Here is a 71,481-nt window from a genome sequence, read left to right as displayed (position 1 = left end):
AACACTCCATTCACTTCACACAGTGAATTGAAGTGTTGGAACAGACTGCTTCTCTTTCAGAGAAACGCATGTGAGTTTCTTCCTAATGCTTGCAAGTAGCTTAAGGCACTTTCAAAGGAAAGTGATTTTCTCAGAAAGGACAGCATTTAGAAAGTGAAGCAACACTCCATTCACTTTGCACAGTGAATTGAAGTGTTGGAACAGACTGCTTCTCTTTCAGAGAAACGCATGTGAGTTTCTTCCTAATGCTTGCAAGTAGCTTAATGCACTTTCAAAGGAAAGTGATTTTCTCTGAAAGGACAGCATTTAGAAAGTGAAGCAACACTCCATTCACTTCGCACATTGAATTGAAGTGTTGGAACAGACTGCTTCTCTTTCAGAGAAACGCCTGTGAGTTTCTGTTGAATGCTTGTAAGTAGCTTAAGGCACTTTCAAAGGAAAGTGATTTTCTCTGAGAGGACAGCATTTAGAAAGTGAAGCAACACTCCATTCCCTTCGTGCAGTGAATTGAAGTGTTGGAACAGAGTGCTTCTCTTTCATAGAAACGCATTAGTGTTTCTTGTGAATGCTTGCAAGTTGCTTAAGGCACTTTCAAAGGAAAGTGATTTTCTCTGAAAGTACATAATTTAGAAAGTGAAGCAACACTCCCTTCACTTCGCACAGTGAATTGAAGTGTTGGAACAGACTGCTTCTCTTTCAGAGAAATGCATGTGAGTTTCTGTTGAATGCTTGTAAGTAGCTTAAGGCACTTTCAAAGGAAAGTGATTTTCTCTGAAAGGACAGCATTTAGAAAGTGAAGCAACACTCCATTCACTTCGCACAGTGAATTGAAGTGTTGGAACAGACTGCTTCACTTTCAGAGAAACACATGTGAGTTTCTGTTGAATGCTTGTAAGTAGCTTAAGGCACTTTCAAAGGAAAGTGATTTTCTCTGAGAGGACAGCATTTAGAAAGTGAGGCAACACTCCATTCACTTCACACAGTGAATTGAAGTGTTGGAACAGACTGCTTCTCTTTCAGAGAAACGCATGTGAGTTTCTTCCTAATGCTTGCAAGTAGCTTAAGGCACTTTCAAAGGAAAGTGATTTTCTCAGAAAGGACAGCATTTAGAAAGTGAAGCAACACTCCATTCACTTCGCACAGTGAATTGAAGTGTTGGAACAGACTGCTTCTCTTTCAGAGAAACGCATGTGAGTTTCTTCCTCATGCTTGCAAGTAGCTTAAAGCACTTTCAAAGGAAAGTGATTTTCTCTAAAAGGACAGCATTTACAAAGTGAAGCAACACTCCATTCACTTCGCACAGTGAATTGAAGTGTTGGAACACACTGCTTCTCTTTCAGAGAAACGCATGTGAGTTTCTGGTGAATGCTTGTAAGTAGCTTAAGGCACTTTCAAAGGAAAGTGATTTTCTCTGAAAGGACAGCATTTAGAAAGTGAAGCAACACTCCCTTCACTTCAAACAGTGAATTGAAGTGTTGGAACAGACTGCTTCTCTTTCAGAGAAATGCATGTGAGTTTCTGTTGAATGCTTGTAAGTAGCTTAAGGCACTTTCAACGGAAAGTGATTTTCTCTGAAAGGACAGCATTTAGAAAGTGAGGAAACACTCCATTCACTTCACACAGTGAACTGAAGTGTTGGAACAGACTGCTTCTCTTTCAGAGAAACACATGTGAGTTTCTTCCTAATGCTTGCAAGTAGCTTAAGGCACGTTCAAAGGAAAGTGATTTTCTCTGAAAGGACAGCATTTAGAAAGTGAAGCAACATTCCATTCACTTCGCACAGTGAATTGAAGTGTTGGAACAGACTGCTTCTCTTTCAGAGAAACGCATGTGAGTTTCTTCCTAATGCTTGCAAGTAGCTTAATGCACTTTCAAAGGAAAGTGATTTTCTCTGAAAGGACAGCATTTAGAAAGTGAAGCAACACTCCATTCACTTCGCACATTGAATTGAAGTGTTGGAACAGACTGCTTCTCTTTCAGAGAAACGCATGTGAGTTTCTGTTGAATGCTTGTAAGTATCTTAAGGCACTTTCAAAGGAAAGTGATTTTCTCTGAAAGGACAGCATTTTGAAAGTGAAGCAATACTCCATTCACTTCGCAGAGTGAATTGAAGCATTGGAACAGACTGCTTCTCTTTCAGAGAAACGCATGTGAGTTTCTGTTAAATGCTTGCAAGTAGCTTAAGGCACTTTCAAAGGAAAGTGATTTTTTCTGAGAGCACAGCATTTAGAAAGTGAGGCAACACTCTATTCACTTCACACAGTGAATTGAAGTGTTGGAACAGACTGCTTCTCTTTCAGAGAAATGCATGTGAGTTTCTTCCTAATGCTTGCAAGTAGCTTAAGGCACTTTCAAAGGAAAGTGATTTTCTCTGAAAAGACAGCATTTAGAAAATGAAGCAACACTCCGTTCACTTCGCACAGTGAATTGAAGTGTTGGAACCGACTGCTTCTCTTTCAGAGAAACGCATGTGAGTTTCTGGTGAATGCTTGTAAGAAGCTCAAGGCACTTTCAAAGGAAAGTGATTTTCTCTGAAAGGACAGCATTTAGAAAGTGAAGCAACACTCCATTCACTTCGTGCAGTGAATTGAAGTGTTGGAATAGAGTGCTTCTGTTTCATAGAAACGCATTAGTGTTTCTTGTGAATGCTTGCAAGTTGCTTAAGGCACTTTCAAAGGATAGTGATTTTCTCTGAAAGGACATAATTTAGAAAGTGAAGCAACACTCCATTCACTTCGCACATGAATTGAAGTGTTGGAACAGACTGCTTCTCTTTCAGAGAAATGCATGTGAGTTTCTGTTGAATGATTGTAAGTAGCTTAAGGCACTTTCAATGGAAAGTGATTTTCTCTGAAAGGACAGCATTTAGAAAGTGAAGCAACACTCCATTCACTTCGCACAGTGAATTGAAGTTTTGGAACAGACTGCTTCACTTTCAGAGAAACGCATGTGAGTTTCTGTTGAATGCTTGTAAGTAGCTTAAGGCACTTTCAAAGGAAAGTGATTTTCTCTAAGATGACAGCATTTAGAAAGTGAGGCAACACTCCATTCACTTCACACAGTGAATTGAAGTGTTGGAACAGACTGCTTCTCTTTCAGAGAAACGCATGTGAGTTTCTTCCTAATGCTTGCAAGTAGCTTAAGGCACTTTCAAAGGAAAGTGATTTTCTCAGAAAGGACAGCATTTAGAAAGTGAAGCAACACTCCATTCACTTCGCACATTGAATTGAAGTGTTGGAACAGACTGCTTCTCTTTCAGAGAAACGCATGTGAGTTTCTGTTGAATGCTTGTAAGTATCTTAAGGCACTTTCAAAGGAAAGTGATTTTCTCTGAAAGGACAGCATTTCGAAAGTGAAGCAATACTCCATTCACTTCGCAGAGTGAATTGAAGTATTGGAACAGACTGCTTCTCTTTCAGAGAAACGCATGTGAGTTTCTGTTAAATGCTTGTAAGTAGCTTAAGGCACTTTCAAAGGAAAGTGATTTTCTCTGAGAGCACAGCATTTAGAAAGTGAGGCAACACTCCATTCACTTCGTGCAGTGAATTGAAGTGTTGGAATAGAGTGCTTCTCTTTCATAGAAACGCATTAGTGTTTCTTGTGAATGCTTGCAAGTTGCATAAGGCACTTTCAAAGGATAGTGATTTTCTCTGAAAGGACATAATTTAGAAAGTGAAGCAACACTCCATTCACTTCGCACAGTGAATTGAAGTGTTGGAACAGACTGCTTCTCTTTCAGAGAAATGCATGTGAGTTTCTGTTGAATGCTTGTAAGTAGCTTAAGGCACTTTCAATGGAAAGTGATTTTCTCTGAAAGGACAGCATTTAGAAAGTGAAGCAACACTCCATTCACTTCGCACAGTGAATTGAAGTGTTGGAACAGACTGCTTCACTTTCAGAGAAACGCATGTGAGTTTCTGTTGAATGCTTGTAAGTAGCTTAAGGCACTTTCAAAGGAAAGTGATTTTCTCTAAGATGACAGCATTTAGAAAGTGAGGCAACACTCCATTCACTTCACACAGTGAATTGAAGTGTTGGAACAGACTGCTTCTCTTTCAGAGAAACGCATGTGAGTTTCTTCCTAATGCTTGCAATTAGCTTAAGGCACTTTCAAAGGAAAGTGATTTTCTCAGAAAGGACAGCATTTAGAAAGTGAAGCAACACTCCATTCACTTCGCACAGTGAATTGAAGTGTTGGAACAGACTGCTTCTCTTTCAGAGAAACGCATGTGAGTTTCTGGTGAATGCTTGTAAGTAGATTAAGGCACTTTCAAAGGAAAGTGATTTTCTCTGAAAGGACAGCATTTACAAAGTGAAGCAACACTCCATTCACTTCGCACAGTGAATTGAAGTGTTGGAACAGACTGCTTCTCTTTCAGAGAAACGCATGTGAGTTTCTGGTGAATGCTTGTAAGTAGCTTAAGGCACTTTCAAAGGAAAGTGATTTTCTCTGAAAGGACAGCATTTAGAAAGTGAAGCAACACTCCATTCACTTCGAACAGTGAATTGAAGTGTTGGAACAGACTGCTTCTCTTTAAGAGAAATGCATGTGAGTTTCTGGTGAATGCTTGTAAGTAGCTTAAGGCACTTTCAAAGGAAAGTGATTTTCTCTGAAAGGACAGCATTTAGAAAGTGAGGCAGCACTCCATTCACTTCACACAGTGAACTGAAGTGTTGGAACAGACTGCTTCTCTTTCAGAGAAACGCATGTGAGTTTCTTCCTAATGCTTGCAAGTAGCTTAAGGCACTATCAAAGGAAAGTGATTTTCTCTGAAAAGACAGCATTTAGAAAGTGAAGCAACACTCCATTCACTTCGCACAGTGAATTGAAGTGTTGGAACAGACTGCTTCTCTTTCAGAGAAGCGCATGTGAGTTTTTTGTGAATGCTTGAAAGTAGTTTAAGGCACTTTCAAAGGAAAGTGATTTTCTCTGAAAGGACAGCATTTAGAAAGTGAAGCAACACTCCATTCACTTCGCACATTGAATTGAAGTGTTGGAACAGACTGCTTCTCTTTCAGAGAAACGCATGTGAGTTTCTGTTGAAAGCTTGTAAGTAGCTTAAGGCACTTTCAAAGGAAAGTGATTTTCTCTGAAAGGACAGCATTTAGAAAGTGAAGCAACACTCCATTCACTTCCCAGAGTGAATTGAAGTATTGGAACAGACTGCTTCTCTTTCAGAGAAACGCATGTGAGTTTCTGTTAAATGCTTGTAAGTAGCTTAAGGCACTTTCAAAGGAAAGTGATTTTCTCTGAAAGCACAGCATTTAGAAAGTGAGGCAACACTCTATTCACTTCACACAGTGAATTGAAGTGTTGGAACAGACTGCTTCTCTTTCAGAGAAACGCATGTGAGTTTCTTCCTAATGCTTGCAAGGAGCTAAAGGCACTATCAAAGGAAAGTGATTTTCTCTGAAAGGGCAGCATTTAGAAAGTGAAGCAACACTCCATTCACTTCGCACAGTGAATTGAAGTGTTGGAACAGACTGCTTCTCTTTCAGAGAAGCGCATGTGAGTTTTTTGTGAATGCTTGAAAGTAGTTTAAGGCACTTTCAAAGGAAAGTGATTTTCTCTGAAAAGACAGCATTTAGAAAGTGAGGCAACACTCCATTCACTTCGCACAGTGAATTGAAGTGTTGGAACAGACTGCATCTCTTTCAGAGAAATGCATGTGAGTTTCTTCCTAATGCTTGCAAGTAGCTTAAGGCACTTTCAAAGGAAAGTGATTTTCTCTGAAAGGACAGCATTTAGAAAGTGAAGCAACACTCCATTCACTTCGTGCAGTGAATTGAAGTGTTGGAACAGAGTGCTTCTCTTTCATAGAAACGCATTAGTGTTTCTTGTGAATGCTTGAAAGTTGCTTAAGGCACTTTCAAAGGAAAGTGATTTTCTCTGAAAGGACATAATTTAGAAAGGGAAGCAACACTCCATTCACTTCGCACAGTGAATTGAAGTGTTGGAACAAACTGCTTCTCTTTCAGAGAAATGCATGTGAGTTTCTGTTGAATGCTTGTAGTAGCTTAAGGCACTTTCAAAGGAAAGTGATTTTCTCTGAAAGAACAGCATTTAGAAAGTGAAGCAACACTCCATTCACTTCGCAGAGTGAATTGAAGTGTTGGAACAGACTGCTTCACTTTCAGAGAAGCGCATGTGAGTTTCTGTTGAATGCTTGTAAGTAGCTTAAGGCACTTTCAAAGGAAAGTGATTTTCTCTGAGATGACAGCATTTAGAAAGTGAGGCAACACTCCATTCACTTCACACAGTGAATTGAAGTGTTGGAACAGAGTGCTTCTCTTTCAGAGAAACGCATGTGAGTTTCTTCCTAATGCTTGCAAGTAGCTTAAGGCACTTTCAAAGGAAAGTGATTTTCTCAGAAAGGACAGCATTTAGAAAGTGAAGCAACACTCCATTCACTTCGCACAGTGAATTGAAGTGTTGGAACAGACTGCTTCTCTTTCAGAGAAACGCATGTGAGTTTCTTCCTCATGCTTGCAAGTATCTTAAAGCACTTTCAAAGGAAAGTGATTTTCTCTGAAAGGACAGCATTTAGAAAGTGAAGCAACACTCCATTCACTTCGCACAGTGAATTGAAGTGTTGGAACACACTGCTTCTCTTTCAGAGAAACGCATGTGAGTTTCTGGTGAATGCTTGTAAGTAGCTTAAGGCACTTTCAAAGGAAAGTGATTTTCTCTGAAAGGACAGCATTTAGAAAGTGAAGCAACACTCCCTTCACTTCAAACAGTGAATTGAATTGTTGGAACAGACTGCTTCTCTTTCAGAGAAATGCATGTGAGTTTCTGTTGAATGCTTGTAAGTAGCTTAAGGCACTTTCAAAGGAAAGTGATTTTCTCTGAAAGGACAGCATTTAGAAAGTGAGGAAACATTCCATTCACTTCACACAGTGAACTGAAGTGTTGGAACAGACTGCTTCTCTTTCAGAGAAACACATGTGAGTTTCTTCCTAATGCTTGCAAGTAGCTTAAGGCACGTTCAAAGGAAAGTGATTTTCTCTGAAAGGACAGCATTTAGAAAGTGAAGCAACATTCCATTCACTTCGCACAGTGAATTGAAGTGTTGGAACAGACTGCTTCTCTTTCAGAGAAACGCATGTTAGTTTCTTCCTAATGCTTGCAAGTAGCTTAATGCACTTTCAAAGGAAAGTGATTTTCTCTGAAAGGACAGCATTTAGAAAGTGAAGCAACACTCCATTCACTTCGCACATTGAATTGAAGTGTTGGAACAGACTGCTTCTCTTTCAGAGAAACGCATGTGAGTTTCTGTTGAATGCTTGTAAGTATCTTAAGGCACTTTCAAAGGAAAGTGATTTTCTCTGAAAGGACAGCATTTTGAAAGTGAAGCAATACTCCATTCACTTCGCAGAGTGAATTGAAGCATTGGAACAGACTGCTTCTCTTTCAGAGAAACGCATGTGAGTTTCTGTTAAATGCTTGCAAGGAGCTTAAGGCACTTTCAAAGGAAAGTGATTTTTTCTGAGAGCACAGCATTTAGAAAGTGAGGCAACACTCTATTCACTTCACACAGTGAATTGAAGTGTTGGAACAGACTGCTTCTCTTTCAGAGAAATGCATGTGAGTTTCTTCCTAATGCTTGCAAGTAGCTTAAGGCACTTTCAAAGGAAAGTGATTTTCTCTGAAAAGACAGCATTTAGAAAATGAAGCAACACTCCGTTCACTTCGCACAGTGAATTGAAGTGTTGGAACCGACTCCTTCTCTTTCAGAGAAACGCATGTGAGTTTCTGGTGAATGCTTGTAAGAAGCTCAAGGCACTTTCAAAGGAAAGTGATTTTCTCTGAAAGGACAGCATTTAGAAAGTGAAGCAACACTCCATTCACTTCGTGCAGTGAATTGAAGTGTTGGAATAGAGTGCTTCTGTTTCATAGAAACGCATTAGTGTTTCTTGTGAATGCTTGCAAGTTGCTTAAGGCACTTTCAAAGGATAGTGATTTTCTCTGAAAGGACATAATTTAGAAAGTGAAGCAACACTCCATTCACTTCGCACAGTGAATTGAAGTGTTGGAACAGACTGCTTCTCTTTCAGAGAAATGCATGTGAGTTTCTGTTGAATGTTTGTAAGTAGCTTAAGGCACTTTCAATGGAAAGTGATTTTCTCTGAAAGGACAGCATTTAGAAAGTGAAGCAACACTCCATTCACTTCGCACAGTGAATTGAAGTTTTGTAACAGACTGCTTCACTTTCAGAGAAACGCATGTGAGTTTCTGTTGAATGCTTGTAAGTAGCTTAAGGCACTTTCAAAGGAAAGTGATTTTCTCTAAGATGACAGCATTTAGAAAGTGAGGCAACACTCCATTCACTTCACACAGTGAATTGAAGTGTTGGAACAGACTGCTTCTCTTTCAGAGAAACGCATGTGAGTTTATTCCTAATGCTTGCAAGTAGCTTAAGGCACTTTCAAAGGAAAGTGATTTTCTCAGAAAGGACAGCATTTAGAAAGTGAAGCAACACTCCATTCACTTCGCACATTGAATTGAAGTGTTGGAACAGACTGCTTCTCTTTCAGAGAAACGCATGTGAGTTTCTGTTGAATGCTTGTAAGTATCTTAAGGCACTTTCAAAGGAAAGTGATTTTCTCTGAAAGGACAGCATTTCGAAAGTGAAGCAATACTCCATTCACTTCGCAGAGTGAATTGAAGTATTGGAACAGACTGCTTCTCTTTCAGAGAAACGCATGTGAGTTTCTGTTAAATGCTTGTAAGTAGCTTAAGGCACTTTCAAAGGAAAGTGATTTTCTCTGAGAGCACAGCATTTAGAAAGTGAGGCAACACTCCATTCACTTCGTGCAGTGAATTGAAGTGTTGGAATAGAGTGCTTCTCTTTCATAGAAACGCATTAGTGTTTCTTGTGAATGCTTGCAAGTTGCATAAGGCACTTTCAAAGGATAGTGATTTTCTCTGAAAGGACATAATTTAGAAAGTGAAGCAACACTCCATTCACTTCGCACAGTGAATTGAAGTGTTGGAACAGACTGCTTCTCTTTCAGAGAAATGCATGTGAGTTTCTGTTGAATGCTTGTAAGTAGCTTAAGGCACTTTCAATGGAAAGTGATTTTCTCTGAAAGGACAGCATTTAGAAAGTGAAGCAACACTCCATTCACTTCGCACAGTGAATTGAAGTGTTGGAACAGACTGCTTCACTTTCAGAGAAACGCATGTGAGTTTCTGTTGAATGCTTGTAAGTAGCTTAAGGCACTTTCAAAGGAAAGTGATTTTCTCTAAGATGACAGCATTTAGAAAGTGAGGCAACACTCCATTCACTTCACACAGTGAATTGAAGTGTTGGAACAGACTGCTTCTCTTTCAGAGAAACGCATGTGAGTTTCTTCCTAATGCTTGCAAGTAGCTTAAGGCACTTTCAAAGGAAAGTGATTTTCTCAGAAAGGACAGCATTTAGAAAGTGAAGCAACACTCCATTCACTTCGCACAGTGAATTGAAGTGTTGGAACAGACTGCTTCTCTTTCAGAGAAACGCATGTGAGTTTCTGGTGAATGCTTGTAAGTAGATTAAGGCACTTTCAAAGGAAAGTGATTTTCTCTGAAAGGACAGCATTTACAAAGTGAAGCAACACTCCATTCACTTCGCACAGTGAATTGAAGTGTTGGAACAGACTGCTTCTCTTTCAGAGAAACGCATGTGAGTTTCTGGTGAATGCTTGTAAGTAGCTTAAGGCACTTTCAAAGGAAAGTGATTTTCTCTGAAAGGACAGCATTTAGAAAGTGAAGCAACACTCCATTCACTTCGAACAGTGAATTGAATTGTTGGAACAGACTGCTTCTCTTTAAGAGAAATGCATGTGAGTTTCTGGTGAATGCTTGTAAGTAGCTTAAGGCACTTTCAAAGGAAAGTGATTTTCTCTGAAAGGACAGCATTTAGAAAGTGAGGCAGCACTCCATTCACTTCACACAGTGAACTGAAGTGTTGGAACAGACTGCTTCTCTTTCAGAGAAACGCATGTGAGTTTCTTCCTAATGCTTGCAAGTAGCTTAAGGCACTATCAAAGGAAAGTGATTTTCTCTGAAAAGACAGCATTTAGAAAGTGAAGCAACACTCCATTCACTTCGCACAGTGAATTGAAGTGTTGGAACAGACTGCTTCTCTTTCAGAGAAGCGCATGTGAGTTTTTTGTGAATGCTTGAAAGTAGTTTAAGGCACTTTCAAAGGAAAGTGATTTTCTCTGAAAGGACAACATTTAGAAAGTGAAGCAACACTCCATTCACTTCGCACAGTGAATTGAAGTGTTGGAACAGACTGCTTCTCTTTCAGAGAAACGCATGTGAGTTTCTTCCTAATGTTTGCAAGTAGCTTAAGGCACTTTCAAAGGAAAGTGATTTTCTCTGAAAGGACAGCATTTAGAAAGTGAGGCAACACTCCATTCACTTCGCACAGTGAATTGAAGTGTTGGAACAGACTGCTTCTCTTTCAGAGAAACGCATGTGAGTTTCTTCCTAATGCTTGCAAGTAGCTTAAGGCACTTTCAAAGGAAAGTGATTTTCTCTGAAAGGACAGCATTTAGAAAGTGAAGCAACACACCATTCACTTGGCACAGTGAATTGAAGTGTTGGAACCGAGTGAATCTCTTTCAGTGAAACGCATGTGAGTTTCTGGTGAATGCTTGTAAGAAGCTTAAGGCACTTTCAAAGGAAAGTGATTTTCTCTGAAAGGACATAATTTAGAAAGTGAAGCAACACTCCATTCACTTCGTGCAGTGAATTGAAGTGTTGGAACAGAGTGCTTCTCTTTCATAGAAACGCATTAGTGTTTCTTGTGAATGCTTGCAAGTTGCTTAAGGCACTTTCAAAGGAAAGTGATTTTCTCTGAAAGGACATAATTTAGAAAGTGAAGCAACACTCCATTCACTTCGCACAGTGAATTGAAGTGTTGGAACAGACTGCTTCTCTTTCAGAGAAATGCATGTGAGTTTCTGTTGAATGCTTGTAAGTAGCTTAAGGCACTTTCAAAGGAAAGTGATTTTCTCTGAAAGGACAGCATTTAGAAAGTGAGGCAACACTCCATTCACTTCGCACAGTGAATTGAAGTGTTGGAACAGACTGCTTCTCTTTCAGAGAAACGCATGTGAGTTTCTTCCTAATGCTTGCAAGTAGCTTAAGGCACTTTCAAAGGAAAGTGATTTTCTCTGAAAGGACAGCATTTAGAAAGTGAAGCAACACTCCATTCACTTCGCACATTGAATTGAAGTGTTGGAACAGACTGCTTCTCTTTCAGAGAAACGCATGTGAGTTTCTGTTGAATGCTTGTAAATAGCTTAAGGCACTTTCAAAGGAAAGTGATTTTCTCTGAAAGGACAGCATTTAGAAAGTGAAGCAACACTCCATTCACTTCCCAGAGTGAATTGAAGTATTGGAACAGACTGCTTCTCTTTCAGAGAAACGCATGTGAGTTTCTGTTAAATGCTTGTAAGTAGCTTAAGGCACTTTCAAAGGAGAGTGATTTTCTCTGAAAGCACAGCATTTAGAAAGTGAGGCAACACTCTATTCACTTCACACAGTGAATTGAAGTGTTGGTACAGACTGCTTCTCTTTCAGAGAAACGCATGTGAGTTTCTTCCTAATGCTTGCAAGTAGCTTAAGGCACTATCAAAGGAAAGTGATTTTCTCTGAAAAGACAGCATTTAGAAAGTGAAGCAACACTCCATTCACTTCGCACAGTGAATTGAAGTGTTGGAACAGACTGCATCTCTTTCAGAGAAATGCATGTGAGTTTCTTCCTAATGCTTGCAAGTAGCTTAAGGCACTTTCAAAGGAAAGTGATTTTCTCTGAAAGGACAGCATTTAGAAAGTGAAGCAACACTCATTCACTTCGTGCAGTGAATTGAAGTGTTGGAACAGAGTGCTTCTCTTTCATAGAAACGCATTAGTGTTTCTTGTGAATGCTTGCAAGTTGCTTAAGGCACTTTCAAAGGAAAGTGATTTTCTCTGAAAGGACATAATTTAGAAAGGGAAGCAACACTCCATTCACTTCGCACAGTGAATTGAAGTGTTGGAACAGACTGCTTCTCTTTCAGGAAATGCATGTGAGTTTCTGTTGAATGTTTGTAGTAGCTTAAGGCACTTTCAAAGGAAAGAGATTTTCTCTGAAAGGACAGCATTTAGAAAGTGAAGCAACACTCCATTCACTTCGCAGAGTGAATTGAAGTGTTGGAACAGACTGCTTCACTTTCAGAGAAACGCATGTGAGTTTCTGTTGAATGCTTGTAAGTAGCTTAAGGCACTTTCAAAGGAAAGTGATTTTCTCTGAGATGACAGCATTTAGAAAGTGAGGCAACACTCCATTCACTTCACACAGTGAATTGAAGTGTTGGAACAGACTGCTTCTCTTTCAGAGAAACGCATGTGTGTTTCTTCCTAATGCTTGCAAGTAGCTTAAGGCACTTTCAAAGGAAAGTGATTTTCTCAGAAAGGACAGCATTTTGAAAGTGAAGCAACACTCCATTCACTTCGCACAGTGAATTGAAGTGTTGGAACGGACTTCTTCTCTTTCAGAGAAACGCATGTGAGTTTCTTCCTAATGCTTGCAAGTAGCTTAAGGCACTTTTAAAGGAAAGTGATTTTCTCTGAAAGGACATAATTTAGAAAGTGAAGCAACACTCCATTCACTTCGCACAGTGAATTGAAGTGTTGGAACAGACTGCTTCTCTTTCAGAGAAACGCATGTGAGTTTCTGTTGAATGCTTGTAAGTAGCTTAAGGCACTTTCAATGGAAAGTGATTTTCTCTGAAAGGACAGCATTTAGAAAGTGAAGCAACACTCCATTCACTTCGCACAGTGAATTGAAGTGTTGGAACAGACTGCTTCACTTTCAGAGAAACGCATGTGAGTTTCTGTTGAATGCTTGTAAGTAGCTTAAGGCACTTTCAAAGGAAAGTGATTTTCTCTAAGATGACAGCATTTAGAAAGTGAGGCAACACTCCATTCACTTCACACAGTGAATTGAAGTGTTGGAACAGACTGCTTCTCTTTCAGAGAAACGCATGTGAGTTTCTTCCTAATGCGTGCTAGTAGCTTAAGGCACTTTCAAAGGAAAGTGATTTTCTCAGAAAGGACAGCATTTAGAAAGTGAAGCAACACTCCATTCACTTCGCACAGTGAATTGAAGTGTTGGAACAGACTGCTTCTCTTTCAGAGAAACGCATGTGAGTTTCTGGTGAATGCTTGTAAGTAGATTAAGGCACTTTCAAAGGAAAGTGATTTTCTCTGAAAGGACAGCATTTACAAAGTGAAGCAACACTCCATTCACTTCGCACAGTGAATTGAAGTGTTGGAACAGACTGCTTCTCTTTCAGAGAAACGCATGTGAGTTTCTGGTGAATGCGTGTAAGTAGCTTAAGGCACTTTCAAAGGAAAGTGATTTTCTCTGAAAGGACAGCATTTAGAAAGTGAAGCAACACTCCATTCACTTCGAACAGTGAATTGAAGTGTTGGAACAGACTGCTTCTCTTTCAGAGAAATGCATGTGAGTTTCTGGTGAATGCTTGTAAGTAGCTTAAGGCACTTTCAAAGGAAAGTGATTTTCTCTGAAAGGACAGCATTTAGAAAGTGAGGCAGCACTCCATTCACTTCACACAGTGAACTGAAATGTTGGAACACACTGCTTCTCTTTCAGAGAAACGCATGTGAGTTTCTTCCTAATGTTTGCAAGTAGCTTAAGGCACATTCAAAGGAAAGTGATTTTCTCTGAAAGGACAGCATTTAGAAAGTGAAGCAACACTCCATTCACTTCGTGCAGTGAATTGAAGTGTTGGAACAGAGTGCTTCTCTTTCATAGAAACGCATTAGTGTTTCTTGTGAATGCTTGCAAGTTGCTTAAGGCACTTTCAAAGGAAAGTGATTTTCTCTGAAAGGACATAATTTAGAAAGGGAAGCAACACTCCATTCACTTCGCACAGTGAATTGAAGTGTTGGAACAGACTGCTTCTCTTTCAGAGATATGCATGTGAGTTTCTGTTGAATGTTTGTAGTAGCTTAAGGCACTTTCAAAGGAAAGAGATTTTCTCTGAAAGGACAGCATTTAGAAAGTGAAGCAACACTCCATTCACTTCGCAGAGTGAATTGAAGTGTTGGAACAGACTGCTTCACTTTCAGAGAAACGCATGTGAGTTTCTGTTGAATGCTTGTAAGTAGCTTAAGGCACTTTCAAAGGAAAGTGATTTTCTCTGAGATGACAGCATTTAGAAAGTGAGGCAACACTCCATTCACTTCGCACAGTGAATTGAAGTGTTGGAACAGACTGCTTCTCTTTCAGAGAAACGCATGTGTGTTTCTTCCTAATGCTTGCAAGTAGCTTAAGGCACTTTCAAAGGAAAGTGATTTTCTCAGAAAGGACAGCATTTAGAAAGTGAAGCAACACTCCATTCACTTCGCACAGTGAATTGAAGTGTTGGAACAGACTGCTTCTCTTTCAGAGAAATGCATGTGAGTTTCTGGTGAATGCTTGTAAGTAGCTTAAGGCACTTTCAAAGGAAAGTGATTTTCTCTGAAAGGACAGCATTTAGAAAGTGAGGCAACACTCCATTCACTTCGCACAGTGAATTGAAGTGTTGGAACAGACTGCTTCTCTTTCAGAGAAACGCATGTGAGTTTCTTCCTAATGCTTGCAAGTAGCTTAAGGCACTTTCAAAGGAAAGTGACTTTCTCTGAAAGGACAGCATTTAGAAAGTGAAGCAACACTCCCTTCACTTCGAACAGTGAATTGAAGTGTTGGAACAGACTGCTTCTCTTTCAGAGTAATGTATGTGAGTTTCTGTTGAATGCTTGTAAGTAGCTTAAGGCACTTTCAAAGGAAAGTGATTTTCTCTGAAAGTACAGCATTTAGAAAGTGAGGCAACACTCCATTCACTTCACACAGTGAATTGAAGTGTTGGAACAGACTGCTTCTCTTTCAGAGAAACACATGTGAGTTTCTTCCTAATGCTTGCAAGTAGCTTTAGGCACTTTCAAAGGAAAGTGATTTCCTCTGAAAGGACAGCATTTAGAAAGTGAGGCAACACTCCATTCACTTCGCACAGTGAATTGAAGTGTTGGAACAGACTGCTTCTCTTTCAGAGAAACGCATGTGAGTTTCTTCCTAATGCTTGCAAGTAGCTTAAGGCACTTTCAAAGGAAAGTGATTTTCTCTGAAAGGACAGCATTTAGAAAGTGAAGCAACACTCCATTCACTTCGCACATTGAATTGAAGTGTTGGAACAGACTGCTTCTCTTTCAGAGAAACGCATGTGAGTTTCTGTTGAAAGCTTGTAAGTAGCTTAAGGCACTTTCAAAGGAAAGTGATTTTCTCTGAAAGGACAGCATTTAGAAAGTGAAGCAACACTCCATTCACTTCCCAGAGTGAATTGAAGTATTGGAACAGACTGCTTCTCTTTCAGAGAAACGCATGTGAGTTTCTGTTAAATGCTTGTAAGTAGCTTAAGGCACTTTCAAAGGAAAGTGATTTTCTCTGAAAGCACAGCATTTAGAAAGTGAGGCAACACTCTATTCACTTCACACAGTGAATTGAAGTGTTGGAACAGACTGCTTCTCTTTCAGAGAAACGCATGTGAGTTTCTTCCTAATGCTTGCAAGGAGCTAAAGGCACTATCAAAGGAAAGTGATTTTCTCTGAAAGGACAGCATTTAGAAAGTGAAGCAACACTCCATTCACTTCGCACAGTGAATTGAAGTGTTGGAACAGACTGCTTCTCTTTCAGAGAAGCGCATGTGAGTTTTTTGTGAATGCTTGAAAGTAGTTTAAGGCACTTTCAAAGGAAAGTGATTTTCTCTGAAAAGACAGCATTTAGAAAGTGAGGCAACACTCCATTCACTTCGCACAGTGAATTGAAGTGTTGGAACAGACTGCATCTCTTTCAGAGAAATGCATGTGAGTTTCTTCCTAATGCTTGCAAGTAGCTTAAGGCACTTTCAAAGGAAAGTGATTTTCTCTGAAAGGACAGCATTTAGAAAGTGAAGCAACACTCCATTCACTTCGTGCAGTGAATTGAAGTGTTGGAACAGAGTGCTTCTCTTTCATAGAAACGCATTAGTGTTTCTTTTGAATGCTTGCAAGTTGCTTAAGGCACTTTCAAAGGAAAGTGATTTTCTCTGAAAGGACATAATTTAGAAAGGGAAGCAACACTCCATTCACTTCGCACAGTGAATTGAAGTGTTGGAACAAACTGCTTCTCTTTCAGAGAAATGCATGTGAGTTTCTGTTGAATGCTTGTAGTAGCTTAAGGCACTTTCAAAGGAAAGTGATTTTCTCTGAAAGAACAGCATTTAGAAAGTGAAGCAACACTCCATTCACTTCGCAGAGTGAATTGAAGTGTTGGAACAGACTGCTTCACTTTCAGAGAAGCGCATGTGAGTTTCTGTTGAATGCTTGTAAGTAGCTTAAGGCACTTTCAAAGGAAAGTGATTTTCTCTGAGATGACAGCATTTAGAAAGTGAGGCAACACTCCATTCACTTCACACAGTGAATTGAAGTGTTGGAACAGACTGCTTCTCTTTCAGAGAAACGCATGTGTGTTTCTTCCTAATGCTTGCAAGTAGCTTAAGGCACTTTCAAAGGAAAGTGATTTTCTCAGAAAGGACAGCATTTTGAAAGTGAAGCAACACTCCATTCACTTCGCACAGTGAATTGAAGTGTTGGAACGGACTTCTTCTCTTTCAGAGAAACGCATGTGAGTTTCTTCCTAATGCTTGCAAGTAGCTTAAGGCACTTTCAAAGGAAAGTGATTTTCTCTGAAAGGACATAATTTAGAAAGTGAAGCAACACTCCATTCACTTCGCACAGTGAATTGAAGTGTTGGAACAGACTGCTTCTCTTTCAGAGAAACGCATGTGAGTTTCTGTTGAATGCTTGTAAGTAGCTTAAGGCACTTTCAATGGAAAGTGATTTTCTCTGAAAGGACAGCATTTAGAAAGTGAAGGAACACTCCATTCACTTCGCACAGTGAATTGAAGTGTTGGAACAGACTGCTTCACTTTCAGAGAAACGCATGTGAGTTTCTGTTGAATGCTTGTAAGTAGCTTAAGGCACTTTCAAAGGAAAGTGATTTTCTCTAAGATGACAGCATTTAGAAAGTGAGGCAACACTCCATTCACTTCACACAGTGAATTGAAGTGTTGGAACAGACTGCTTCTCTTTCAGAGAAACGCATGTGAGTTTCTTCCTAATGCGTGCTAGTAGCTTAAGGCACTTTCAAAGGAAAGTGATTTTCTCAGAAAGGACAGCATTTAGAAAGTGAAGCAACACTCCATTCACTTCGCACAGTGAATTGAAGTGTTGGAACAGACTGCTTCTCTTTCAGAGAAACGCATGTGAGTTTCTGGTGAATGCTTGTAAGTAGATTAAGGCACTTTCAAAGGAAAGTGATTTTCTCTGAAAGGACAGCATTTACAAAGTGAAGCAACACTCCATTCACTTCGCACAGTGAATTGAAGTGTTGGAACAGACTGCGTCTCTTTCAGAGAAACGCATGTGAGTTTCTGGTGAATGCGTGTAAGTAGCTTAAGGCACTTTCAAAGGAAAGTGATTTTCTCTGAAAGGACAGCATTTAGAAAGTGAAGCAACACTCCATTCACTTCGAACAGTGAATTGAAGTGTTGGAACAGACTGCTTCTCTTTCAGAGAAATGCATGTGAGTTTCTGGTGAATGCTTGTAAGTAGCTTAAGGCACTTTCAAAGGAAAGTGATTTTCTCTGAAAGGACAGCATTTAGAAAGTGAGGCAGCACTCCATTCACTTCACACAGTGAACTGAAGTGTTGGAACACACTGCTTCTCTTTCAGAGAAACGCATGTGAGTTTCTTCCTAATGTTTGCAAGTAGCTTAAGGCACATTCAAAGGAAAGTGATTTTCTCTGAAAGGACAGCATTTAGAAAGTGAGGCAACATTCCATTCACTTCGCACAGTGAATTGAAGTGTTGGAACAGACTGCTACTCTTTCAGAGAAACGCATGTGAGTTTCTGGTGAATGCTTGTAAGAAGCTTAAGGCACTTTCAAAGGAAAGTGATTTTCTCTGAAAGGACAGCATTTAGAAAGTGAAGCAACACTCCATTCACTTCGTGCAGTGAATTGAAGTGTTGGAACAGAGTGCTTCTCTTTCATAGAAACGCATTAGTGTTTCTTGTGAATGCTTGCAAGTTGCTTAAGGCACTTTCAAAGGAAAGTGATTTTCTCTGAAAGGACATAATTTAGAAAGTGAAGCAACACTCCATTCACTTCGCACAGTGAATTGAAGTGTTGGAACAGACTGCTTCTCTTTCAGAGAAATGCATGTGAGTTTCTGTTGAATGCTTGTAAGTAGCTTAAGGCACTTTCAAAGGAAAGTGATTTTCTCTGAAAGTACAGCATTTAGAAAGTGAGGCAACACTCCATTCACTTCACACAGTGAATTGAAGTGTTGGAACAGTCTGCTTCTCTTTCAGAGTAATGCATGTGAGTTTCTGTTGAATGCTTGTAAGTAGCTTAAGGCACTTTCAAAGGAAAGTGATTTTCTCTGAAAGTACAGCATTTAGAAAGTGAGGCAACACTCCATTCACTTCACACAGTGAATTGAAGTGTTGGAACAGACTGCTTTTCTTTCAGAGAAACGCATGTGAGTTTCTTCCTAATGCTTGCAAGTAGCTTAAGGCACTTTCAAAGGAAAGTGACTTTCTCTGAAAGGACAGCATTTAGAAAGTGAAGCAACACTCCCTTCACTTCGCACATTGAATTGAAGTGTTGGAACAGACTGCTTCTCTTTCAGAGTAATGCATGTGAGTTTCTGTTGAATGCTTGTAAGTAGCTTAAGGCACTTTCAAAGGAAAGTGATTTTCTCTGAAAGTACAGCATTTAGAAAGTGAGGCAACACTCCATTCACTTCACACAGTGAATTGAAATGTTGGAACAGACTGCTTCTCTTTCAGAGAAACGCATGTGAGTTTCTTCCTAATGCTTGCAAGTAGCTTAAGGCACTTTCAAAGGAAAGTGATTTTCTCTGAAAGGACAGCATTTAGAAAGTGAAACAACACTCCATTCACTTCGCACAGTGAATTGAAGTGTTGGAACAGACTGCTTCTCTTTCATAGAAACGCATTAGTGTTTCTTGTGAATGCTTGCAAGTTGCTTAAGGCACTTTCAAAGGAAAGTGATTTTCTCTGAAAGGACATAATTTAGAAAGGGAAGCAACACTCCATTCACTTCGCACAGTGAATTGAAGTGTTGGAACAGACTGCTTCTCTTTCAGAGAAATGCATGTGAGTTTCTGTTGAATGCTTGTAAGTAGCTTAAGGCACTTTCAAAGGAAAGTGATTTTCTCTGAAAGGACAGCATTTAGAAAGTGAAGCAACACTCCATTCACTTCGCAGAGTGAATTGAAGTGTTGGAACAGACTGCTTCACTTTCAGAGAAACGCATGTGAGTTTCTGTTGAATGCTTGTAAGTAGCTTAAGGCACTTTCAAAGGAAAGTGATTTTCTCTGAGATGACAGCATTTAGAAAGTGAGGCAACACTCCATTCACTTCACACAGTGAATTGAAGTGTTGGAACAGACTGCTTCTCTTTCAGAGAAACGCATGTGTGTTTCTTCCTAATGCTTGCAAGTAGCTTAAGGCACTTTCAAAGGAAAGTGATTTTCTCAGAAAGGACAGCATTTAGAAAGTGAAGCAACACTCCATTCACTTCGCACAGTGAATTGAAGTGTTGGAACAGACTGCTTCTCTTTCAGAGAAATGCATGTGAGTTTCTTCCTAATGCTTGCAAGTAGCTTAAGGCACTTTCAAAGGAAAGTGATTTTCTCTGAAAGGACAGCATTTACAAAGTGAAGCAACACTCCATTCACTTCGCACAGTGAATTGAAGTGTTGGAACAGACTGCTTCTCTTTCAGAGAAATGCATGTGAGTTTTTGGTGAATGCTTGTAAGTAGCTTAAGGCACTTTCAAAGGAAAGTGATTTTCTCTGAAAGGACAGCATTTAGAAAGTGAGGCAGCACTCCATTCACTTCACACAGTGAATTGAAGTGTTGGAACAGACTGCTTCTCTTTCATAGAAACGCATGTGAGTTTCTTCCTAATGCTTGCAAGTAGCTTAAGGCACTTTCAAGGGAAAGTGATTTTCTCTGAAAGGACAGCATTTAGAAAGTGAGGCAACACTCCATTCACTTCACACAGTGAATTGAAGTGTTGGAACCGACTGCTTCTATTTCAGAGAAACGCATGTGAGTTTCTGGTGAATGCTTGTAAGAAGCTTAAGGCACTTTCAAAGGAAAGTGATTTTCTCTGAAAGGACAGCATTTAGAAAGTGAAGCAACACTCCATTCACTTCGTGCAGTGAATTGAAGTGTTGGAACAGACTGCTTCTCTTTCAGAGAAACGCATGTGAGTTTCTTCCTAATGCTTGCAAGTAGCTTAAGGCACTTTCAAAGGAAAGTGATTTTCTCTGAAAGGACAGCATTTAGAAAGTGAAGCAACACTCCATTCACTTCGCACATTGAATTGAAGTGTTGGAACAGACTGCTTCTCTTTCAGAGAAACGCATGTGAGTTTCTGTTGAATGCTTGTAAGTAGCTTAAGGCACTTTCAAAGGAAAGTGATTTTCTCTGAAAGGACAGCATTTAGAAAGTGAGGCAGCACTCCATTCACTTCACACAGTGAATTGAAGTGTTGGAACAGACTGCTTCTCTTTCAGAGAAACGCATGTGAGTTTCTTCCTAATGCTTGCAAGTAGCTTAAGGCACTTTCAAAGGAAAGTGATTTTCTCTGAAAGGACAGCATTTAGAAAGTGAGGCAACACTCCATTCACTTCACACAGTGAATTGAAGTGTTGGAACAGACTGCTTCTCTTTCAGAGAAATGCATGTGAGTTTCTTCCTAATGCTTGCAAGTAGCTTAAGGCACTTTCAAAGGAAAGTGTTTTTCTCTGAAAGGACAGCATTTAGAACGTGAAGCAACACTCCATTCACTTCGCACAGTGAATGGAAGTGTTGGAACCGACTGCTTCTCTTTCAGAGAAACGCATGTGAGTTTCTGGTGAATGCTTGTAAGAAGCTTAAGGCACTTTCAAAGGAAAGTGATTTTCTCTGAAAGGACAGCATTTAGAAAGTGAAGCAACACTCCATTCACTTCGTGCAGTGAATTGAAGTGTTGGAACAGACTGCTTCTCTTTCAGAGAAACGCATTAGTGTTTCTTGTGAATGCTTGCAAGTTGCTTAAGGCACTTTCAAAGGAAAGTGATTTTCTCTGAAAGGACATAATTTAGAAAGTGAAGCAACACTCCATTCACTTCGCACAGTGAATTGAAGTGTTGGAACAGACTGCTTCTCTTTCAGAGAAATGCATGTGAGTTTCTGTTGAATGCTTGTAAGTAGCTTAAGGCACTTTCAAAGGAAAGTGATTTTCTCTGAAAGGACAGCATTTAGAAAGTGAAGCAACACTCCATTCACTTCGCACAGTGAATTGAAGTATTGGAATAGACTGCTTCTCTTTCAGAGAAACGCATGTGAGTTTCTGTTGAATGCTTGTAAGTAGCTTAAGGCACTTTCAAAGGAAAGTGATTTTCTCTGAAAGGACAGCATTTAGAAAGTGAAGCAACACTCCATTCACTTCGCACAGTGAATTGAAGTATTGGAATAGACTGCTTCTCTTTCAGAGAAACGCATGTGAGTTTCTGTTGAATGCTTGTAAGTAGCTTAAGGCACTTTCAAAGGAAAGTGATTTTCTCTGAAAGGACAGCATTTAGAAAGTGAAGCAACACTCCATTCACTTCGCACAGTGAATTGAAGTGTTGGAACAGACTGCTTCTCTTTCAGAGAAACGCATGTGAGTTTCTTCCTAATGCTTGCAAGTAGCTTAAGGCACTTTCAAAGGAAAGTGACTTTCTCTGAAAGGACAGCCTTTAGAAAGTGAAGCAACACTCCCTTCACTTCGAACAGTGAATTGAAGTGTTGGAACAGACTGCTTCTCTTTCAGAGTAATGCATGTGAGTTTCTGTTGAATGCTTGTAAGTAGCTTAAGGCACTTTCAAAGGAAAGTGATTTTCTCTGAAAGTACAGCATTTAGAAAGTGAGGCAACACTCCATTCACTTCACACAGTGAACTGAAGTGTTGGAACAGACTGCTTCTCTTTCATAGAAACGCATGTGAGTTTCTTCCTAATGCTTGCAAGTAGCTTAAGGCACTTTCAAAGGAAAGTGATTTTCTCTGAAAGGACAACATTTAGAAAGTGAGGCAACACTCCATTCACTTCGCACAGTGAATTGAAGTGTTGGAACAGACTGCTTCTCTTTCAGAGAAACGCATGTGAGTTTCTTCCTAATGCTTGCAAGTAGCTTAAGGCACTTTCAAAGGAAAGTGATTTTCTCTGAAAGGACAGCATTTAGAAAGTGAAGCAACACTCCATTCACTTCGCACATTGAATTGAAGTGTTGGAACAGACTGCTTCTCTTTCAGAGAAACGCAAGTGAGTTTCTGTTGAATGCTTGTAAGTAGCTTACGGCACTTTCAAAGGAAAGTGATTTTCTCTGAAAGGACAGCATTTAGAAAGTGAAGCAACACTCCATTCACTTCCCAGAGTGAATTTAAGTATTGGAACAGACTGCTTCTCTTTCAGAGAAACGCATGTGAGTTTCTGTTAAATGCTTGTAAGTAGCTTAAGGCACTTTCAAAGGAAAGTGATTTTCTCTGAAAGCACAGCATTTAGAAAGTGAGGCAACACTCTATTCACTTCACACAGTGAATTGAAGTGTTGGAACAGACTGCTTCTCTTTCAGAGAAACGCATGTGAGTTTCTTCCTAATGCTTACAAGTAACTTAAGGCACTATCAAAGGAAAGTGATTTTCTCTGAAAGGACAGCATTTAGAAAGTGAAGCAACACTCCATTCACTTCGCACAGTGAATTGAAGTGTTGGAACAGACTGCTTCTCTTTCAGAGAAGCGCATGTGAGTTTTTTGTGAATGCTTGAAAGTAGTTTAAGGCACTTTCAAAGGAAAGTGATTTTCTCTGAAAGGACAGCATTTAGAAAGTGAGGCAACACTCCATTCACTTCGCACAGTGAATTGAAGTGTTGGAACAGACTGCTTCACTTTCAGAGAAACGCATGTGAGTTTCTGTTGAATGCTTGTAAGTAGCTTAAGGCACTTTCAAAGGAAAGTGATTTTCTCTAAGATGACAGCATTTAGAAAGTGAGGCAACACTCCATTCACTTCACACAGTGAATTGAAGTGTTGGAACAGACTGCTTCTCTTTCAGAGAAACGCATGTGAGTTTCTTCCTAATGCGTGCTAGTAGCTTAAGGCACTTTCAAAGGAAAGTGATTTTCTCAGAAAGGACAGCATTTAGAAAGTGAAGCAACACTCCATTCACTTCGCACAGTGAATTGAAGTGTTGGAACAGACTGCTTCTCTTTCAGAGAAACGCATGTGAGTTTCTGGTGAATGCTTGTAAGTAGATTAAGGCACTTTCAAAGGAAAGTGATTTTCTCTGAAAGGACAGCATTTACAAAGTGAAGCAACACTCCATTCACTTCGCACAGTGAATTGAAGTGTTGGAACAGACTGCGTCTCTTTCAGAGAAACGCATGTGAGTTTCTGGTGAATGCGTGTAAGTAGCTTAAGGCACTTTCAAAGGAAAGTGATTTTCTCTGAAAGGACAGCATTTAGAAAGTGAAGCAACACTCCATTCACTTCGAACAGTGAATTGAAGTGTTGGAACAGACTGCTTCTCTTTCAGAGAAATGCATGTGAGTTTCTGGTGAATGCTTGTAAGTAGCTTAAGGCACTTTCAAAGGAAAGTGATTTTCTCTGAAAGGACAGCATTTAGAAAGTGAGGCAGCACTCCATTCACTTCACACAGTGAACTGAAGTGTTGGAACACACTGCTTCTCTTTCAGAGAAACGCATGTGAGTTTCTTCCTAATGTTTGCAAGTAGCTTAAGGCACATTCAAAGGAAAGTGATTTTCTCTGAAAGGACAGCATTTAGAAAGTGAGGCAACATTCCATTCACTTCGCACAGAGAATTGAAGTGTTGGAACAGACTGCTACTCTTTCAGAGAAACGCATGTGAGTTTCTGGTGAATGCTTGTAAGAAGCTTAAGGCACTTTCAAAGGAAAGTGATTTTCTCTGAAAGGACAGCATTTAGAAAGTGAAGCAACACTCCATTCACTTCGTGCAGTGAATTGAAGTGTTGGAACAGAGTGCTTCTCTTTCATAGAAACGCATTAGTGTTTCTTGTGAATGCTTGCAAGTTGCTTAAGGCACTTTCAAAGGAAAGTGATTTTCTCTGAAAGGACATAATTTAGAAAGTGAAGCAACACTCCATTCACTTCGCACAGTGAAATGAAGTGTTGGAACAGACTGCTTCTCTTTCAGAGAAATGCATGTGAGTTTCTGTTGAATGCTTGTAAGTAGCTTAAGGCACTTTCAAAGGAAAGTGATTTTCTCTGAAAGTACAGCATTTAGAAAGTGAGGCAACACTCCATTCACTTCACACAGTGAATTGAAGTGTTGGAACAGTCTGCTTCTCTTTCAGAGTAATGCATGTGAGTTTCTGTTGAATGCTTGTAAGTAGCTTAAGGCACTTTCAAAGGAAAGTGATTTTCTCTGAAAGTACAGCATTTAGAAAGTGAGGCAACACTCCATTCACTTCACACAGTGAATTGAAGTGTTGGAACAGACTGCTTTTCTTTCAGAGAAACGCATGTGAGTTTCTTCCTAATGCTTGCAAGTAGCTTAAGGCACTTTCAAAGGAAAGTGACTTTCTCTGAAAGGACAGCATTTAGAAAATGAAGCAACACTCCCTTCACTTCGCACATTGAATTGAAGTGTTGGAACAGACTGCTTCTCTTTCAGAGTAATGCATGTGAGTTTCTGTTGAATGCTTGTAAGTAGCTTAAGGCACTTTCAAAGGAAAGTGATTTTCTCTGAAAGTACAGCATTTAGAAAGTGAGGCAACACTCCATTCACTTCACACAGTGAATTGAAGTGTTGGAACAGACTGCTTCTCTTTCAGAGAAACGCATGTGAGTTTCTTCCTAATGCTTGCAAGTAGCTTAAGGCACTTTCAAAGGAAAGTGATTTTCTCTGAAAGGACAGCATTTAGAAAGTGAAACAACACTCCATTCACTTCGTGCAGTGAATTGAAGTGTTGGAACAGACTGCTTCTCTTTCATAGAAACGCATTAGTGTTTCTTGTGAATGCTTGCAAGTTGCTTAAGGCACTTTCAAAGGAAAGTGATTTTCTCTGAAAGGACATAATTTAGAAAGGGAAGCAACACTCCATTCACTTCGCACAGTGAATTGAAGTGTTGGAACAGACTGCTTCTCTTTCAGAGAAATGCATGTGAGTTTCTGTTGAATGCTTGTAAGTAGCTTAAGGCACTTTCAAAGGAAAGTGATTTTCTCTGAAAGGACAGCATTTAGAAAGTGAAGCAACACTCCATTCACTTCGCAGAGTGAATTGAAGTGTTGGAACAGACTGCTTCACTTTCAGAGAAACGCATGTGAGTTTCTGTTGAATGCTTGTAAGTAGCTTAAGGCACTTTCAAAGGAAAGTGATTTTCTCTGAGATGACAGCATTTAGAAAGTGAGGCAACACTCCATTCACTTCACACAGTGAATTGAAGTGTTGGAACAGACTGCTTCTCTTTCAGAGAAACGCATGTGTGTTTCTTCCTAATGCTTGCAAGTAGCTTAAGGCACTTTCAAAGGAAAGTGATTTTCTCAGAAAGGACAGCATTTAGAAAGTGAAGCAACACTCCATTCACTTCGCACAGTGAATTGAAGTGTTGGAACAGACTGCTTCTCTTTCAGAGAAATGCATGTGAGTTTCTTCCTAATGCTTGCAAGTAGCTTAAGGCACTTTCAAAGGAAAGTGATTTTCTCTGAAAGGACAGCATTTACAAAGTGAAGCAACACTCCATTCACTTCGCACAGTGAATTGAAGTGTTGGAACAGACTGCTTCTCTTTCAGAGAAATGCATGTGAGTTTCTGGTGAATGCTTGTAAGTAGCTTAAGGCACTTTCAAAGGAAAGTGATTTTCTCTGAAAGGACAGCATTTAGAAAGTGAGGCAGCACTCCATTCACTTCACACAGTGAATTGAAGTGTTGGAACAGACTGCTTCTCTTTCAGAGAAACGCATGTTAGTTTCTTCCTAATGCTTGCAAGTAGCTTAAGGCACTTTCAAGGGAAAGTGATTTTCTCTGAAAGGACAGCATTTAGAAAGTGAGGCAACACTCCATTCACTTCACACAGTGAATTGAAGTGTTGGAACCGACTGCTTCTATTTCAGAGAAACGCATGTGAGTTTCTGGTGAATGCTTGTAAGAAGCTTAAGGCACTTTCAAAGGAAAGTGATTTTCTCTGAAAGGACAGCATTTAGAAAGTGAAGCAACACTCCATTCACTTCGTGCAGTGAATTGAAGTGTTGGAACAGACTGCTTCTCTTTCAGAGAAACGCATGTGAGTTTCTTCCTAATGCTTGCAAGTAGCTTAAGGCACTTTCAAAGGAAAGTGATTTTCTCTGAAAGGACAGCATTTAGAAAGTGAAGCAACACTCCATTCACTTCGCACATTGAATTGAAGTGTTGGAACAGACTGCTTCTCTTTCAGAGAAACGCATGTGAGTTTCTGTTGAATGCTTGTAAGTAGCTTAAGGCACTTTCAAAGGAAAGTGATTTTCTCTGAAAGGACAGCATTTAGAAAGTGAGGCAGCACTCCATTCACTTCACACAGTGAATTGAAGTGTTGGAACAGACTGCTTCTCTTTCAGAGAAACGCATGTGAGTTTCTTCCTAATGCTTGCAAGTAGCTTAAGGCACTTTCAAAGGAAAGTGATTTTCTCTGAAAGGACAGCATTTAGAAAGTGAGGCAACACTCCATTCACTTCACACAGTGAATTGAAGTGTTGGAACAGACTGCTTCTCTTTCAGAGAAATGCATGTGAGTTTCTTCCTAATGCTTGCAAGTACCTTAAGGCACTTTCGAAGGAAAGTGTTTTTCTCTGAAAGGACAGCATTTAGAACGTGAAGCAACACTCCATTCACTTCGCACAGTGAATGGAAGTGTTGGAACCGACTGCTTCTCTTTCAGAGAAACGCATGTGAGTTTCTGGTGAATGCTTGTAAGAAGCTTAAGGCACTTTCAAAGGAAAGTGATTTTCTCTGAAAGGACAGCATTTAGAAAGTGAAGCAACACTCCATTCACTTCGTGCAGTGAATTGAAGTGTTGGAACAGACTACTTCTCTTTCAGAGAAACGCATTAGTGTTTCTTGTGAATGCTTGCAAGTTGCTTAAGGCACTTTCAAAGGAAAGTGATTTTCTCTGAAAGGACATAATTTAGAAAGTGAAGCAACACTCCATTCACTTCGCACAGTGAATTGAAGTGTTGGAACAGACTGCTTCTCTTTCAGAGTAATGCATGTGAGTTTCTGTTGAATGCTTGTAAGTAGCTTAAGGCACTTTCAAAGGAAAGTGATTTTCTCTGAAAGGACAGCATTTAGAAAGTGAAGCAACACTCCATTCACTTCGCACAGTGAATTGAAGTATTGGAATAGACTGCTTCTCTTTCAGAGAAACGCATGTGAGTTTCTGTTGAATGCTTGTAAGTAGCTTAAGGCACTTTCAAAGGAAAGTGATTTTCTCTGAAAGGACAGCATTTAGAAAGTGAAGCAACACTCCATTCACTTCGCACAGTGAATTGAAGTGTTGGAACAGACTGCTTCTCTTTCAGAGAAACGCATGTGAGTTTCTTCCTAATGCTTGCAAGTAGCTTAAGGCACTTTCAAAGGAAAGTGACTTTCTCTGAAAGGACAGCCTTTAGAAAGTGAAGCAACACTCCCTTCACTTCGAACAGTGAATTGAAGTGTTGGAACAGACTGCTTCTCTTTCAGAGTAATGCATGTGAGTTTCTGTTGAATGCTTGTAAGTAGCTTAAGGCACTTTCAAAGGAAAGTGATTTTCTCTGAAAGTACAGCATTTAGAAAGTGAGGCAACACTCCATTCACTTCACACAGTGAATTGAAGTGTTGGAACAGACTGCTTCTCTTTCATAGAAACGCATGTGAGTTTCTTCCTAATGCTTGCAAGTAGCTTAAGGCACTTTCAAAGGAAAGTGATTTTCTCTGAAAGGACAACATTTAGAAAGTGAGGCAACACTCCATTCACTTCGCACAGTGAATTGAAGTGTTGGAACAGACTGCTTCTCTTTCAGAGAAACGCATGTGAGTTTCTTCCTAATGCTTGCAAGTAGCTTAAGGCACTTTCAAAGGAAAGTGATTTTCTCTGAAAGGACAGCATTTAGAAAGTGAAGCAACACTCCATTCACTTCGCACATTGAATTGAAGTGTTGGAACAGACTGCTTCTCTTTCAGAGAAACGCAAGTGAGTTTCTGTTGAATGCTTGTAAGTAGCTTACGGCACTTTCAAAGGAAAGTGATTTTCTCTGAAAGGACAGCATTTAGAAAGTGAAGCAACACTCCATTCACTTCCCAGAGTGAATTGAAATATTGGAACAGACTGCTTCTCTTTCAGAGAAACGCATGTGAGTTTCTGTTAAATGCTTGTAAGTAGCTTAAGGCACTTTCAAAGGAAAGTGATTTTCTCTGAAAGCACAGCATTTAGAAAGTGAGGCAACACTCTATTCACTTCACACAGTGAATTGAAGTGTTGGAACAGACTGCTTCTCTTTCAGAGAAACGCATGTGAGTTTCTTCCTAATGCTTACAAGTAGCTTAAGGCACTATCAAAGGAAAGTGATTTTCTCTGAAAGGACAGCATTTAGAAAGTGAAGCAACACTCCATTCACTTCGCACAGTGAATTGAAGTGTTGGAACAGACTGCTTCTCTTTCAGAGAAGCGCATGTGAGTTTTTTGTGAATGCTTGAAAGTAGTTTAAGGCACTTTCAAAGGAAAGTGATTTTCTCTGAAAGGACAGCATTTAGAAAGTGAGGCAACACTCCATTCACTTCGCACAGTGAATTGAAGTGTTGGAACAGACTGCTTCTCTTTCAGAGAAATGCATGTGGGTTTCTTCCTAATGCTTGCAAGTAGCTTAAGGCACTTTCAAAGGAAAGTGATTTTCTCTGAAAGGACATAATTTAGAAAGGGAAGCAACACTCCATTCACTTCGCACAGTGAATTGAAGTGTTGGAACAGACTGCTTCTCTTTCAGAGAAATGCATGTGAGTTTCTGATGAATGCTTGTAAGTAGCTTAAGGCACTTTCAAAGGAAAGTGATTTTCTCTGAAAGGACAGCATTTAGAAAGTGAAGCAACACTCCATTCACTTCGCAGAGTGAATTGAAGTGTTGGAACAGACTGCTTCTCTTTCAGAGAAACGCATGTGAGTTTCTGTTGAATGCTTGTAAGTAGCTTAAGGCACATTCAAAGGAAAGGGATTTTCTCTGAAAGGACAGCATTTAGAAAGTGAAGCAACACTCCATTCACTTCGCACATTGAATTGAAGTGTTGGAACAGACTGCTTCTCTTTCAGAGAAACGCATGTGAGTTTCTGTTGAATGCTTGTAAGTAGCTTACGGCACTTTCAAAGGAAAGTGATTTTCTCTGAAAGGACAGCATTTAGAAAGTGAAGCAACACTCCATTCACTTCCCAGAGTGAATTGAAGTATTGGAACAGACTGCTTCTCTTTCAGAGAAACGCATGTGAGTTTCTGTTAAATGCTTGTAAGTAGCTTAAGGCACTTTCAAAGGAAAGTGATTTTCTCTGAAAGCACAGCATTTAGAAAGTGAGGCAACACTCTATTCACTTCACACAGTGAATTGAAGTGTTGGAACAGACTGCTTCTCTTTCAGAGAAACGCATGTGAGTTTCTTCCTAATGCTTGCAAGTAGCTTAAGGCACTATCAAAGGAAAGTGATTTTCTCTGAAAGGACAGCATTTAGAAAGTGAAGCAACACTCCATTCACTTCGCACAGTGAATTGAAGTGTTGGAACAGACTGCTTCTCTTTCAGAGAAGCGCATGTGAGTTTTTTGTGAATGCTTGAAAGTAGTTTAAGGCACTTTCAAAGGAAAGTGATTTTCTCTGAAAGGACAGCATTTAGAAAGTGAGGCAACACTCCATTCACTTCGCACAGTGAATTGAAGTGTTGGAACAGACTGCTTCTCTTTCAGAGAAATGCATGTGGGTTTCTTCCTAATGCTTGCAAGTAGCTTAAGGCACTTTCAAAGGAAAGTGATTTTCTCTGAAAGGACATAATTTAGAAAGGGAAGCAACACTCCATTCACTTCGCACAGTGAATTGAAGTGTTGGAACAGACTGCTTCTCTTTCAGAGAAATGCATGTGAGTTTCTGATGAATGCTTGTAAGTAGCTTAAGGCACTTTCAAAGGAAAGTGATTTTCTCTGAAAGGACAGCATTTAGAAAGTGAAGCAACACTCCATTCACTTCGCAGAGTGAATTGAAGTGTTGGAACAGACTGCTTCACTTTCAGAGAAACGCTTTTGAGTTTCTGTTGAATGCTTGTAAGTAGCTTAAGGCACTTTCAAAGGAAAGTGATTTTCTCTGAGATGACAGCATTTAGAAAGTGAGGCAACACTCCATTCACTTCAAACAGTGAATTGAAGTGTTGGAACAGACTGCTTCTCTTTCAGAGAAACGCATGTGTGTTTCTTCCTAATGCTTGCAAGTAGCTTAAGGCACTTTCAAAGGAAAGTGATTTTCTCAGAAAGGACAGCATTTAGAAAGTGAAGCAACACTCCATTCACTTCGCACAGTGAATTGAAGTGTTGGAACAGACTGCTTCTCTTTCAGAGAAATGCATGTGTCTTTCTGGTGAATGCTTGTAAGTAGCTTAAGGCACTTTCAAAGGAAAGTGATTTTCTCTTAAAGGACAGCATTTAGAAAGTGAGGCAGCACTCCATTCACTTCACACAATGAATTGAAGTGTTGGAACAGACTGCTTCTCTTTCAGAGTAATGCATGTGAGTTTCTGTTGAATGCTTGTAAGTAGCTTTAGGCACTTTCAAAGGAAAGTGATTTTCTCTGAAAGTACAGCATTTAGAAAGTGAGGCAACACTCCATTCACTTCACACAGTGAATTGAAGTGTTGGAACAGACTGCTTCTCTTTCAGAGAAACGCATGTGAGTTTCTTCCTAATGCTTGCAAGTAGCTTAAGGCACTTTCAAAGGAAAGTGATTTTCTCTGAAAGGACAGTATTTAGAAAGTGAGGCAACACTCCATTCACTTCGCACAGTGAATTGAAGTGTTGGAACAGACTGCTTCTCTTTCAGAGAAACGCATGTGAGTTTCTTCCTAATACTTGCAAGTAGCTTAAGGCACTTTCAAAGGAAAGTGACTTTCTCTGAAAGGACAGCATTTAGAAAGTGAAGCAACACTCCCTTCACTTCGAACAGTGAATTGAAGTGTTGGAACAGACTGCTTCTCTTTCAGAGTAATGCATGTGAGTTTCTGTTGAATGCTTGTAAGTAGCTTAAGGCACTTTCAAAGGAAAGTGATTTTCTCTGAAAGTACAGCATTTAGAAAGTGAGGCAACACTCCATTCACTTCACACAGTGAATTGAAGTGTTGGAACAGACTGCTTCTCTTTCAGAGAAACGCATGTGAGTTTCTTCCTAATGCTTGCAAGTAGCTTAAGGCACTTTCAAGGGAAAGTGATTTTCTCTGAAAGGACAGCATTTAGAAAGTGAGGCAACACTCCATTCACTTCGCACAGTGAATTGAAGTGTTGGAACAGACTGCTTCTCTTTCAGAGAAACGCATGTGAGTTTCTTCCTAATGCTTGCAAGTAGCTTAAGGCACTATCAAAGGAAAGTGATTTTCTCTGAAAGGACAGCATTTAGAAAGTGAGGCAACACTCCATTCACTTCACACATTGAATTGAAGTGTTGGAACAGACTGCTTCTCTTTCAGAGAAACGCATGTGAGTTTCTGTTGAATGCTTGTAAGTAGCTTAAGGCACTTTCAAAGGAAAGTGATTTTCTCTGAAAGGACAGCATTTAGAAAGTGAGGCAACACTCTATTCACTTCACACAGTGAATTGAAGTGTTGGAACAGACTGCTTCTCTTTCAGAGAAACGCATGTGAGTTTCTTCCTAATGCTTGCAAGTAGCTTAAGGCACTATCAAAGGAAAGTGATTTTCTCTGAAAGGACAGCATTTAGAAAGTGAGGCAACACTCCATTCACTTCGTGCAGTGAATTGAAGTGTTGGAACAGAGTGCTTCTCTTTCATAGAAACGCATTAGTGTTTCTTGTGAATGCTTGCAAGTAGCTTAAGGCACTTTCAAAGGAAAGTGATTTTCTCTGAAAGGACATAATTTAGAAAGGGAAGCAACACTCCATTCACTTCGCACAGTGAATTGAAGTGTTGGAACAGACTGCTTCTCTTTCAGAGAAATGCATGTGAGTTTCTGATGAATGCTTGTAAGTAGCTTAAGGCACTTTCAAAGGAAAGTGATTTTCTCTGAAAGGACAGCATTTAGAAAGTGAAGCAACACTCCATTCACTTCGCAGAGTGAATTGAAGTGTTGGAACAGACTGCTTCTCTTTCAGAGAAACGCATGTGAGTTTCTGTTGAATGCTTGTAAGTAGCTTAAGGCACATTCAAAGGAAAGGGATTTTCTCTGAAAGGACAGCATTTAGAAAGTGAAGCAACACTCCATTCACTTCGCACATTGAATTGAAGTGTTGGAACAGACTGCTTCTCTTTCAGAGAAACGCATGTGAGTTTCTGTTGAATGCTTGTAAGTAGCTTAAGGCACTTTCAAAGGAAAGTGATTTTCTCTGAAAGGACAGCATTTAGAAAGTGAGGCAACACTCCATTCACTTCGCACAGTGAATTGAAGTGTTGGAACAGACTGCTTCTCTTTCAGAGAAATGCATGTGGGTTTCTTCCTAATGCTTGCAAGTAGCTTAAGGCACTTTCAAAGGAAAGTGATTTTCTCTGAAAGGACATAATTTAGAAAGGGAAGCAACACTCCATTCACTTCGCACAGTGAATTGAAATGTTGGAACAGACTGCTTCTCTTTCAGAGAAATGCATGTGAGTTTCTGATGAATGCTTGTAAGTAGCTTAAGGCACTTTCAAAGGAAAGTGATTTTCTCTGAAAGGACAGCATTTAGAAAGTGAAGCAACACTCCATTCACTTCGCAGAGTGAATTGAAGTGTTGGAACAGACTGCTTCACTTTCAGAGAAACGCATTTGAGTTTCTGTTGAATGCTTGTAAGTAGCTTAAGGCACTTTCAAAGGAAAGTGATTTTCTCTGAGATGACAGCATTTAGAAAGTGAGGCAACACTCCATTCACTTCACACAGTGAATTGAAGTGTTGGAACAGACTGCTTCTCTTTCAGAGAAACGCATGTGTGTTTCTTCCTAATGCTTGCAAGTAGCTTAAGGCACTTTCAAAGGAAAGTGATTTTCTCAGAAAGGACAGCATTTAGAAAGTGAAGCAACACTCCATTCACTTCGCACAGTGAATTGAAGTGTTGGAACAGACTGCTTCTCTTTCAGAGAAATGCATGTGAGTTTCTGCTGAATGCTTGTAAGTAGCTTAAGGCACTTTCAAAGGAAAGTGATTTTCTCTTAAAGGACAGCATTTAGAAAGTGAGGCAGCACTCCATTCACTTCACACAATGAATTGAAGTGTTGGAACAGACTGCTTCTCTTTCAGAGTAATGCATGTGAGTTTCTGTTGAATGCTTGTAAGTAGCTTTAGGCACTTTCAAAGGAAAGTGATTTTCTCTGAAAGTACAGCATTTAGAAAGTGAGGCAACACTCCATTCACTTCACACAGTGAATTGAAGTGTTGGAACAGACTGCTTCTCTTTCAGAGAAACGCATGTGAGTTTCTTCCTAATGCTTGCAAGTAGCTTAAGGCACTTTCAAAGGAAAGTGATTTTCTCTGAAAGGACAGTATTTAGAAAGTGAGGCAACACTCCATTCACTTCGCACAGTGAATTGAAGTGTTGGAACAGACTGCTTCTCTTTCAGAGAAACGCATGTGAGTTTCTTCCTAATACTTGCAAGTAGCTTAAGGCACTTTCAAAGGAAAGTGACTTTCTCTGAAAGGACAGCATTTATAAAGTGAAGCAACACTCCCTTCACTTCGAACAGTGAATTGAAGTGTTGGAACAGACTGCTTCTCTTTCAGAGTAATGCATGTGAGTTTCTGTTGAATGCTTGTAAGTAGCTTAAGGCACTTTCAAAGGAAAGTGATTTTCTCTGAAAGTACAGCATTTAGAAAGTGAGGCAACACTCCATTCACTTCACACAGTGAATTGAAGTGTTGGAACAGACTGCTTCTCTTTCAGAGAAACGCATGTGAGTTTCTTCCTAATGCTTGCAAGTAGCTTAAGGCACTTTCAAGGGAAAGTGATTTTCTCTGAAAGGACAGCATTTAGAAAGTGAGGCAACACTCCATTCACTTCGCACAGTGAATTGAAGTGTTGGAACAGACTGCTTCTCTTTCAGAGAAACGCATGTGAGTTTCTTCCTAATGCTTGCAAGTAGCTTAAGGCACTTTCAAAGGAAAGTGATTTTCTCTGAAAGGACAGCATTTAGAAAGTGAAGCAACACTCCATTCACTTCACACATTGAATTGAAGTGTTGGAACAGACTGCTTCTCTTTAAGAGAAACGCATGTGAGTTTCTGTTGAATGCTTGTAAGTAGCTTAAGGCACTTTCAAAGGAAAGTGATTTTCTCTGAAAGGACAGCATTTAGAAAGTGAGGCAACACTCTATTCACTTCACACAGTGAATTGAAGTGTTGGAACAGACTGCTTCTCTTTCAGAGAAACGCATGTGAGTTTCTTCCTAATGCTTGCAAGTAGCTTAAGGCACTATCAAAGGAAAGTGATTTTCTCTGAAAGGACAGCATTTAGAAAGTGAGGCAACACTCCATTCACTTCGTGCAGTGAATTGAAGTGTTGGAACAGAGTGCTTCTCTTTCATAGAAACGCATTAGTGTTTCTTGTGAATGCTTGCAAGTAGCTTAAGGCACTTTCAAAGGAAAGTGATTTTCTCTGAAAGGACATAATTTAGAAAGGGTAGCAACACTCCATTCACTTCGCACAGTGAATTGAAGTGTTGGAACAGACTGCTTCTCTTTCAGAGAAATGCATGTGAGTTTCTGTTGAATGCTTGTAAGTAGCTTAAGGCACTTTCAAAGGAAAGTGATTTTCTCTGAAAGGACAGCATTTAGAAAGTGAAGCAACACTCCATTCACTTCGCAGAGTGAATTGAAGTGTTGGAACAGACTGCTTCACTTTCAGAGAAACGCATGTGAGTTTCTGTTGAATGCTTGTAAGTAGCTTAAGGCCCTTTCAAAGGAAAGTGATTTTCTCTGAGATGACAGCATTTAGAAAGTGAGGCAACACTCCATTCACTTCACACAGTGAATTGAAGTGTTGGAACAGACTGCTTCTCTTTCAGAGAAACGCATGTGAGTTTCTGGTGAATGCTTGTAAGTAGCTTAAGGCAATTTCAAAGGAAAGTGATTTTCTCTGAAAGGACAGCATTTAGAAAGTGAAGCAACACTCCATTCACTTCGAACAGTGAATTGAAGTGTTGGAACAGACTGCTTCTCTTTCAGGGAAATGCATGTGAGTTTCTGGTGAATGCTTGTAAGTAGCTTAAGGCACTTTCAAAGGAAAGTGATTTTCTCTGAAAGGACAGCATTTAGAAAGTGAGGCAGCACTCCATTCACTTCACACAGTGAATTGAAGTGTTGGAACAGACTGCTTCTCTTTCAGAGAAACGCATGTGAGTTTCTTCCTAATGCTTGCAAGTAGCTTAAGGCACTTTCAAAGGAAAGTGATTTTCTCTGAAAGGACAGCATTTAGAATGTGAAGCAACACTCCATTCACTTCGCACAGTGAATGGAAGTGTTGGAACCGACTGCTTCTCTTTCAGAGAAACGCATGTGAGTTTCTGGTGAATGCTTGTAAGAAGCTTAAGGCACTTTCATAGGAAAGTGATTTTCTCTGAAAGGACAGCATTTAGAAAGTGAAGCAACACTCCATTCACTTCGTGCAGTGAATTGAAGTGTTGGAACAGACTGCTTCTCTGTCAGAGAAACGCATTAGTGTTTCTTGTGATTGCTTGCAAGTTGCTTAAGGCACTTTCAAAAGAAAGTGATTTTCTCTGAAAGGACATAATTTAGAAAGTGAAGCAACACTCCATTCACTTCGCACAGTGAATTGAAGTGTTGGAACAGACTGCTTCACTTTCAGAGAAATGCATGTGAGTTTCTGTTGAATGCTTGTAAGTAGCTTAAGGCACTTTCAAAGGAAAGTGATTTTCTCTGAAAGGACAGCATTTAGAAAGTGAAGCAACACTCCATTCACTTCGCAGAGTGAATTGAAGTATTGGAATAGACTGCTTCTCTTTCAGAGAAACGCATGTGAGTTTCTGTTGAATGCTTGTAAGTAGCTTAAGGCACTTTCAAAGGAAAGTGATTTTCTCTGAAAGGACAGCATTTAGAAAGTGAAGCAACACTCCATTCACTTCGCACAGTGAATTGAAGTGTTGGAACAGACTGCTTCTCTTTCAGAGAAGCGCATGTGAGTTTTTTGTGAATGCTTGAAAGTAGTTTAAGGCACTTTCAAAGGAAAGTGATTTTCTCTGAAAGGACAGCATTTAGAAAGTGAGGCAACACTCCATTCACTTCGCACAGTGAATTGAAGTGTTGGAACAGACTGCTTCTCTTTCAGAGAAACGCATGTGAGTTTCTTCCTAATGCTTGCAAGTAGCTTAAGGCACTTTCAAAGGAAAGTGATTTTCTCTGAAAGGACAGCATTTAGAAAATGAAGCAACACTCCATTCACATCGCACAGTGAATTGAAGTGTTGGAACCGACTGCTTCTCATTCAGAGAAACGCATGTGATTTTCTGGTGAATGCTTGTAAGAAGCTTAAGGCACTTTCAAAGGAAAGTGATTTTCTCTGAAAGGACAGCATTTAGAAAGTGAAGCAACACTCCATTTACTTCGTGCAGTGAATTGAAGTGTTGGAACAGAGTGCTTCTCTTTCATAGAAACGCATTAGTGTTTCTTGTGAATGCTTGTAAGTTGCTTAAGGCACTTTCAAAGGAAAGTGATTTTCTCTGAAAGGACATAATTTAGAAAGTGAAGCAACACTCCATTCACTTCGCACAGTGAATTGAAGTGTTGGAACAGACTGCTTCTCTTTCAGAGAAATGCATGTGAGTTTCTGTTGAATGCTTGTAAGTAGCTTAAGGCACTTTCAAAGGAAAGTGATTTTCTCTGAAAGGACAGCACTTAGAAAGTGAAGCAACACTCCATTCACTTCGCACATTGAATTGAAGTGTTGGAACGGACTGCTTCACTTTCAGAGAAACGCATGTGAGTTTCTGTTGAATGCTTGTAAGTAGCTTAAGGCACTGTCAAAGGAAAGTGATTTTCTCTGAGATGACAGCATTTAGAAAGTGAGGCAACACTCCATTCACTTCACGCAGTGAATTGAAGTGTTGGAACAGACTGCTTGTCTTTCAGAGAAACGCATGTGAGTTTCTTCCTAATGCTTGCAAGTAGCTTAAGGCACTTTCAAAGGAAAGTGATTTTCTCAGAAAGGACAGCATTTAGAAAGTGAGGCAACACTCCATTCACTTCGCACAGTGAATTGAAGTGTTGGAACAGACTGCTTCTCTTTCAGAGAAACGCATGTGAGTTTCTTCCTAATGCTTGCAAGTAGCTTAAGGCACTTTCAAAGGAAAGTGATTTTCTCTGAAAGGACAGCATTTAGAAAGTGAAGCAACACTCCATTCACTTTGCACATTGAATTGAAGTGTTGGAAGAGACTGCTTCTCTTTCAGAGAAATGCATGTGAGTTTCTGTTGAATGCTTGCAAGTAGCTTAAGGCACTATCAAAGGAAAGTGATTTTCTCTGAAAGGACAGCATTTAGAAAGTGAGGCAACACTCCATTCACTTCGTGCAGTGAATTGAAGTGTTGGAACAGAGTGCTTCTCTTTCATAGAAACGCATTAGTGTTTCTTGTGAATGCTTGCAAGTTGCTTAAGGCACTTTCAAAGGAAAGTGATTTTCTCTGAAAGGACATAATTTAGAAAGGGAAGCAACACTCCATTCACTTCGCACAGTGAATTGAAGTGTTGGAACAGACTGCTTCACTTTCAGAGAAACGCATGTGAGTTTCTGTTGAATGCTTGTAAGTGGCTTAAGGCCCTTTCAAAGGAAAGTGATTTTCTCTGAGATGACAGCATTTAGAAAGTGAGGCAACACTCCATTCACTTCACACAGTGAATTGAAGTGTTGGAACAGACTGCTTCTCTTTCAGAGAAACGCATGTGAGTTTCTGGTGAATGCTTGTAAGTAGCTTAAGGCAATTTCAAAGGAAAGTGATTTTCTCTGAAAGGACAGCATTTAGAAAGTGAAGCAACACTCCATTCACTTCGAACAGTGAATTGAAGTGTTGGAACAGACTGCTTCTCTTTCAGAGAAATGCATGTGAGTTTCTGGTGAATGCTTGTAAGTAGCTTAAGGCACTTTCAAAGGAAAGTGATTTTCTCTGAAAGGACAGCATTTAGAAAGTGAGGCAGCACTCCATTCACTTCACACAGTGAATTGAAGTGTTGGAACAGACTGCTTCTCTTTCAGAGAAACGCATGTGAGTTTCTTCCTAATGCTTGCAAGTAGCTTAAGGCACTTTCAAAGGAAAGTGATTTTCTCTGAAAGGACAGCATTTAGAAAGTGAGGCAACACTCCATTCACTTCGCACAGTGAATTGAAGTGTTGGAACAGACTGCTTCTCTTTCAGAGAAATGCATGTGAGTTTCTTCCTAATGCTTGCAAGTAGCTTAAGGCACTTTCAAAGGAAAGTGATTTTCTCTGAAAGGACAGCATTTAGAACGTGAAGCAACACTCCATTCTCTTCGCACAGTGAATGGAAGTGTTGGAACCGACTGCTTCTCTTTCAGAGAAACGCATGTGAGTTTCTGGTGAATGCTTGAAAGTAGTTTAAGGCACTTTCAAAGGAAAGTGATTTTCTCTGAAAGGACAGCATTTGGAAAGTGAGGCAACACTCCATTTACTTCGCACAGTGAATTGAAGTGTTGGAACAGACTGCTTCTCTTTCAGAGAAACGCATGTGAGTTTCTTCCTAATGCTTGCAAGTAGCTTAAGGCACTTTCAAAGGAAAGTGATTTTCTCTGAAAGGACAGCATTTAGAAAATGAAGCAACACTCCATTCACTTCGCACAGTGAATTGAAGTGTTGGAACCGACTGCTTCTCTTTCAGAGAAACGTATGTGATTTTCTGGTGAATGCTTGTAAGAAGCTTAAGGCACTTTCAAAGGAAAGTGATTTTCTCTGAAAGGACAGCATTTAGAAAGTGAAGCAACACTCCATTTACTTCGTGCAGTGAATTGAAGTGTTGGAACAGAGTGCTTCTCTTTCATAGAAACGCATTAGTGTTTCTTGTGAATGCTTGTAAGTTGCTTAAGGCACTCTCAAAGGAAAGTGATTTTCTCTGAAAGGACATAATTTAGAAAGTGAAGCAACACTCCATTCACTTCGCACAGTGAATTGAAGTGTTGGAACAGACTGCTTCTCTTTCAGAGAAATGCATGTGAGTTTCTGTTGAATGCTTGTAAGTAGCTTAAGGCACTTTCAAAGGAAAGTGATTTTCTCTGAAAGGACAGCCCTTAGAAAGTGAAGCAACACTCCATTCACTTCGCACAGTGAATTGAAATGTTGGAACGGACTGCTTGTCTTTCAGAGAAACGCATGTGAGTTTCTTCCTAATGCTTGCAAGTAGCTTAAGGCACTTTCAAAGGAAAGTGATTTTCTCAGAAAGGACAGCATTTAGAAAGTGAAGCAAAACTCCATTCACTTCGCACAGTGAATTGAAGTGTTGGAACAGACTGCTTCTCTTTCAGAGAAACGCATGTGAGTTTCTTCCTAATGCTTGCAAGTAGCTGAAGGCACTTTCAAAGGAAAGTGATTTTCTCTGAAAGGACAGCATTTACAAAGTGAAGCAACACTCCATTCACTTCGCACAGTGAATTGAAGTGTTGGAACAGACTGCTTCTCTTTCAGAGAAATGCATGTGAGTTTCTGTTGAATGCTTGCAAGTAGCTTAAGGCACTATCAAAGGAAAGTGATTTTCCCTGAAAGGACAGCATTTAGAAAGTGAGGCAACACTCCATTCACTTCGTGCAGTGAATTGAAGTGTTGGAACAGAGTGCTTCTCTTTCATAGAAACGCATTAGTGTTTCTTGTGAATGCTTGCAAGTTGCTTAAGGCACTTTCAAAGGAAAGTGATTTTCTCTGAAAGGACATAATTTAGAAAGGGAAGCAACACTCCATTCACTTTGCACAGTGAATTGAAGTGTTGGAACAGACTGCTTCTCTTTCAGAGAAATGCATGTGAGTTTCTGTTGAATGCTTGTAAGTAGCTTAAGGCACTTTCAAAGGAAAGTGATTTTCTCTGAAAGGACAGCATTTAGAAAGTGAAGCAACACTCCATTCACTTCGCAGAGTGAATTGAAGTGTTGGAACAGACTGCTTCACTTTCAGAGAAACGCATGTGAGTTTCTGTTGAATGCTTGTAAGTAGCTTAAGGCCCTTTCAAAGGAAAGTGATTTTCTCTGAGATGACAGCATTTAGAAAGTGAGGCAACACTCCATTCACTTCACACAGTGAATTGAAGTGTTGGAACAGACTGCTTCTCTTTCAGAGAAACGCATGTGAGTTTCTGGTGAATGCTTGTAAGTAGCTTAAGGCAATTTCAAAGGAAAGTGATTTTCTCTGAAAGGACAGCATTTAGAAAGTGAAGCAACACTCCATTCACTTCGAACAGTGAATTGAAGTGTTGGAACAGACTGCTTCTCTTTCAGAGAAATGCATGTGAGTTTCTGGTGAATGCTTGTAAGTAGCTTAAGGCACTTTCAAAGGAAAGTGATTTTCTCTGAAAGGACAGCATTTAGAAAGTAAGGCAGCAATTCATTCACTTCACACAGTGAATTGAAGTGTTGGAACAGACTGCTTCTCTTTCAGAGAAACGCATGTGAGTTTCTTCCTAATGCTTGCAAGTAGCTTAAGGCACTTTCAAAGGAAAGTGATTTTCTCTGAAAGGACAGCATTTAGAAAGTGAGGCAACACTCCATTCACTTCGCACAGTGAATTGAAGTGTTGGAACAGACTGCTTCTCTTTCAGAGAAAGGCATGTGAGTTTCTTCCTAATGCTTGCAAGTAGCTTAAGGCGCTTTCAAAGGAAAGTGATTTTCTCTGAAAGGACAGCATTTAGAACGTGAAGCAACACTCCATTCTCTTCGCACAGTGAATGGAAGTGTTGGAACCGACTGCTTCTCTTTCAGAGAAACGCATGTGAGTTTCTGGTGAATGCTTGTAAGAAGCTTAAGGCACTTTCATAGGAAAGTGATTTTCTCTGAAGGGACAGCATTTAGAAAGTGAAGCTACACTCCATTCACTTCGTGCAGTGAATTGAAGTGTTGGAACAGACTGCTTCTCTTTCAGAGATACGCATTAGTGTTTCTTGTGATTGCTTGCAATTTGCTTAAGGCACTTTCAAAGGAAAGTGATTTTCTCTGAAAGGACATAATTTAGAAAATGAAGCAACACTCCATTCACTTCGCACAGTGAATTGAAGTGTTGGAACAGACTGCTTCACTTTCAGAGAAACGCATGTGAGTTTCTGTTGAATGCTTGTAAGTAGCTTAAGGCACTTTCAAAGGAAAGTGATTTTCTCTGAAAGGACAGCATTTAGAAAGTGAAGCAACACTCCATTCACTTCGCAGAGTGAATTGAAGTATTGGAATAGACTGCTTCTCTTTCAGAGAAACGCATGTGAGTTTCTGTTGAATGTTTGTAAGTAGCTTAAGGCACTTTCAAAGGAAAGTGATTTTCTCTGAAAGGACAGCATTTAGAAAGTGAAGCAACACTCCATTCACTTCGCAGAGTGAATTGAAGTATTGGAACAGACTGCTTCTCTTTCAGAGAAACGCATGTGAGTTTCTGTTGAATGCTTGTAAGTAGCTTAAGGCACTTTCAAAGGAAAGTGATTTTCTCTGAAAGGACAGCATTTAGAAAGTGAAGCAACACTCCATTCACTTCGCAGAGTGAATTGAAGTATTGGAACAGACTGCTTCTCTTTCAGAGAAACGCATGTGAGTTTCTGGTGAATGCTTGTAAGTAGCTTAAGGCACTTTCAAAGGAAAGTGATTTTCTCTGAAAGGACAGCAGTTAGAAAGTGAAGCAACACTCCATTCACTTCGCACAGTGAATTGAAGTGTTGGAACAGACTGCTTCTCTTTCAGAGAAACGCATGTGAGTTTGTTGTGAATTCTTGCAAGTTGCTTAAGGCACTTTCAAAGGAAAGTGATTTTCTCTGAAAGGACATAATTTAGAAAGTGAAGCAACACTCCATTCACTTCGCACAGTGAATTGAAGTGTTGGAACAGACTGCTTCTCTTTCAGAGAAGCGCATGTGAGTTTTTTGTGAATGCTTGAAAGTAGTTTAAGGCACTTTCAAAGGAAAGTGATTTTCTCTGAAAGGACAGCATTTAGAAAGTGAGGCAACACTCCACTCACTTCGCACAGTGAATTGAAATGTTGGAACAGACTGCTTCTCTTTCAGAGAAACGCATGTGAGTTTCTTCCTAATGCTTGCAAGTAGCTTAAGGCACTTTCAAAGGAAAGTGATTTTCTCTGAAAGGACAGCATTTAGAAAATGAAGCAACACTCCATTCACTTCGCACAGTGAATTGAAGTGTTGGAACCGACTGCTTCTCTTTCAGAGAAACGCATGTGATTTTCTGGTGAATGCTTGTAAGAAGCTTAAGGCACTTTCAAAGGAAAGTGATTTTCTCTGAAAGGACAGCATTTAGAAAGTGAAGCAACACTCCATTTACTTCGTGCAGTGAATTGAAGTGTTGGAACAGAGTGCTTCTCTTTCATAGAAACGCATTAGTGTTTCTTGTGAATGCTTGTAAGTTGCTTAAGGCACTTTCAAAGGAAAGTGATTTTCTCTGAAAGGACATAATTTAGAAAGTGAAGCAACACTCCATTCACTTCGCACAGTGAATTGAAGTGTTGGAACAGACTGCTTCTCTTTCAGAGAAATGCATGTGAGTTTCTGTTGAATGCTTGTAAGTAGCTTAAGGCACTTTCAAAGGAAAGTGATTTTCTCTGAAAGGACAGCATTTAGAAAGTGAAGCAACACTCCATTCACTTCGCAGAGTGAATTGAAGTATTGGAATAGACTGCTTCTCTTTCAGAGAAACGCATGTGAGTTTCTGTTGAATGCTTGTAAGTAGCTTAAGGCACTTTCAAAGGAAAGTGATTTTCTCTGAAAGGACAGCATTTAGAAAGTGAAGCAACACTCCATTCACTTCGCACAGTGAATTGAAGTGTTGGAACAGACTGCTTCTCTTTCAGAGAAGCGCATGTGAGTTTTTTGTGAATGCTTGAAATAGTTTAAGGCACTTTCAAAGGAAAGTGATTTTCTCTGAAAGGACAGCATTTAGAAAGTGAGGCAACACTCCATTCACTTCGCACAGTGAATTGAAGTGTTGGAACAGACTGCTTCTCTTTCAGAGAAACGCATGTGAGTTTCTTCCTAATGCTTGCAAGTAGCTTAAGGCACTTTCAAAGGAAAGTGATTTTCTCTGAAAGGACAGCATTTAGAAAATGAAGCAACACTCCATTCACTTCGCACAGTGAATTGAAGTGTTGGAACCGACTGCTTCTCTTTCAGAGAAACGCATGTGATTTTCTGGTGAATGCTTGTAAGAAGCTTAAGGCACTTTCAAAGGAAAGTGATTTTCTCTGAAAGGACAGCATTTAGAAAGTGAAGCAACACTCCATTTACTTCGTGCAGTGAATTGAAGTGTTGGAACAGAGTGCTTCTCTTTCATAGAAACGCATTAGTGTTTCTTGTGAATGCTTGTAAGTTGCTTAAGGCACTTTCAAAGGAAAGTGATTTTCTCTGAAAGGACATAATTTAGAAAGTGAAGCAACACTCCATTCACTTCGCACAGTGAATTGAAGTGTTGGAACAGACTGCTTCTCTTTCAGAGAAATGCATGTGAGTTTCTGTTGAATGCTTGTAAGTAGCTTAAGGCACTTTCAAAGGAAAGTGATTTTCTCTGAAAGGACAGCACTTAGAAAGTGAAGCAACACTCCATTCACTTCGCACATTGAATTGAAGTGTTGGAACGGACTGCTTCACTTTCAGAGAAACGCATGTGAGTTTCTGTTGAATGCTTGTAAGTAGCTTAAGGCACTGTCAAAGGAAAGTGATTTTCTCTGAGATGACAGCATTTAGAAAGTGAGGCAACACTCCATTCACTTCACGCAGTGAATTGAAGTGTTGGAACAGACTGCTTGTCTTTCAGAGAAACGCATGTGAGTTTCTTCCTAATGCTTGCAAGTAGCTTAAGGCACTTTCAAAGGAAAGTGATTTTCTCAGAAAGGACAGCATTTAGAAAGTGACGCAACACTCCATTCACTTCGCACAGTGAATTGAAGTGTTGGAACAGACTGCTTCTCTTTCAGAGAAACGCATGTGAGTTTCTTCCTAATGCTTGCAAGTAGCTTAAGGCACTTTCAAAGGAAAGTGATTTTCTCTGAAAGGACAGCATTTACAAAGTGAAGCAACACTCCATTCACTTCGCACATTGAATTGAAGTGTTGGAAGAGACTGCTTCTCTTTCAGAGAAATGCATGTGAGTTTCTGTTGAATGCTTGCAAGTAGCTTAAGGCACTATCAAAGGAAAGTGATTTTCTCTGAAAGGACAGCATTTAGAAAGTGAGGCAACACTCCATTCACTTCGTGCAGTGAATTGAAGAGTTGGAACAGAGTGCTTCTCTTTCATAGAAACGCATTAGTGTTTCTTGTGAATGCTTGCAAGTTGCTTAAGGCACTTTCAAAGGAAAGTGATTTTCTCTGAAAGGACATAATTTAGAAAGGGAAGCAACACTCCATTCACTTCGCACAGTGAATTGAAGTGTTGGAACAGACTGCTTCACTTTCAGAGAAACGCATGTGAGTTTCTGTTGAATGCTTGTAAGTGGCTTAAGGCCCTTTCAAAGGAAAGTGATTTTCTCTGAGATGACAGCATTTAGAAAGTGAGGCAACACTCCATTCACTTCACACAGTGAATTGAAGTGTTGGAACAGACTGCTTCTCTTTCAGAGAAACGCATGTGAGTTTCTGGTGAATGCTTGTAAGTAGCTTAAGGCAATTTCAAAGGAAAGTGATTTTCTCTGAAAGGACAGCATTTAGAAAGTGAAGCAACACTCCATTCACTTCGAACAGTGAATTGAAGTGTTGGAACAGACTGCTTCTCTTTCAGAGAAATGCATGTGAGTTTCTGGTGAATGCTTGTAAGTAGCTTAAGGCACTTTCAAAGGAAAGTGATTTTCTCTGAAAGGACAGCATTTAGAAAGTGAGGCAGCACTCCATTCACTTCACACAGTGAATTGAAGTGTTGGAACAGACTGCTTCTCTTTCAGAGAAACGCATGTGAGTTTCTTCCTAATGCTTGCAAGTAGCTTAAGGCACTTTCAAAGGAAAGTGATTTTCTCTGAAAGGACAGCATTTAGAAAGTGAGGCAACACTCCATTCACTTCGCACAGTGAATTGAAGTGTTGGAACAGACTGCTTCTCTTTCAGAGAAATGCATGTGAGTTTCTTCCTAATGCTTGCAAGTAGCTTAAGGCACTTTCAAAGGAAACTGATTTTCTCTGAAAGAACAGCATTTAGAACGTGAAGCAACACTCCATTCTCTTCGCACAGTGAATGGAAGTGTTGGAACCGACTGCTTCTCTTTCAGAGAAACGCATGTGAGTTTCTGGTGAATGCTTGAAAGTAGTTTAAGGCACTTTCAAAGGAAAGTGATTTTCTCTGAAAGGACAGCATTTAGAAAGTGAGGCAACACTCCATTTACTTCGCACAGTGAATTGAAGTGTTGGAACAGACTGCTTCTCTTTCAGAGAAACGCATGTGAGTTTCTTCCTAATGCTTGCAAGTAGCTTAAGGCACTTTCAAAGGAAAGTGATTTTCTCTGAAAGTACAGCATTTAGAAAATGAAGCAACACTCCATTCACTTCGCACAGTGAATTGAAGTGTTGGAACCGACTGCTTCTCTTTCAGAGAAACGTATGTGATTTTCTGGTGAATGCTTGTAAGAAGCTTAAGGCACTTTCAAAGGAAAGTGATTTTCTCTGAAAGGACAGCATTTAGAAAGTGAAGCAACACTCCATTTACTTCGTGCAGTGAATTGAAGTGTTGGAACAGAGTGCTTCTCTTTCATAGAAACGCATTAGTGTTTCTTGTGAATGCTTGTAAGTTGCTTAAGGCACTTTCAAAGGAAAGTGATTTTCTCTGAAAGGACATAATTTAGAAAGTGAAGCAACACTCCATTCACTTCGCACAGTGAATTGAAGTGTTGGAACAGACTGCTTCTCTTTCAGAGAAATGCATGTGAGTTTCTGTTGAATGCTTGTAAGTAGCTTAAGGCACTTTCAAAGGAAAGTGATTTTCTCTGAAAGGACAGCCCTTAGAAAGTGAAGCAACACTCCATTCACTTCGCACAGTGAATTGAAATGTTGGAACGGACTGCTTCACTTTCAGAGAAACGCATGTGAGTTTCTGTTGAATGCTTGTAAGTAGCTTAAGGCACTTTCAAAGGAAAGTGATTTTCTCTGAGATGACAGCATTTAGAAAGTGAGGCAACACTCCATTCACTTCACGCAGTGAATTGAAGTGTTGGAACAGACTGCTTGTCTTTCAGAGAAACGCATGTGAGTTTCTTCCTAATGCTTGCAAGTAGCTTAAGGCACTTTCAAAGAAAAGTGATTTTCTCAGAAAGGACAGCATTTAGAAAGTGAAGCAACACTCCATTCACTTCGCACAGTGAATTGAAGTGTTGGAACAGACTGCTTCTCTTTCAGAGAAACGCATGTGAGTTTCTTCCTAATGCTTGCAAGTAGCTGAAGGCACTTTCAAAGGAAAGTGATTTTCTCTGAAAGGACAGCATTTACAAAGTGAAGCAACACTCCATTCACTTCGCACAGTGAATTGAAGTGTTGGAACAGACTGCTTCTCTTTCAGAGAAATGCATGTGAGTTTCTGTTGAATGCTTGCAAGTAGCTTAAGGCACTATCAAAGGAAAGTGATTTTCTCTGAAAGGACAGCATTTAGAAAGTGAGACAACACTCCATTCACTTTGTGCAGTGAATTGAAGTGTTGGAACAGAGTGCTTCTCTTTCATAGAAACGCATTAGTGTTTCTTGTGAATGCTTGCAAGTTGCTTAAGGCACTTTCAAAGGAAAGTGATTTTCTCTGAAAGGACATAATTTAGAAAGGGAAGCAACACTCCATTCACTTCGCACAGTGAATTGAAGTGTTGGAACAGACTGCTTCTCTTTCAGAGAAATGCATGTGAGTTTCTGTTGAATGCTTGTAAGTAGCTTAAGGCCCTTTCAAAGGAAAGTGATTTTCTCTGAGATGACAGCATTTAGAAAGTGAAGCAACACTCCATTCACTTCGCAGAGTGAATTGAAGTATTGGAACAGACTGCTTCTCTTTCAGAGAAACGCATGTGAGTTTCTGTTGAATGCTTGTAAGTAGCTTAATGCACTTTCAAAGGAAAGTGATTTTCTCTGAAAGGACAGCATTTAGAAAGTGAAGCAACACTCCATTCACTTCGCAGAGTGAATTGAAGTATTGGAACAGACTGCTTCTCTTTCAGAGAAACGCATGTGAGTTTCTGGTGAATGCTTGTAAGTAGCTTAAGGCACTTTCAAAGGAAAGTGATTTTCTCTGAAAGGACAGCATTTAGAAAGTGATGCAACACTCCATTCACTTCGCACAGTGAATTGAAGTGTTGGAACAGACTGCTTCTCTTTCAGAGAAACGCATGTGAGTTTGTTGTGAATTCTTGCAAGTTGCTTAAGGCACTTTCAAAGGAAAGTGATTTTCTCTGAAAGGACATAATTTAGAAAGTGAAGCAACACTCCATTCATTTCGCACAGTGAATTGAAGTGTTGGAACAGACTGCTTCTCTTTCAGAGAAGCGCATGTGAGTTTTTTGTGAATGCTTGAAAGTAGTTTAAGGCACTTTCAAAGGAAAGTGATTTTCTCTGAAAGGACAGCATTTAGAAAGTGAGGCAACACTCCACTCACTTCGCACAGTGAATTGAAGTGTTGGAACAGACTGCTTCTCTTTCAGAGAAACGCATGTGAGTTTCTTCCTAATGCTTGCAAGTAGCTTAAGGCACTTTCAAAGGAAAGTGATTTTCTCTGAAAGGACAGCATTTAGAAAATGAAGCAACACTCCATTCACTTCGAACAGTGAATTGAAGTGTTGGAACCGACTGCTTCTCTTTCAGAGAAACGCATGTGATTTTCTGGTGAATGCTTGTAAGAAGCTTAAGGCACTTTCAAAGGAAAGTGATTTTCTCTGAAAGGACAGCATTTAGAAAGTGAAGCAACACTCCATTTACTTCGTGCAGTGAATTGAAGTGTTGGAACAGAGTGCTTCTCTTTCATAGAAACGCATTAGTGTTTCTTGTGAATGCTTGTAAGTTGCTTAAGGCACTTTCAAAGGAAAGTGATTTTCTCTGAAAGGACATAATTTAGAAAGTGAAGCAACACTCCATTCACTTCGCACAGTGAATTGAAGTGTTGGAACAGACTGCTTCTCTTTCAGAGAAATGCATGTGAGTTTCTGTTGAATGCTTGTAAGTAGCTTAAGGCACTTTCAAAGGAAAGTGATTTTCTCTGAAAGGACAGCACTTAGAAAGTGAAGCAACACTCCATTCACTTCGCACAGTGAATTGAAGTGTTGGAACGGACTGCTTCACTTTCAGAGAAACGCATGTGAGTTTCTGTTGAATGCTTGTAAGTAGCTTAAGGCACTTTCAAAGGAAAGTGATTTTCTCTGAGATGACAGCATTTAGAAAGTGAGGCAACACTCCATTCACTTCACGCAGTGAATTGAAGTGTTGGAACAGACTGCTTGTCTTTCAGAGAAACGCATGTGAGTTTCTTCCTAATGCTTGCAAGTAGCTTAAGGCACTTTCAAAGGAAAGTGATTTTCTCAGAAAGGACAGCATTTAGAAAGTGAAGCAACACTCCATTCACTTCGCACAGTGAATTGAAGTGTTGGAACAGACTGCTTCTCTTTCAGAGAAACGCATGTGAGTTTCTTCCTAATGCTTGCAAGTAGCTTAAGGCACTTTCAAAGGAAAGTGATTTTCTCTGAAAGGACAGCATTTACAAAGTGAAGCAACACTCCATTCACTTCGCACAGTGAATTGAAGTGTTGGAACAGACTGCTTCTCTTTCAGAGAAATGCATGTGAGTTTCTGTTGAATGCTTGTATGTAGCTTAAGGCACTTTCAAAGGAAAGTGATTTTCTCTGAAAGGACAGCATTTAGAAAGTGAGGCAGCACTCCATTCACTTCACACATGAATGGAAGTGTTGGAACAGATTGCTTCTCTTTCAGAGAAACGCATGTGAGTTTCTTCCTAATGCTTGCAAGTGGCTTAAGGCACTTTCAAAGGAAAGTGATTTTCTCTGAAAGGACAGCATTTAGAAAGTGAAGCAACACTCCATTCACTTCGCACAGTGAATTGAAGTTTTGGAACAGAGTGCTTCTCTTTCATAGAAACGCATTAGTGTTTCTTGTGAATGCTTGTAAGTTGCTTAAGGCACTTTCAAAGGAAAGTGATTTTCTCTGAAAGGACAGCATTTAGAAAGTGAAGCAACACTCCATTCACTTCGCACAGTGAATTGAAGTGTTGGAACAGACTGCTTCTCTTTCAGAGAAATGCATGTGAGTTTCTGTTGAATGCTTGTAAGTAGCTTAAGGCACTTTCAAAGGAAAGTGATTTTCTCTGAAAGGACAGCACTTAGAAAGTGAAGCAACACTCCATTCACTTCGCACAGTGAATTGAAGTGTTGGAACGGACTGCTTCACTTTCAGAGAAACGCATGTGAGTTTCTGTTGAATGCTTGTAAGTAGCTTAAGGCACTTTCAAAGGAAAGTGATTTTCTCTGAGATGACAGCATTTAGAAAGTGAGGCAACACTCCATTCACTTCACGCAGTGAATTGAAGTGTTGGAACAGACTGCTTGTCTTTCAGAGAAACACATGTGAGTTTCTTCCTAATGCTTGCAAGTAGCTTAAGGCACTTTCAAAGGAAAGTGATTTTCTCTGAAAGGACAGCATTTAGAAAGTGAAGCAACACTCCAATCACTTCGCACAGTGAATTGAAGTGTTGGAACAGACTGCTTCTCTTTCAGAGAAACGCATGTGAGTTTCTTCCTAATGCTTACAAGTAGCTTAAGGCACTTTCAAAGGAAAGTGATTTTCTCTGAAAGGACAGCATTTAGAAAGTAAAGCAACACTCCATTCACTTCGCAGAGTGAATTGAAGTGTTGGAACAGACTGCTTCACTTTCAGAGAAACGCATGTGAGTTTCTGTTGAATGCTTGTAAGTAGCTTAAGGCCCTTTCAAAGGAAAGTGATTTTCCCTGAGATGACAGCATTTAGAAAGTGAGGCAACACTCCATTCACTTCACACAGTGAATTGAAGTGTTGGAACAGACTGCTTCTCTTTCAGAGAAACGCATGTGAGTTTCTGGTGAATGCTTGTAAGTAGCTTAAGGCAATTTCAAAGGAAAGTGATTTTCTCTGAAAGGACAACATTTAGAAAGTGAGGCAACACTCCATTCACTTCGAACAGTGAATTGAAGTGTTGGAACAGACTGCTTCTCTTTCAGAGAAATGCATGTGAGTTTCTTCCTAATGCTTGCAAGTAGCTTAAGGCACTTTCAAAGGAAAGTGATTTTCTCTGAAAGGACAGCATTTAGAACGTGAAGCAACACTCCATTCTCTTCGCACAGTGAATGGAAGTGTTGGAACCGACTGCTTCTCTTTCAGAGAAACGCATGTGAGTTTCTGGTGAATGCTTGTAAGAAGCTTAAGGCACTTTCATAGGAAAGTGATTTTCTCTGAAGGGAAAGCATTTAGAAAGTGAAGCAACACTCCATTCACTTCGTGCAGTGAATTGAAGTGTTGGAACAGACTGCTTCTCTTTCAGGAAAACGCATTAGTGTTTCTTGTGATTGCTTGCAAGTAGCTTAAGGCACTTTCAAAGGAAAGTGATTTTCTCTGAAAGGACAGCATTTAGAAAGTGAAGCAACACTCCATTCACTTCGTGCAGTGAATTTAAGTGTTGGAACAGACTGCTTCACTTTCAGAGAAATGCATGTGAGTTTCTGTTGAATGCTTGTAAGTAGCTTAAGGCACTTTCAAAGGAAAGTGATTTTCTCTGAAAGGACAGCATTTAGAAAGTGAAGCAACACTCCATTCACTTCGCAGAGTGAATTGAAGTATTGGAATAGACTGCTTCTCTTTCAGAGAAACGCATGTGAGTTTCTGTTGAATGCTTGTAAGTAGCTTAAGGCACTTTCAAAGGAAAGTGATTTTCTCTTAAAGGACAGCATTTAGAAAGTGAAGCAACACTCCATTCACTTCGCAGAGTGAATTGAAGTATTGGAACAGACTGCTTCTCTTTCAGAGAAACGCATGTGAGTTTCTGTTGAATGCTTGTAAGTAGCTTAAGGCACTTTCAAATGAAAGTGATTTTCTCTGAAAGGACAGCATTTAGAAAGTGAAGCAACACTCCATTCACTTCGCAGAGTGAATTGAAGTATTGGAACAGACTGCTTCTCTTTCAGAGAAACGCATGTGAGTTTCTGGTGAATGCTTGTAAGTAGCTTAAGGCACTTTCAAAGGAAAGTGATTTTCTCTGAAAGGACAGCATTTAGAAAGTGAAGCAACACTCCATTCACTTCCCACAGTGAATTGAAGTGTTGGAACCGACTGCTTCTCTTTCAGAGAAACGCATGTGATTTTCTGGTGAATGCTTGTAAGAAGCTTAAGGCACTTTCAAAGGAAAGTGATTTTCTCTGAAAGGACAGCATTTAGAAAGTGAAGCAAAACTCCATTTACTTCGTGCAGTGAATTGAAGTGTTGGAACAGAGTGCTTCTCTTTCATAGAAACGCATTAGTGTTTCTTGTGAATGCTTGTAAGTTGCTTAAGGCACTTTCAAAGGAAAGTGATTTTCTCTGAAAGGACATAATTTAGAAAGTGAAGCAACACTCCATTCACTTCGCACAGTGAATTGAAGTGTTGGAACAGACTGCTTCTCTTTCAGAGAAATGCATGTGAGTTTCTGTTGAATGCTTGTAAGTAGCTTAATGCACTTTCAAAGGAAAGTGATTTTCTCTGAAAGGACAGCACTTAGAAAGTGAAGCAACACTCCATTCACTTCGCACAGTGAATTGAAGTGTTGGAACGGACTGCTTCACTTTCAGAGAAACGCATGTGAGTTTCTGTTGAATGCTTGTAAGTAGATTAAGGCACATTCAAAGGAAAGTGATTTTCTCTGAGATGACAGCATTTAGAATGTGAGGCAACACTCCATTCACTTCACGCAGTGAATTGAAGTGTTGGAACAGACTGCTTGTCTTTCAGAGAAACGCATGTGAGTTTCTTCCTAATGCTTGCAAGTAGCTTAAGGCACTTTCAAAGGAAAGTGATTTTCTCAGAAAGGACAGCATTTAGAAAGTGAAGCAACACTCCATTCACTTCGCACAGTGAATTGAAGTGTTGGAACAGACAGCTTCTCTTTCAGAGAAACGCATGTGAGTTTCTTCCTAATGCTTGCAAGTAGCTTAAGGCACTTTCAAAGGAAAGTGATTTTCTCTGAAAGGACAGCATTTACAAAGTGAAGCAACACTCCATTCACTTCGCACAGTGAATTGAAGTGTTGGAACAGACTGCTTCTCTTTCAGAGAAATGCATGTGAGTTTCTGTTGAATGCTTGTAAGTAGCTTAAGGCACTTTCAAAGGAAAGTGATTTTCTCTGAAAGGACAGCATTTAGAAAGTGAAGCAACACTCCATTCACTTCGCACAGTGAATTGAAGTGTTGGAACAGACTGCTTCTCTTTCAGAGAAATGCATGTGAGTTTCTGGTGAATGCTTGTAAGTAGCTTAAGGCACTTTCAAAGGAAAGTGATTTTCTCTGAAAGGACAGCATTTAGAAAGTGAGGCGGCACTCCATTCACTTCACACATGAATGGAAGTGTTGGAACAGATTGCTTCTCTTTCAGAGAAACGCATGTGAGTTTCTTCCTAATGCTTGCAAGTGGCTTAAGGCACTTTCAAAGGAAAGTGATTTTCTCTGAAAGGACAGCATTTAGATAGTGAAGCAACACTCCATTCACTTCGCACAGTGAATTGAAGTATTGGAACAGACTGCTTCTCTTTCAGTGAAACACATGTGAGTTTCTGGTGAATGCTTGTAAGAAGCTTAAGGCACTTTCAAAGGAAAGTGATTTTCTCTGAAAGGACAGCATTTAGAATGTGAAGCAACACTCCATTCACTTCGTGCAGTGAATTGAAGTGTTGGAACAGAGTGCTTCTCTTTCATAGAAACGCATTAGTGTTTCTTCTGAATGCTTGCAAGTTGCTTAAGGCACTTTCAAAGGAAAGTGATTTTCTCTGAAAGGACATAATTTAGAAAGTGAAGCAACACTCCATTCACTTCGCACAGTTAATTGAAGTGTTGGAACAGACTGCTTCTCTTTCAGAGAAATGCATGTGAGTTTCTGTTGAATGCTTGTAAGTAGCTTAAGGCACTTTCAAAGGAAAGTGATTTTCTCTGAAAGGACAGCATTTAGAAAGTGAAGCAACACTCCATTCACTTCGCAGAGTGAATTTAAGTGTTGGAACAGACTGCTTCACTTTCAGAGAAACGCATGTGAGTTTCTTCCTAATGCTTGCAAGTAGCTTAAGGCACTTTCAAAGGAAAGTGATTTTCTCAGAAAGGACAGCATTTAGAAAGTGAAGCAACACTCCATTCACTTCACACAGTGAATTGAAGTGTTGGAACAGACTGCTTCTCTTTCAGAGAAACGCATGTGAGTTTCTGGTGAATGCTTGTAAGTAGCTTAACGCACTTTCAAAGGAAAGTGATTTTCTCTGAAAGGACAGCATTTAGAAAGTGAAGCAACACTCCATTCACTTCGAACAGTGAATTGAAGTGTTGGAACAGACTGCTTCTCTTTCAGAGAAATGCATGTGAGTTTCTGGTGAATGCTTGCAAGTAGCTTAAGGCACTTTCAAAGGAAAGTGATTTTCTCTGAAAGGACAGCATTTAGAAAGTGAGGCAACACTCCATTCACTTCGCACAGTGAATTGAAGTGTTGGAACAGACTGCTTCTCTTTCAGAGTAACGCATGTGAGTTTCTTCCTAATGCTTGCAAGTAGCTTAAGGCACTTTCAAAGGAAAGTGATTTTCTCAGAAAGGACAGCATTTAGAAAGTGAAGCAACACTCCATTCACTTCGCACAGTGAATTGAAGTGTTGGAACCGACTGCTTCTCTTTCAGAGAAAAGCATGTGAGTTTTTGGTGAATGCTTGTAAGAAGCTTAAGGCACTTTCAAAGGAAAGTGATTTTCTCTGAAAGGACAGCATTTAGAAAGTGAAGCAACACTCCATTCACTTCGTGCAGTGAATTGAAGTGTTAGAACAGAGTGCTTTTCTTTCATAGAAACGCATTAGTGTTTCTTGTGAATGCTTGCAAGTTGCTTAAGGCACTTTCAAAAGAAAGTGATTTTCTCTGAAAGGACATAATTTAGAAAGTGAAGCAAGACTCCATTCACTTCGCACAGTGAATTGAAGTGTTGGAACAGACTGCTTCTCTTTCAGAGAAATGCATGTGAGTTTCTGTTGAATGTTTGTAAGTAACTTAAGGCACTTACTAAGGAAAGTGATTTTCTCTGAAAGGACAGCATTTAGAAAGTGAAGCAACACTCCATTCACTTCGCACAGTGAATTGATGTGTTGGAACAGACTGCTTCTCTTTCAGAGAAATGCATGTGAGTTTCTGTTTAATGCTTGTAAGTAGCTTAAGGCACTTTCAAAGTAAAGTGATTTTCTCTGAAAGGACAGCACTTAGAAAGTGAAGCAACACTCCATTCACTTCGCACAGTTAATTTAAATGTTGGAACGGAGTGCTTCACTTTCAGAGAAACGCATGTGAGTTTCTGTTGAATGCTTGTAAGTAGTTTAAGGCACTTTCAAAGGAAAGTGATTTTCTCTGAGATGACAGCATTTAGAAAGTGAGGCAACACTCCATTCACTTCACACAGTGAATTGAAGTGTTGGAACAGACTGCTTGTCTTTCAGAGAAACGCATGTGGGTTTCTTCCTAATGCTTGCAAGTAGCTTAAGGCACTTTCAAAGGAAAGTGATTTTCTCAGAAAGGACAGCATTTAGAAAGTGAAGCAACACTCCATTCACTTCGCACAGTGAATTGAAGTGTTGGAACAGACTGCTTCTCTTTCAGAGAAACGCATGTGAGTTTCTTCCTAATGCTTGCAAGTAGCTTAAGGCACTTTCAAAGGAAAGTGATTTTCTCTGAAAGGAGAGCATTTACAAAGTGAAGCAACACTCCATTCACTTCGCACAGAGAATTGAAGTGTTGGAACAGACTGCTTCTCTTTCAGAGAAACGCATGTGAGTTTCTGTTGAATGCTTGTAAGTAGCTTAAGGCACTTTCAAAGGAAAGTGATTTTCTCTGAAAGGACAGCATTTAGAAAGTGAGGCAGCACTCCATTCACTTCACACATGAATTGAAGTGTTGGAAAAGACTGCTTCTCTTTCAGAGAAATGCACGTGAGTTTCTGGTGAATGCTTGTAAGTAGCTTAAGGCACTTTCAAAGGAAAGTGATTTTCTCTGAAAGGACAGCATTTAGAAAGTGAAGCAACACTCCATTCACTTCGCACAGTGAATTGAAGTGTTGGAACCGACTGCTTCTCTTTCAGTGAAACGCATGTGAGTTTCTGGTGAATGCTTGTGAGAAGCTTAAGGCACTTTCAAAGGAAAGTGATTTTCTCTGTAAGGACAGCATTTAGAAAGTGAAGCAACACTCCATTCACTTCGTGCAGTGAATTGAAGTGTTGGAACAGAGTGCTTCTCTTTCATAGAAACACATTAGTGTTTCTTGTGAATGCTTGCAAGTTGCTTAAGGCAATTTCAAAGGAAAGTGATTTTCTCTGAAAGGACATAATTTAGAAAGTGAAGCAACACTCCATTCACTTCGCACAGTGAATTGAAGTGTTGGAACAGACTGCTTCTCTTTCAGAGAAATGCACGTGAGTTTCTGTTGAATGCTTGTAAGTAGCTTAAGGCACTTTCAAAGGAAAGTGATTTTCTCTGAAAGGACAGCATTTAGAAAGTGAAGCAACACTCCATTCACTTCGCAGAGTGAATTGAAGTGTTGGAACAGACTGCTTCACTTTCAGAGAAACGCATGTGAGTTTCTGTTGAATGCTTGTAAGTAGCTTAAGGCACTTTCAAAGGAAAGTGATTTTCTCTGAGATGACAGCATTTAGAAAGTGAGGCAACACTCCATTCACTTCACACAGTGAATTGAAGTGTTGGAACAGACTGCTTCTCTTTCAGAGAAACGCATGTGAGTTTCTTCCTAATGCTTGCAAGTAGCTTAAGGCACTTTCAAAGGAAAGTGATTTTCTCTGAAAGGACAGCATTTAGAAAGTGAAGCAACACTCCATTCACTTCGCACAGTTAATTGAAGTGTTGGAACAGACTGCTTCTCTTTCAGAGAAACGCATGTGAGTTTCTGGTGAATGCTTGTAAGTAGCTTAAGACACTTTCAAAGGAAAGTGATTTTCTCTGAAAGGACAGCATTTAGAAAGTGAAGCAACACTCCATTCACTTCGCACAGAGAATTGAAGTGTTGGAACAGATTGCTTCTATTTCAGAGAAATGCATGTGAGTTTCTGTTGAATGCTTGTAAGTAGCTTAAGGCACTTTCAAAGGAAAGTGATTTTCTCTGAAAGGACAGCATTTAGAGAGTGAAGCAACACTCCATTCACTTCGCACATTGAATTGAAGTGTTGGAACAGACTGCTTCTCTTTCAGAGAAACGCATGTGAGTTTCTTCCTAATGGTTGCAAGTAGCTTAAGGCACTTTCAAAGGAAAGTGATTTTCTCTGAAAGGACAGCATTTAGAAAGTGAAGCAACACTCCATTCACTTCGCACAGTGAATTGAAGTGTTAGAAAAGACTGCTTCTCTTTCAGAGAAATGCATGTGAGTTTCTTCCTAATGCTTGCAAGTAGCTTAAGGCACTTTCAAAGGAAAGTGATTTTCTCTGAAAGGACAGCATTTAGAAAGTGAAGCAACACTCCATTTACTTCGCACAGTGAATTGAAGTGTTGGAACAGACTGCTTCTCTTTCAGAGAAACGCATGTGAGTTTCTGTTGAATGCTTGTAAGTAGCTTAAGGCACTTTGAAAGGAAAGTGATTTTCTCTGAAAGGACAGCATTTAGAAAGTGAAGCAACACTCCATTCACTTCGCAGAGTGAATTGAAGTATTGGAACAGACTGCTTCTCTTTCAGAGAAATGCATGTGAGTTTCTGGTGAATGCTTGTAAGTAGCTTAAGGCACTTTCAAAGGAAAGTGATTTTCTCTGAAAGGACAGCATTTAGAAAGTGAAGCAACACTCCATTCACTTCGCACATTGAATTGAAGTGTTGGAACAGACTGCTTCTCTTTCAGAGAAACGCTTGTGAGTTTGTTGTGAATTCTTGCAAGTTGCTTAAGGCACTTTCAAAGGAAAGTGATTTTCTCTGAAAGGACATAATTTAGAAAGTGAAGCAACACTCCATTCACTTCGCACAGTGAATTGAAGTGTTGGAACAGACTGCTTTTCTTTCAGAGATATGCATGTGAGTTTCTGTTGAATGCTTGTAAGTAGCTTAAGGCACTTTCAAAGGAAAGTGATTTTCTCTGAAAGGACAGCATTTAGAAAGTGATGCAACACTCCATTCACTTCGCACAGTGATTTGAAGTGGTGGAACAGACTCCTTTACTTTCAGAGAAACGCATGTGAGTTTCTGTTGAATGCTTGTAAGTAGCTTAAGGCACTTTCAAAGGAAAGTGATTTTCTCTGAGAGGACAGCATTTAGAAAGTGAAGCAACACTCCATTCACTTCGCACAGTGAATTGAAGTGTTGGAACAGACTGCTTCTCTTTCAGAGAAACGCATGTGAGTTTCTTCCTAATGCTTGCAAGTAGCTTAAGGCACTTTCAAAGGAAAGTGATTTTCTCTGAAAGGACAGCATTTAGAAAGTGAAGCAACACTATATTCACTTCGCACACTGAATTGAAGTGTTGGAACAGACTGCTTCTCTTTCAGAGAAACGCTTGTGAGTTTTTTGTGAATGCTCGAAAGTAGTTTTGGGCACTTTCAATGGAAAGTGATTTTCTCTGAAAGGACAGCATTTAGAAAGTGAGGCAACACGCCATTCACTTCGCACAGTGAATTGAAGTGTTGGAACAGACTGCTTCTCTTTCAGAGAAATGTATGTGAGTTTCTTCCTAATGCTTGCAAGTAGCTTAAGGCACTTTCAAAGGAAAGTGATTTTCTCAGAAAGGACAGCATTTAGAAAGTGAAGCAACACTCCATTCACTTCGCAGAGTGAATTGAAGTGTTGGAACAGACTGCTTCACTTTCAGAGAAACGCATGTGAGTTTCTGTTGAATGCTTGTAATTAGCTTAAGGCACTTTCAAAGGAAAGTGATTTTCTCTGAGAGGACAGCATTTAGAAAGTGAGGCAACACTCCATTCACTTCACACAGTGAATTGAAGTGTTGGAACAGACTGCTTCTCGTTCAGAGAAACGCATGTGAGTTTCTGTTGAATGCTTGTAAGTAGCTTAAGGCATTTTCAAAGGAAAGTGATTTTCTCTGAAAGGACAGCATTTAGAAAGTGAAGCAACACTCCATTCACTTCGCACATTGAATTGAATTGTTGGAACAGACTGCTTCTGTTTCAGAGAAACGCATGTGAGTTTCTGTTGAATGCTTGTAAGTAGCTTAAGGCACTTTCAAAGGAAAGTGATTTTCTCTGAAAGGACAGCATTTAGAAAGTGAGGCAACACTCCATTCACTTCACACAGTGAATTGAAGTGTTGGAACAGACTGCTTCTCTTTCAGAGAAACACATGTGAGTTTCTTCCTAATGCTTGCAAGTAGCTTTAGGCACGTTCAAAGGATAGTGATTTTTTCTGAAACGACAGCATTTAGAAAGTGAAGCAACACTCCATTCACTTCGCACAGTGAATTGTAGTGTTGGAACAGACTGCTTCTCTTTCAGAGAAACGCTTGTGAGTTTCTTCCTAATGCTTGCAAGTAGCTTAAGGCACTTTCAAAGGAAAGTGATTTTCTCAGAAAGGACAGCATTTAGAAAGTGAAGCAACACTCCTTTCACTTCGCACAGTGAATTGAAGTGTTGGAACAGACTGCTTCTCTTTCAGAGAAACGCATGTGAGTTTTTTGTGAATGCTTGAAAGTAGTTTAAGGCACTTTCAAAGGAAAGTGATTTTCTCTTAAAGGGCAGCATTTAGAAAGTGAAGCAACACTCCATTCACTTCGCAGAGTGAATTGAAGTATTGGAACAGACTGCTTCTCTTTCAGAGAAACGCATGTGAGTTTCTGTTGAATGCTTGTAAGTAGCTTAAGGCACTTTCAAAGGAAAGTGATTTTCTCTGAAAAGACATATTTTAGAAAGTGAAGCAACACTCCATTCACTTCGCACAGTGAATTGAAGTGTTGGAACAGACTGCTTCTCTTTCAGAGAAACGCATGTGAGTTTCTGTTGAATGCTTGTAAGTAGCTTAAGGCACTTTCAAAGGAAAGTGATTTTCTCTGAGAGGACAGCATTTAGAAAGTGAGGCAACACTCCATACACTTCACACAGTGAATTGAAGTGTTGGAACAGACTGCTTCTCTTTCACAGAAACGCATGTGAGTTCCTTCCTAATGCTTGTAAGTAGCTTAAGGCACTTTCAAAGAAAAGTGATTTTCTCAGAAAGGACAGCATTTAGAAAGTGAAGCAACACTCCATTCACTTCGCACAGTGAATTGAAGTGTTGGAACAGACTGCTTCTCTTTCAGAGAAACGCATGTGAGTTTCTTCCTAATGCTTGCAAGTAGCTTAAGGCACTTTCAAAGGAAAGTGATTTTCTCTGAAAGGACAGCATTTAGAAAGTGAAGCAACACTCCATTCACTTCGCACAGTGAATTGAAGTGTTGGAACAGACTGCTTCTCTTTCAGAGAAACGCATGTGAGTTTCTGGTGAATGCTTGTAAGTAGCTTAAGGCACTTTCAAAGGAAAGTGATTTTCTCTGAAAGGACAGCATTTAGAAAGTGAAGCAACACTCCCTTCACTTCGAACAGTGAATTGAAGTGTTGGAACAGACTGCTTCTCTTTCAGAGAAATGCATGTGAGTTTCTGTTGAATGCTTGTAAGTAGCTTAAGGCACTTTCAAAGGAAAGTGATTTTCTCTGAAAGGACAGCATTTAGAAAGTGAAGCAACACTCTATTCACTTCGCACATTGAATTGAAGTGTTGGAACAGACTGCTTCTCTTTCAGAGAAACGCATGTGAGTCTGTTGAATGCTTGTAAGTAGCTTAAGGCACTTTCAAAAGAAAGTGATTTTATCTGAAAGGACAGCATTTAGAAAGTGAGGCAACACTTCATTCACTTCACACAGTGAATTGAAGTGTTGGAACAGACTGCTTCTCTTTAAGAGAAACGCATGTGAGTTTCTTCCTAATGCTTGCAAGTAGCTTTAGGCACTTTCAAAGGTAGTGATTTTTTCTGAAAGGACAGCATTTCGAAAGTGAAGCAACACTCCATTCACTTCGCACAGTGAATTGAAGTGTTGGAACAGACTGCTTCTCTTTCAGAGAAACGCATGTGAGTTTCTTCCTAATGCTTGCAAGTAGCTTAAGGCACTTTCAAAGGAGAGTGATTTTCTCAGAAAGGACAGCATTTAGAAAGTGACGCAACACTCCATTCACTTCGCACAGTTAATTGAAGTGTTGGAACAGACTGCTTCTCTTTCAGAGAAACGCATGTGAGTTTCTGGTGAATGCTTGTAAGTAGCTTAAGACACTTTCAAAGGAAAGTGATTTTCTCTGAAAGGACAGCATTTAGAAAGTGAAGCAACACTCCATTCACTTCGCACAGAGAATTGAAGTGTTGGAACAGATTGCTTCTATTTCAGAGAAATGCATGTGAGTTTCTGTTGAATGCTTGTAAGTAGCTTAAGGCACTTTCAAAGGAAAGTGATTTTCTCTGAAAGGACAGCATTTAGAGAGTGAAGCAACACTCCATTCACTTCGCACATTGAATTGAAGTGTTGGAACAGACTGCTTCTCTTTCAGAGAAACGCATGTGAGTTTCTTCCTAATGGTTGCAAGTAGCTTAAGGCACTTTCAAAGGAAAGTGATTTTCTCTGAAAGGACAGCATTTAGAAAGTGAAGCAACACTCCATTCACTTCGCACAGTGAATTGAAGTGTTAGAAAAGACTGCTTCTCTTTCAGAGAAATGCATGTGAGTTTCTTCCTAATGCTTGCAAGTAGCTTAAGGCACTTTCAAAGGAAAGTGATTTTCTCTGAAAGGACAGCATTTAGAAAGTGAAGCAACACTCCATTTACTTCGCACAGTGAATTGAAGTGTTGGAACAGACTGCTTCTCTTTCAGAGAAACGCATGTGAGTTTCTGTTGAATGCTTGTAAGTAGCTTAAGGCACTTTGAAAGGAAAGTGATTTTCTCTGAAAGGACAGCATTTAGAAAGTGAAGCAACACTCCATTCACTTCGCAGAGTGAATTGAAGTATTGGAACAGACTGCTTCTCTTTCAGAGAAATGCATGTGAGTTTCTGGTGAATGCTTGTAAGTAGCTTAAGGCACTTTCAAAGGAAAGTGATTTTCTCTGAAAGGACAGCATTTAGAAAGTGAAGCAACACTCCATTCACTTCGCACATTGAATTGAAGTGTTGGAACAGACTGCTTCTCTTTCAGAGAAACGCTTGTGAGTTTGTTGTGAATTCTTGCAAGTTGCTTAAGGCACTTTCAAAGGAAAGTGATTTTCTCTGAAAGGACATAATTTAGAAAGTGAAGCAACACTCCATTCACTTCGCACAGTGAATTGAAGTGTTGGAACAGACTGCTTTTCTTTCAGAGATATGCATGTGAGTTTCTGTTGAATGCTTGTAAGTAGCTTAAGGCACTTTCAAAGGAAAGTGATTTTCTCTGAAAGGACAGCATTTAGAAAGTGATGCAACACTCCATTCACTTCGCACAGTGATTTGAAGTGGTGGAACAGACTCCTTTACTTTCAGAGAAACGCATGTGAGTTTCTGTTGAATGCTTGTAAGTAGCTTAAGGCACTTTCAAAGGAAAGTGATTTTCTCTGAGAGGACAGCATTTAGAAAGTGAAGCAACACTCCATTCACTTCGCACAGTGAATTGAAGTGTTGGAACAGACTGCTTCTCTTTCAGAGAAACGCATGTGAGTTTCTTCCTAATGCTTGCAAGTAGCTTAAGGCACTTTCAAAGGAAAGTGATTTTCTCTGAAAGGACAGCATTTAGAAAGTGAAGCAACACTATATTCACTTCGCACACTGAATTGAAGTGTTGGAACAGACTGCTTCTCTTTCAGAGAAACGCTTGTGAGTTTTTTGTGAATGCTCGAAAGTAGTTTTGGGCACTTTCAATGGAAAGTGATTTTCTCTGAAAGGACAGCATTTAGAAAGTGAGGCAACACGCCATTCACTTCGCACAGTGAATTGAAGTGTTGGAACAGACTGCTTCTCTTTCAGAGAAATGTATGTGAGTTTCTTCCTAATGCTTGCAAGTAGCTTAAGGCACTTTCAAAGGAAAGTGATTTTCTCTGAAAGGACAGCATTTAGAAAGTGAAGCAACACTCCATTCACTTCGCACAGTGAATTGAAGTGTTGGAACAGACTGCTTCTCTTTCAGAGAAACGCATGTGAGTTTCTTCCTAATGCTTGCAAGTAGCTTAAGGCACTTTCAAAGGAAAGTGATTTTCTCTGAAAGGACAGCATTTAGAAAGTGAAGCAACACTCCATTCACTTCGCACATTGAATTGAAGTGTTGGAACAGACTGCTTCTCTTTCAGAGAAACGCATGTTAGTTTCTGTTGAATGCTTGTAAGTAGCTTAAGGCACTTTCAAAGGAAAGTGATTTTCTCTGAAAGGACATCATTTAGAAAGTGAAGCAACACTCCATTCACTTCGCAGAGTGAATTGAAGTGTTGGAACAGACTGCTTCACTTTCAGAGAAACGCATGTGAGTTTCTGTTGAATGCTTGTAATTAGCTTAAGGCACTTTCAAAGGAAAGTGATTTTCTCTGAGAGGACAGCATTTAGAAAGTGAGGCAACACTCCATTCACTTCACACAGTGAATTGAAGTGTTGGAACAGACTGCTTCTCGTTCAGAGAAACGCATGTGAGTTTCTGTTGAATGCTTGTAAGTAGCTTAAGGCATTTTCAAAGGAAAGTGATTTTCTCTGAAAGGACAGCATTTAGAAAGTGAAGCAACACTCCATTCACTTCGCACATTGAATTGAATTGTTGGAACAGACTGCTTCTGTTTCAGAGAAACGCATGTGAGTTTCTGTTGAATGCTTGTAAGTAGCTTAAGGCACTTTCAAAGGAAAGTGATTTTCTCTGAAAGGACAGCATTTAGAAAGTGAGGCAACACTCCATTCACTTCACACAGTGAATTGAAGTGTTGGAACAGACTGCTTCTCTTTCAGAGAAACACATGTGAGTTTCTTCCTAATGCTTGCAAGTAGCTTTAGGCACGTTCAAAGGATAGTGATTTTTTCTGAAACGACAGCATTTAGAAAGTGAAGCAACACTCCATTCACTTCGCACAGTGAATTGTAGTGTTGGAACAGACTGCTTCTCTTTCAGAGAAACGCTTGTGAGTTTCTTCCTAATGCTTGCAAGTAGCTTAAGGCACTTTCAAAGGAAAGTGATTTTCTCAGAAAGGACAGCATTTAGAAAGTGAAGCAACACTCCTTTCACTTCGCACAGTGAATTGAAGTGTTGGAACAGACTGCTTCTCTTTCAGAGAAACGCATGTGAGTTTTTTGTGAATGCTTGAAAGTAGTTTAAGGCACTTTCAAAGGAAAGTGATTTTCTCTTAAAGGGCAGCATTTAGAAAGTGAAGCAACACTCCATTCACTTCGCAGAGTGAATTGAAGTATTGGAACAGACTGCTTCTCTTTCAGAGAAACGCATGTGAGTTTCTGTTGAATGCTTGTAAGTAGCTTAAGGCACTTTCAAAGGAAAGTGATTTTCTCTGAAAAGACATATTTTAGAAAGTGAAGCAACACTCCATTCACTTCGCACAGTGAATTGAAGTGTTGGAACAGACTGCTTCTCTTTCAGAGAAACGCATGTGAGTTTCTGTTGAATGCTTGTAAGTAGCTTAAGGCACTTTCAAAGGAAAGTGATTTTCTCTGAGAGGACAGCATTTAGAAAGTGAGGCAACACTCCATACACTTCACACAGTGAATTGAAGTGTTGGAACAGACTGCTTCTCTTTCACAGAAACGCATGTGAGTTCCTTCCTAATGCTTGTAAGTAGCTTAAGGCACTTTCAAAGAAAAGTGATTTTCTCAGAAAGGACAGCATTTAGAAAGTGAAGCAACACTCCATTCACTTCGCACAGTGAATTGAAGTGTTGGAACAGACTGCTTCTCTTTCAGAGAAACGCATGTGAGTTTCTTCCTAATGCTTGCAAGTAGCTTAAGGCACTTTCAAAGGAAAGTGATTTTCTCTGAAAGGACAGCATTTAGAAAGTGAAGCAACACTCCATTCACTTCGCACAGTGAATTGAAGTGTTGGAACAGACTGCTTCTCTTTCAGAGAAACGCATGTGAGTTTCTGGTGAATGCTTGTAAGTAGCTTAAGGCACTTTCAAAGGAAAGTGATTTTCTCTGAAAGGACAGCATTTAGAAAGTGAAGCAACACTCCCTTCACTTCGAACAGTGAATTGAAGTGTTGGAACAGACTGCTTCTCTTTCAGAGAAATGCATGTGAGTTTCTGTTGAATGCTTGTAAGTAGCTTAAGGCACTTTCAAAGGAAAGTGATTTTCTCTGAAAGGACAGCATTTAGAAAGTGAAGCAACACTCTATTCACTTCGCACATTGAATTGAAGTGTTGGAACAGACTGCTTCTCTTTCAGAGAAACGCATGTGAGTCTGTTGAATGCTTGTAAGTAGCTTAAGGCACTTTCAAAAGAAAGTGATTTTATCTGAAAGGACAGCATTTAGAAAGTGAGGCAACACTTCATTCACTTCACACAGTGAATTGAAGTGTTGGAACAGACTGCTTCTCTTTAAGAGAAACGCATGTGAGTTTCTTCCTAATGCTTGCAAGTAGCTTTAGGCACTTTCAAAGGTAGTGATTTTTTCTGAAAGGACAGCATTTCGAAAGTGAAGCAACACTCCATTCACTTCGCACAGTGAATTGAAGTGTTGGAACAGACTGCTTCTCTTTCAGAGAAACGCATGTGAGTTTCTTCCTAATGCTTGCAAGTAGCTTAAGGCACTTTCAAAGGAGAGTGATTTTCTCAGAAAGGACAGCATTTAGAAAGTGACGCAACACTCCATTCACTTCGCACAGTGAATTGAAGTGTTGGAACAGACTGCTTCTATTTCAGAGAAACGCATGTGAGTTTCTTCCTAATGCTTGCAAGTAGCTTAAGGCACTTTCAAAGGAAAGTGATTTTCTCTGAAAGGACAGCATTGAGAAAGTGAAGCAGCACTCCATTCACTTCGCACAGTGAATTGAAGTGTTGGAACAGACTGCTTCTCTTTCAGAGAAATGCATGTGAGTTTCTGTTGAATGCTTGTAAGTAGCTTAAGGCACTTACAAAGGAAAGTGATTTTCTCTGAAAGGACAGCATTTAGAAAGTGAGGCAACACTCCATTCACTTCACACAGTGAATTGAAGTGTTGGAACAGACTGCTTCACTTTCAGAGAAACCCATGTGAGTTTCTTCCTAATGCTTGCAAGTAGCTTAAGGCACTTTCAAAGGAAAGTGATTTTCTCTGAAAGGACAGCATTTAGAAAGTGAAGCAACACTCCATTAACTTCGCACAGTGAATTGAAGTGTTGGAACAGACTGCTTCTCTTTCAGAGAAACGCATGTGAGTTTCTTCCTAATGCTTGCAAGTAGCTTAAGGCACTTTCAAAGGAAAGTGATTTTCTCTGAAAGGACAGCATTTAGAAAGTGAAGCAACACTCCATTCACTTCGCACATTGAATTGAAGTGTTGGAACAGACTGCTTCTCTTTCAGAGAAACGCATGTGAGTTTCTGTTGAATGCTTGTAAGTAGCTTAAGGCACTTTGAAAGGAAAGTGATTTTCTCTGAAAGGACAGCATTTAGAAAGTGAAGCAACACTCCATTCACTTCGCAGAGTGAATTGAAGTATTGGAACAGACTGCTTCTCTTTCAGAGAAACGCATGTGAGTTTCTGGTGAATGCTTGTAAGTAGCTTAAGGCACTTTCTAAGGAAAGTGATTTTCTCTGAGAGGACAGCATTTAGAAAGTGAGGAAACACTCCATTCACTTCACACAGTGAATTGAAGTGTTGGAACAGACTGCTTCTCTTTCAGAGAAACGCATGTGAGTTTCTTCCTAATGCTTGTAAGTAGCTTAAGGCACTTTCAAAGGAAAGTGATTTTCTCAGAAATGACAGCATTTAGAAAGTGAAGCAACACTCCATTCACTTCGCACAGTGAATTGAAGTGTTGGAACAGACTGCTTCTCTTTCAGAGAAACGCATGTGAGTTTCTTCCTAATGCTTGCAAGTAGCTTAAGGCACTTTCAAAGGAAAGTGATTTTCTCTGAAAGGACAGCATTTAGAAAGTGAAGCAACACTCCATTCACTTCGCACAGTGAATTGAAGTGTTGGAACAGACTGCTTCTCTTTCAGAGAAACGCATGTGAGTTTCTGGTGAATGCTTGTAAGTAGCTTAAGGCACTTTCAAAGGAAAGTGATTTTCTCTGAAAGGACAGCATTTAGAAAGTGAAGCAACACTCCCTTCACTTCGAACAGTGAATTGAAGTGTTGGAACAGACTGCTTCTCTTTCAGAGAAATGCATGTGAGTTTCTGTTGAATGCTTGTAAGTAGCTTAAGGCACTTTCAAAGGAAAGTGATTTTCTCTGAAAGGACAGCATTTAGAAAGTGAAGCAACACTCAATTCACTTCGCACATTGAATTGAAGTGTTGGAACAGACTGCTTCTCTTTCAGAGAAACGTATGTGAGTTTCTGTTGAATGCTTGTAAGTAGCTTAAGGCACTTTCAAAGGAAAGTGATTTTCTCTGAAAGGACAGCATTTAGAAAGTGAAGCAACACTCCATTCACTTCACACAGTGAATTGAAGTGTTGGAACAGACTGCTTCTCTTTCAGAGAAACGCATGTGAGTTTCTTCCTAATGCTTGCAAGTAGCTTAAGGCACTTTCAAAGGAAAGTGATTTTCTCTGAAAGGACAGCATTTAGAAAGTGAAGCAACACTCCATTCACTTCGCACATTGAATTGAAGTGTTGGAACAGACTGCTTCTCTTTCAGAGAAACGCATGTGAGTTTCTGTTGAATGCTTGTAAGTAGCTTAAGGCACTTTGAAAGGAAAGTAATTTTCTCTGAAAGGACAGCATTTAGAAAGTGAAGCAACACTCCATTCACTTCGCAGAGTGAATTGAAGTATTGGAGCAGACTGCTTCTCTTTCAGGGAAACGCATGTGAGTTTCTGGTGAATGCTTGTAAGTAGCTTAAGGCACTTTCAAAGGAAAGTGATTTTCTCTGAAAGGACAGCATTTAGAAAGTGAAGCAACACTCCATTCACTTCGCACAGTGAATTGAAGTGTTGGAACAGACTGCTTCTCTTTCAGAGAAACGCATGTGAGTTTGTTGTGAATTCTTGCAAGTTGCTTAAGGCACTTTCAAAGGAAAGTGATTTTCTCTGAAAGGACATAATTTAGAAAGTGAAGCAACACTCCATTCACTTCGCACAGTGAATTGAAGTGTTGGAACAGACTGCTTCTCTTTCAGAGATATGCATGTGAATTTCTGTTGAATGCTTGTAAGTAGCTTAAGGCAATTTCAAAGGAAAGTGATTTTCTCTGAAAGGACAGCATTTAGAAAGTGAAGCAACACTCCATTCACTTCGCACAGTGAATTGAAGTGTTGGAACAGACTGCTTCTCTTTCAGAGAAACGCATGTGAGTTTCTTCCTAATGCTTGCAAGTAGCTTAAGGCACTTTCAAAGGAAAGTGATTTTCTCTGAAAGGACAGCATTTAGAAAGTGAAGCAACACTCCATTCACTTCGCACAGTGAATTGAAGTGTTGGAACAGACTGCTTCTCTTTCAGAGAAACGCATGTGAGTTTCTGGTGAATGCTTGTAAGTAGCTTAAGGCACTTTCAAAGGAAAGTGATTTTCTCTGAAAGGACAGCATTTAGAAAGTGAAGCAACACTCCCTTCACTTCGAACAGTGAATTGAAGTGTTGGAACAGACTGCTTCTCTTTCAGAGAAATGCATGTGAGTTTCTGTTGAATGCTTGTAAGTAGCTTAAGGCACTTTCAAAGGAAAGTGAATTTCTCTGAAAGGACAGCATTTAGAAAGTGAAGCAACACTCAATTCACTTCGCACATTGAATTGAAGTGTTGGAACAGACTGCTTCTCTTTCAGAGAAACGCATGTGAGTTTCTGTTGAATGCTTGTAAGTAGCATAAGGCACTTTCAAAGGAAAGTGACTTTCTCTGAAAGGACAGCATTTCGAAAGTGAAGCAACACTCCATTCACTTCACACAGTGAATTGAAATGTTGGAACAGACTGCTTCTCTTTCAGAGAAACCCATGTGAGTTTCTTCCTAATGCTTGCAAGTAGCTTAAGGCACTTTCAAAGGAAAGTGATTTTCTCTGAAAGGACAGCATTTAGAAAGTGAAGCAACACTCCATTCACTTCGCACATTGAATTGAAGTGTTGGAACAGACTGCTTCTCTTTCAGAGAAACGCATGTGAGTTTCTGTTGAATGCTTGTAAGTAGCTTAAGGCACTTTGAAAGGAAAGTAATTTTCTCTGAAAGGACAGCATTTAGAAAGTGAAGCAACACTCCATTCACTTCGCAGAGTGAATTGAAGTATTGGAACAGACTGCTTCTCTTTCAGAGAAACGCATGTGAGTTTCTGGTGAATGCTTGTAAGTAGCTTAAGGCACTTTCAAAGGAAAGTGATTTTCTCTGAAAGGACAGCATTTAGAAAGTGAAGCAACACTCCATTCACTTCGCACAGTGAATTGAAGTGTTGGAACAGACTGCTTCTCTTTCAGAGAAACGCATGTGAGTTTGTTGTGAATTCTTGCAAGTTGCTTAAGGCACTTTCAAAGGAAAGTGATTTTCTCTGAAAGGACATAATTTAGAAAGTGAAGCAACACTCCATTCACTTCGCACAGTGAATTGAAGTGTTGGAACAGACTGCTTCTCTTTCAGAGATATGCATGTGAGTTTCTGTTGAATGCTTGTAAGTAGCTTAAGGCAATTTCAAAGGAAAGTGATTTTCTCTGAAAGGACAGCATTTAGAAAGTGATGCAACACTCCATTCACTTCGCACAGTGAATTGAAGTGTTGGAACAGACTGCTTCACTTTCAGAGAAACGCATATGAGTTTCTGTTGAATGCTTGTAAGTAGCTTAAGGCACTTTCAAAGGAAAGTGATTTTCTCTGAGAGGACAGCATTTAGAAAGTGAAGCAACACTCCATTCACTTCGCACAGTGAATTGAAGTGTTGGAACAGACTGCTTCTCTTTCAGAGAAACGCATGTGAGTTTCTTCCTAATGCTTGCAAGTAGCTTAAGGCACTTTCAAAGGAAAGTGATTTTCTCTGAAAGGACAGCATTTAGAAAGTGAAGCAATACTATATTCACTTCGCACACTGAATTGAAGTTTTGGAACAGACTGCTTCTCTTTCAGAGAAACGCATGTGAGTTTTTTGTGAATGCTCGAAAGTAGTTTTGGGCACTTTCAAAGGAAAGTGATTTTCTCTGAAAGGACAGCATTTAGAAAGTGAGGCAACACTCCATTCACTTCGCACAGTGAATTGAAGTGTTGGAACAGACTGCTTCTCTTTCAGAGAAATGCATGTGAGTTTCTGTTGAATGCTTGTAAGTAGCTTAAGGCACTTTCAAAGGAAAGTGATTTTCTCTGAAAGGACAGCATTTAGAAAGTGAAGTAACACTCCATTCACTTCGCACAGTGAATTGAAGTGTTGGAACAGACTGCTTCTCTTTCAGAGAAACGCATGTGAGTTTCTTCCTAATGCTTGCAAGTAGCTCAAGGCACTTTCAAAGGAAAGTGATTTTCTCAGAAAGGACAGCATTTAGAAAGTGAAGCAACACTCCATTCACTTCGCACAGTGAATTGAAGTGTTGGAACAGACTGCTTCTCTTTCAGAGAAACACATGTGAGTTTTTTGTGAATGCTTGAAAGTAGTTTAAGGCACTTTCAAAGGAAAGTGATTTTCTCTTAAAGGACAGCATTTAGAAAGTGAAGCAACACTCCATTCACTTCGCAGAGTGAATTGAAGTATTGGAACAGACTGCTTCTCTTTCAGAGAAACGCATGTGAGTTTCTGTTGAATGCTTGTAAGTAGCTTAAGGCACTTTCAAAGCAAAGTGATTTTCTCTGAAAGGACAGCATTTAGAAAGTGAAGCAACACTCCATTCACTTCGCAGAGTGAATTGAAGTGTTGGAACAGACTGCTTCTCTTTCAGAGAAACGCATGTGAGTTTGTTGTGAATTCTTGCAAGTTGCTTAAGGCACTTTCAAAGGAAAGTGATTTTCTCTGAAAGGACATAATTTAGAAAGTGAAGAAACACTCCATTCACTTCGCACAGTGAATTGAAGTGTTGGAACAGACTGCTTCTTTTTCAGAGAAATGCATATGAGTTTCTGTTGAATGCTTGTAAGTAGCTTAAGGCACTTTCAAAGGAAAGTGATTTTCTCTGAAAGGACAGCATTTAGAAAGTGAAGCAACACTCCATTCACTTCGCACAGTGAATTGAAGTGTTGGAACAGACTGCTTCACTTTCAGAGAAACGCATGTGAGTTTCTGTTGAATGCTTGTAAGTAGCTTAAGGCACTTTCAAAGGAAAGTGATTTTCTCTGAGAGGACAGCATTTAGAAAGTGAGGCAACACTCCATTCACTTCACACAGTGAATTGAAGTGTTGGAACAGACTGCTTCTCTTTCAGAGATACGCATATGAGTTTCTTCCTAATGCTTGTAAGTAGCTTAAGGCACTTTCAAAGGAAAGTGATTTTCTCAGAAAGGACAGCATTTAGAAAGTGAAGCAACACTCCATTCACTTCGCACAGTGAATTGAAGTGTTGGAACAGACTGCTTCTCTTTCAGAGAAACGCATGTGAGTTTCTTGTGAATTCTTGCAAGTTGCTTAAGGCACTTTCAAAGGAAAGTGATTTTCTCTGAAAG

Source organism: Myodes glareolus, chromosome 7 (genome assembly GCF_982192425.1).
Source record: "Myodes glareolus chromosome 7, mMyoGla1.1, whole genome shotgun sequence".
In the NCBI taxonomy this organism is placed as follows: domain Eukaryota; kingdom Metazoa; phylum Chordata; class Mammalia; order Rodentia; family Cricetidae; genus Myodes; species Myodes glareolus.
The sequence above is the reverse complement of the archived record's forward strand: the minus strand, read 5'-3'. Positions refer to the sequence as shown.